Source organism: Cucurbita pepo, chromosome 5 (genome assembly GCF_057944985.1).
Source record: "Cucurbita pepo subsp. pepo isolate OVF chromosome 5, ASM5794498v1, whole genome shotgun sequence".
Lineage (NCBI taxonomy): Eukaryota > Viridiplantae > Streptophyta > Magnoliopsida > Cucurbitales > Cucurbitaceae > Cucurbita > Cucurbita pepo.
Window position 1 is genome coordinate 15,370,638 of NC_141802.1, and position 71,128 is coordinate 15,441,765.

General features: G+C 36.0%; 4 protein-coding genes and 1 non-coding gene across 7 annotated transcripts; 2 read left to right on the forward strand and 3 right to left on the reverse strand.

The window, feature by feature from the left end:
• Positions 1–1,749: 1,749 nt before the first annotated feature.
• On the forward strand, positions 1,750–7,217 carry LOC111795471 (26S proteasome non-ATPase regulatory subunit 12 homolog A). The gene is made up of 12 exons (XM_023677919.2): positions 1,750–1,942; positions 2,061–2,255; positions 2,562–2,669; positions 2,772–2,876; positions 2,961–3,017; positions 3,143–3,339; positions 5,209–5,308; positions 5,375–5,487; positions 5,648–5,801; positions 5,891–5,968; positions 6,071–6,318; positions 6,846–7,217. Exons 1-11 carry the CDS (start codon positions 1,940–1,942, stop codon positions 6,287–6,289), a joined length of 1,329 nt encoding a protein of 442 aa, XP_023533687.2. The 5' UTR covers positions 1,750–1,939; the 3' UTR covers positions 6,290–6,318; positions 6,846–7,217.
• Positions 7,218–10,723: 3,506 nt separating this feature from the next.
• On the forward strand, positions 10,724–11,027 carry LOC147792699 (signal recognition particle RNA). The gene has a single exon (XR_015421274.1).
• A 1,160-nt stretch (positions 11,028–12,187) lies between these two features.
• On the reverse strand, positions 12,188–22,992 carry LOC111795375 (golgin candidate 5). Of its 3 annotated transcripts, none has more exons than XM_023677757.2 (20): positions 22,623–22,991; positions 22,071–22,290; positions 20,427–21,535; positions 20,060–20,131; positions 19,097–19,171; positions 17,808–17,922; positions 17,467–17,528; positions 17,331–17,378; positions 16,803–17,087; positions 16,645–16,704; positions 16,421–16,504; positions 16,255–16,320; positions 16,073–16,171; positions 15,781–15,999; positions 15,119–15,233; positions 14,848–15,056; positions 13,951–14,010; positions 13,739–13,852; positions 12,739–12,813; positions 12,188–12,667 (listed from the first exon to the last, which is right to left on the reverse strand). In XM_023677757.2, exons 2-20 carry the CDS (start codon positions 22,222–22,224, stop codon positions 12,632–12,634), a joined length of 3,057 nt encoding a protein of 1,018 aa, XP_023533525.2. In that variant the 5' UTR covers positions 22,225–22,290; positions 22,623–22,991; the 3' UTR covers positions 12,188–12,631. The 3 variants fall into 3 exon arrangements, with proteins under 3 accessions (XP_023533525.2, XP_023533524.2, XP_086980285.1); XM_023677756.2 differs by having other exon boundaries at positions 20,370–21,535; positions 22,623–22,987; XM_087124159.1 differs by lacking the exons at positions 12,188–12,667; positions 12,739–12,813; positions 13,739–13,852; positions 13,951–14,010; positions 14,848–15,056 and having other exon boundaries at positions 15,738–15,999; positions 20,370–21,535; positions 22,623–22,992.
• A 3,958-nt stretch (positions 22,993–26,950) lies between these two features.
• On the reverse strand, positions 26,951–29,233 carry LOC111794555 (putative mannitol dehydrogenase). Its single transcript, XM_023676589.2, has 4 exons — positions 29,079–29,233; positions 28,648–28,761; positions 28,055–28,568; positions 26,951–27,409 (listed from the first exon to the last, which is right to left on the reverse strand). Exons 1-4 carry the CDS (start codon positions 29,174–29,176, stop codon positions 27,059–27,061), a joined length of 1,077 nt encoding a protein of 358 aa, XP_023532357.2. The 5' UTR covers positions 29,177–29,233; the 3' UTR covers positions 26,951–27,058.
• A 551-nt stretch (positions 29,234–29,784) lies between these two features.
• On the reverse strand, positions 29,785–34,366 carry LOC111796232 (uncharacterized). The gene is made up of 3 exons (XM_023678992.2): positions 33,836–34,366; positions 31,514–33,053; positions 29,785–31,264 (listed from the first exon to the last, which is right to left on the reverse strand). Exons 1-3 carry the CDS (start codon positions 34,215–34,217, stop codon positions 30,100–30,102), a joined length of 3,087 nt encoding a protein of 1,028 aa, XP_023534760.2. The 5' UTR covers positions 34,218–34,366; the 3' UTR covers positions 29,785–30,099.
• Positions 34,367–71,128: the final 36,762 nt, after the last annotated feature.

Here is a 71,128-nt window from a genome sequence, read left to right on the forward strand (position 1 = left end):
ACATTAGGTAAGTAGATGAGTAATTCCTTTAAATGTTATTTTCTTCGTCTAGCTACAATTATGAACGGTGAATGATTGACTTGATTTCTAATCATAACAAATTGTTCATAAGAGAATCATTGATACTTAAGGTGAAAGATGTTATCAAAAGTAAAACGGACGTTTGACTCAACTGTAATTATGAATAACTCATGAAGGATGGACTTGCTTGTAATGATTATATCAATTAATATAACTTGTCCTAAAGTACATAAGAGTGCACCTCTAAGTTTAAAGTGGGGTGACCTATAGTTTAAGAATGAAAATTAATCCGTTAAAAATTTAATTAATTAACATTGTATCATTGAAGCTTATAATCCGTTAGTTTACAAGTAATCTTGGTAATTAAAGACAATTTTTAAATTAATATTTAACATATTTATTAAAAAAAATATATCTATATTTAGCATAAATAGAAAAAAAAAATAATAATTCGAACCGTTGGAATTAAAATTTAATATTTAATTAGTATATATTAGATCAAAATATATATGAGATTATCTTTATCACATTTAAATTTAAATATGATTTAAATAAGGTGTTATATTTTAATATATTATATATTGGACAAAAATTAAAGTCTTCTTAAATAAGACATGAAATCACACTTCCTTTATAGAACTCGAACCGTTGGAACACATTTACGACGCTTGCAACCAACAATTTCCACAAAGGTAGAGTTTTTATTCTTATATTAATTACTTTATTTTAATTCTTAATAAATTAAATCGGTTTCCAATACTCCCATTACGAGATGAAAAGTCTATGCCCTTTCATTTCGAATTTTTATGTCTAGAGTTTGGTCAAAATTTGGCATCTACGCTCAATTATTTTGACTCAAACTCATTCCCGTGCGTCTACCTAAGAAAAATTCCAACAAGTTTCATGAAGAACTCAAGGGCTGAAGCATTCCCCCGATAGCCACATTCCCCTAATTCCTTTGCTTTTAAAATCAAAAAAATTTATCGTATTTTTTTACCTCGTTGAGCCAATCCACGTTGCAATCCATACTTTGAGCATATTGAAATTCGGATCGTGACAAATATTGTAGGTAAAATTGGATCAAGATAAGTTTAGGAGTACTAAGTGCACCTAAAAACTATAAGTGGACTCATGGTTGGAATGTCTACGGAGCTAGTTAGATGAAATTGTATGTTCCACGAATAACACGTAATTTATGGTTGTTTACTATATATTATTATATTGATATGACAGGTATGTTTTATTTGATATATCGTGCTTTCACACATGTAATTCTCGTGATCATAATGATATGACCACGTGTATGATTCTCAAGGTTCTAGGAATTAAAATGTGTTATGCCTCAGATAATGTATGTCATGATATTATAGAAGTATTGTATGCATCATCCTATTTTGAACCATTATTTTTATGCGAGACTTCATGCATGTTGTGTGTACATCGAGCATGACTTACTTCTCCTCATATGTTTGCATACCTATAAGAATGATTCGTTTGGGTCTTATTTCTCCCGTGGTTCGGTTGTGCGCGAAATTTTTATTTAAAATTTTAAAATAATTTTGAAAGTTTAGAAGACGTTTTTCATTCAAAGTTTAATAATAAAAGTAATTTTGAAATATTTTAAAAGAGATCATAATTTTTTTTTAAAAAAAATTTAGTATTATTGAAACATGATCATTTTAGGGGTATAATGGTAATTTGAGGACATAAAAAAGGTGCAGTTGCAAGACCCTCGAGGAATTCTTGATGGGCAAGTTTTGTTGGGGAACGAAAGACATCCGAATCTGTCATTCTTCACTTAGGGTTTAACTTTGGAGTTCGAGGGCTTGCTCTGTGATTCGCAGTTCTCTCTAATCTATTTCTTGTAGGGTTTAAATCTCAAAATCAATTGGGTTCATCTCCAAATCCAGTTGAAGAAATGGTACTCTTTCGTAGTTGCAGATTTAAATTCATTTTCAGATCTGAGTCTTTGATTCTTCTGTTGTGTCATCACTTCCGATTATGATACGCATTCGATGCTGGATCTTGTGGAATTTCAGGAAGGTGAACGTAACTTAGAGGCCTCCATCGAGCAGCTGCTCAATGTCGAGAAGCAGATGCGCCTTGCCGGAGATGTGGCCGGCACCAAGAAGGCCGCCACTGACATATTACAGCTCTGCTTTGAAGCAAAAGCATGGAGGACTCTTAATGACCAGATTGTTCTCTTATCCAAACGCCGTGGACAACTCAAACAGGTTTGCAGATAAGAATTGGTGTTTCTTTGCTTTCCACTTTCAACCATTTCGCATCAGAGCAGCTATGTTTCCTTTTTACTCTTTGCGTCTCAGCTTCAATCGTCTTGAGCTTACTTTCCTATATGAACTATTCTGCATTTCATGTTGTTTGTTCACGGTACATTTAACTTGATTATTTTCATCCAAGCATCGTTCTAAGGAATTAGTTAAGTAGTGTATTGAAATTCACATCAAAGGGGCCTCTCAGTCAGATACTATTGTTTCTTTAAATTTGAACTTCCTACACTGTGTTTAATTTTCGTTTAGGCTGTGACTGCAATGGTGCAACAAGCAATGCAGTACATTGATGAAACACCAGATATCGAGACCAAAATAGAGCTTATCAAGACGCTTAACAATGTTTCTGCAGGAAAGGTAAATTTTGTCTTACCTTAAATTTTTTCTTGATGAGGAAAATATTTTTCATTCAACCATATCGAGCTTAGTATTTTTATATTTCAACCTATTGGTTTGCAGATATATGTGGAAATCGAGAGAGCTCGGTTAATAAAAAAATTAGCAAAAATTAAAGAGGAGCAGGGGCTTATTGCTGAAGCTGCAGATTTGATGCAAGAAATTGCTGTATGTGTTATATACTTTGGCGACAATCAGAATGTTTACGTTTCAATCTTCCCATTTACATGTTTCTGATAATTAAGATCACAGGTGGAGACTTTTGGTGCCATGGCTAAAACTGAGAAAATTGCATTCATTCTCGAACAAGTATGGTCCTTTTTAACTGGTTATAGGTTATTCTTGCACTCTTCTGTTTCTAGAAATCTTTTTGTTGAGTGTTGATTCAAATTTTTGTGACAAAACAAGATCGTATTTTTGAATCTTAATTGCAGGTTCGTCTGTGTTTAGACCGTCAGGATTATGTTCGTGCTCAGATCCTATCAAGGAAAATCAGTCCAAGAGTCTTTGATGCCGATCCTACAAAAGAGAAGAAGAAACCTAAAGAAGGTGATAATATTATTGAGGAGGCTCCAGCTGATATTCCATCGTTAATGGAGTTGAAGCGTATTTACTATGAATTGATGATCAGGTAAATGGTAGCTTCTTCTAAAATTTTGTTATAGCTCTTATAAACTTGTCGTGGATCTCAGGAGAGTTGATGCTATGAGAGTATTCCTTCTTTGAATTTGCTTTTTGTTTGTGCATGTAATATTTGCAATGTCCTGTCCCTAATTGCGACCCTTCAACTTCAAGCAACTATGTGATATTTTGTTTATAAATTTTGAAGATAACCTCAGAACTCATGAGCAAACCTTAATATTGGGCAACCTTAGAACACTGTTGTATTGAGGTGTAGCTTGGGGAGGGTGGTAGGAGGATGTACAGAGTCACGAAGAAATGGTGAAAAGCAGCGGAAAAATCTCCTTCAAAGGAGAGCCACAAGCCCAATTATCATTCCAGAATTATATTCAATTTCCCATTCCCAATTTGAATGTAACCAAAGAGCCTGCTAGCTGCCAAATATTCATGATTTTTATCCAGGGACTTCTAGGACTCATATCGTGCTTGCCAGCTGTGTGCCAATCAAAAGAGGAACAACCATGAATGCTCACAACCACCCTCCAAAAATCATGGGGTTCCATCATAAATCTCCACTCCCATTTTGCTAAAAGCTTCATTTCTATTCATCACAACCCCAAGGTCAAGTCCCCCATCCAATTGGGATCTAGAGACTTAGTTCCGCTGAGCCTTATGAGTGGATTTACCACATTCTCTCAAAAATCAAGCTTACTTGAGATGGAATTAGGAACAAAGAATAATAATATAGAGAATACTAGGAAGCACCAAATTTCAACGAGTAAGCCTTCCACCTCGAGAAAGATTGAAATGTTTCCAACAATCTAATTTCCTTAAAGTTCTATCCACCCTTGGTTGAAAAAAGCTGAACCCTTGGAATAACCACTAAGAGGAAGTCTGAGATAGTTAAAAGGTAGATGATCCAGCTTACACCTCAGACAAACTGATTGATTTCTTCCCAAGGAAAAAGGGTGAAAACTTAAATCTCTTTGATCTGAGAATAAGTTGATGAGCCTTCAAATCAAAGTTTATATTCATGAGAATGATTAAGATGATGATTATTTGTTAGGGACCATAAGCAATCAATTACTAATAAAATTCATATTTTTCTTATATTTGTCTGAAGGCTTGTAGCTTTAGAGTAAGATATTTAGAGAGGTTGAAAAGTCTAGAGAAGATGTTGTTTTCTTGCCAGGCTTGATACACTTTTTGGGTGTGATTCTCTAAGGATTTTTGTAATTAGGTCTTATTCTTCTAGATTGAAGCTTGGTTTTGTATAGTTAGTTCAAATTATTGTTTGGCTCCTTTTTTGGTTATCTTTATGCATACCCATCTGTATTCTTTCAAAATTTCTCAGTGAAACTCAAATTTCCATAAAAATAAATGAATAAAGAAAACTTGATAGTTATCTTAAATTTTCACTTGTTTGAAATCTTGTGCAAAACAATGGCGTTTGTTCTTGGCTGCCTAGAACCAGGAAGAGATGATAGTTTCGTACTAGATGAAATGAGAAGCATTTTCTGCTTGATGTATAAGCATTCATTTTCTTCCATTGTCTTTGGTAAGAAATTGAGCTTTCATCGAAAAAAATTAAAGAATGTACAAGGCATACAAAAAACAAGCCCACATAAGGAGTTCAAGACTAGTATGCATGAATATTTTTGAATCTTCAATAAGAAACTGCGCTTTCATGGAGAAAAATTAAAGAATGTACAAGGGCATACAAACAACAAGCCCACATAAGGAGTTGAAAGACTAGTATGCATGATTTTTTTTTTTGAGAACGAGTATGAGCAACAGACATTACATTTATGACGAAGGCTTTGCATATTTTTTCTTTTGCAATGAAATATTTTACAGGTCTGTTCATCATCCTCTGTAGGTATTATTCGCATCACCAGGATTACCTAGAAATTTGTCGCTGCTACAAATCAATATATGATATTCCATCTGTTAAGGAAAACTCAGCTCAGTGGATACCAGTAAAGCTCTTTCCCCCTTCATGTTGTCCCAGTTTATGTTGCGCTTGTCTAATTGTATCACTGTAGGTCCTGAGGAAAATCTGTTGGTACCTAGTTCTATCACCACATGAGCCTATGCAGTCGAGCCTTCTTAATTCCATCTTGGAAGACAAGAATCTTTCAGAGATCCCAAATTTCAGGTATGCCGTTCACTTTTTAGAGCATTTTCTCATTTACAAGGATGTATGAACATTGAACTATTTGAGTTCATTGTTCAAATTTCATGTCTAGTGAATTGAAATTTCAGATGAATACTATTTAGCATCGGTTAGTTATTTCGTATTCTTGTTGTACTGCTAGATTGTTGTTGAAACAGCTAGTTACTATGGAGGTCATCCAATGGACAGCTCTATGGAATGATTACAAGGATGAGTTCGATAATGAAAAGAACTTGTTAGGAGGCTCTTTGGTTGAGAAAGCTGCAGAAGATCTTAAACAAAGGATAATCGAGCATGTATGTTCCCTTTGTTGTATCTCTTTACTTTGTTTAGCCGTGTACTGAACATTTGGTCATTGTAACTGAACATATTTTTTTCTTTTTAGAATATTCTTGTTGTGTCGAAGTATTACTCAAGGATTACATTGAAGAGACTTGCTGAGCTGCTGTGCCTCAACCTCAAGGTTTGTAGATATGTTACAAACGTGCTAAATTTTCCTTTCTTCTAGGTCTCTCTCTCTCTCTCTCGATCTGTTTTATTAATACCGTGTCTTTTCTTAATCCAGGAAGCAGAGAAGCATCTTTCTGAAATGGTTGTGTCCAAGGCTTTAGTGGCGAAGATCGACAGGCCAATGGGCATTGTCAGCTTCCAGACATCGAAGGACAGCAATGACATTCTAAATTCATGGGCAACAAACTTGGAGAAGCTGCTTGATCTTGTTGAAAAGAGTTGTCACCAAATACACAAGGAGACCATGGTTCACAAAGCTGCTTTAAAAGTTTGAGAAGAATGATTATGAGCCATGTGCCATTGGTATACCGCTCACTCTTCTCATATTTAAACTTCACATAAAAAAGAAGAATAATTTAGGTTAAAAGAATACGTTTGATCCTGTACTTTCATTGGAGAAACAATATAGTCCTGAGTAAGTATATAACAAGGTCATGTGGTTTCAACGTTGTTATGTCTAATCTTAATCCATTACAGTATAACATGGATTTGACATGGCTGCAACCTAATCTCACTTGCATATCTTTTTTTTTTTCCCTCTTGTGTGCAAACATGGCCTTTATTGTGTGGGATTTCAAGGGTTGTCAAGGTAGCACCTATTACATTCTAACTAGATCTTTCACAGTGGGGACTAAATCAATTTAATAATCCCATACTAAAGTTGGGATTAAAATGATACAAATTTGAAACTAAAGTGGACTAAATTGTAAAACATTGAAGTTGTTTAAGTGTTAAATTCTTGAATAGAAGTGTAAGGACCAAATTCGCTTTTTACCCAATTAAATGAGGCATTTTTTTTGGATGTTTATCTTCATGAATGCTTGGTGCAGGTCACCCAGAAAGCGGCATGATTGGCTGTTGTGCCTAACCAGATTGATCAAGAATTTATCCCGGTTGTCTGATGTCAGATTGTGTTGACGGTAAGGAACAGAACTTGATGCGTTTCTTATTAGAATTGGAAGTAAAGATTGTTGTATAATACCGATAAGAAATTCGAACCAACCTTAATGCCCTTTTCTTAAGTAGCTTTGGCATTCAATTGCCTGGAGTAGTTTAAATTCTTAGGCTATGTTTGCTACATTCAGCTACCATTTTTATCCAGTTTAGGCGTTTGCCTCTTACATTTCAACAATCTTTGTGTGAAAGTGATTGTTCCGGTTGTGTTCTGGATTATTGTTTTGCTGGATGCTTACATTTTTCAATTGTCTGGAACTCTGCTCTGTTATATTGCCTTTAAGTTTTGATTTCTCTTTGTCCTCAATAATAACTGCTACAATTTGTTGAACAGTTTGGATTATATAATATTTGGTTTAAATATGATCTGTTGAGCTTTGAACTGCCACATTTAATCTTGGGAAAAACACTCTTTTAGTGTCTAAATCATTATCTTTCTTGTTAGTTAATTTAATAGAATTATGATGTGGTATACTAATTACTAATGAAATATTGATACATTATACAACTTTCGCTTGTACACACGAGTAATCAGAAGTGGACAGTAGAGAAAGGTAATTAAGGTAGATTAAATACATCAATTGATTGCAAGTGTTATAGGTGTTCTATCTTTCTTAAAGTTATCATATTTATCAATTTAACTATTAAGCAAGCATTTGGGGGGTGCATAGTTGTTTAGTCTTAATAGTTATTTAACACGGAATTGTTTAGATGGAAGCTTTGAAGTATGTTTGAATTGTAGCGTTTTTTTAATTTGAAATTCTTATTGTTAGGATATTGTTGTGATAACTCAAATTGTAAACCTACTATTTAAAAGAATTTTTGTGTATTTCTTAAAATTTTAATGCTTGTAATAGATTGATTTGTTGGATGTGACCCAACGATTGGAAAATGTCAGAACAAACAACTTGAACTTGAAGATCTTTTAAATAAAAGAACGATTAAGTCTTTTTAATTATTTTTACTGTAATGAGAAGTCCAATGTATTTATATCGGAGAAAACATGGATCAGTTTCTAAACTTTTTCCTCAAGTTAAAACCCATTGACCATCTTCCAAATTAAAGCACTAAACTTGGTCCACCATATTACCAAGTCTAAGTCTTCCCTAAACTTAATTTTGTTTGAGATTCTTCACTCTCAACAACTCCTGCATCTCAAACTTAGTCCTTGCTAGGGTCTTAGTTAGAATATATGCAAGTTGCTAGCTAGTGCATATGCACTCCACAATGATTTGTCTCTTCTCGACACCGAATGAAGTGGAAGTGAGTGTCAATGTGTTTGTTGCGTCTGTGAAATACCGGATTCTTCATCAGTGCAATTGCATATTTGCTATCAACATAGAGAGTTACCGACTTTAGTTCACTTCTAATCCTTTCGCTCAACAAAATTTTCAGTCACAATGCTTGGCACAATGCCACAGTTGCTGCCATGAACTCAACCTCAGTGTCACACATTTGAATAGAAGAACCTTAAGAACTTATACTTTTCAGTTTTCTTTGTTCCGAAAAGAGCATCCATCTGATGAGTATTTATAGGAAAGCACTAACTAGTTTCTTAAACTTTCTTCTCAGTTCAAAACCACTAACAATCTTCCTAATTAAAGCACTAAACTTGGTCCATAATTTGACAACTACTAACAATTTTTCTAAAGTTGCTCCATATGTTAGTACACTTATTCTACTGAGTTTGAAGTTGATTGACTCATATCATCTAGGATCCAATTACTCCCATGGATGCGAACTAACCCTGTTGTCTACGTCAGTAACTTGAAACATTACTATTCCAACCAAGAAGACACCAAACCCAAGGAGGTGGTACGACATCACTCAAAGAGGAAGAATTTTCCAACGAAGAAAGTAGGAGAGACTCCGTTAGAGAAAATGTGAAGAGTCACTGAATCGAAAAATGGTTTTTAACAGTTCTTTGCAGATTGGAAGAGACCTCCCAATGCTGAGATCACCTGGATGTCCAAGGGCAAGCAATTTATCGATTCCAAGTAGGGAGTTGGGTTGTTGTTCTTGGGCGAAGGCCCAAGGGCAGCTGATAAGATAAGGAATCAATACAAGGGGAATAAGATTCGGATTACCTTGTTGATCGAATATCTCAAGGCAAGAACACTTGATTGAGATTCGAATCACTCCACATGCAAGATCGATCATGTCTAGCTTGAATGACTCTTGTTTATCAAATATCTCAAACACTTGTTTGAGATTCGAATCACTCTACAAGCAAGATTGATCATGTCGAGCTTGAATGATTCTACATGCAATCTAAACTACATAGAATTGCAAAGAAACTTAGCCATTGGCTAAAGAAAAGCACAAATGCTTCTTTTAATATATTTTCCAAGTCTTCTTACAAATACAACATACATGGCTTTATATAGCCTCAAAATGAAACTACTAAAGGCATTCCAAGAGTTGTAACATTCATACTTAATGGCCATAATGAGCCATTATGTAAATGTAACCTAAAAAATCTTAAAATACAATAACTCTAAATTACTCTAAATTGTAACCCACCCAAAACTTCATTCTTCTTCAACGTAGCATGAGTTGAAACATCTTTTGATAATTTTGACAACCTTTTCTTCACATCTTCATTGAAGTATATTGTATGATTGATGGCTCTTGGTTCATATCAGCAGCTGTTCTTTGAGACGGAGGAAATTGCATGAGGCTAACTTCCCAGAACAACGTAACCTTCCTCTCCTGTCGGTGGAAGGATAGCGGGCCGGTTCTCCATGCCCCAATAATACTTGGTGGGTAGTTCTCCGTCTCACATCCACTTTTTTTCTACAATTTCTTAATTTCATTTTATTTCTCATTTAACTTTTAAAATCAGTATAAATCACTCGAACCGTTTAATATAAAATTTAAACAATTATTTATTTATTTTTAATTTGGGTTAGAACTCAAAAACAATTATCAAACATATAATATATGTACATCCAAATTTATTTGAATTATATTTGACATCCAAATTAATGACGTAATTCAACTATTCATCACATGATTGAAAAGCCTTTCCTCATCTTTCTCCTCATGATTATACAAGAGTTCGCTAACATCTCTCAATTTTGTTGATTTTCTCTCTTACTGAGTTTACGATTCTTCTTCGTTCACCTTAATACCTTATCCTTTGGATATCGTCGTCTCAAAGCCACCGATTTCATCGTGTGCTCAATCATCCATGAAGGGGTAGTAAGTTCTTGGTTTTGTTCTTAGATTGTTCTCAAATTTAGATTTTTGGTTTGTTTTTCTCTTATTTTTTCTAAGCCTCAACTGCAGAGTCATTCAATTGAAAGTTTATTGTGCTCGCTCCCATGTCTCAATTGTTGCCACTATAACTCTACTATCATTTTACCTTCGCTGCAGGTTTTCTTAATTTATTATAGACCTAGTTTGTTAACCACATTTCTTTTGCATTTATTTAGAAATCATTTTAATTTTTATACAAATTAAAAATTAAAAAAAAAAATGTTTTTAATTGGTTTTAAAAAAATATTTATTAAGCAGATAAAAAACAAGAATACTCATAGGGCGATGTATTTATAACTTTATTGTTAAAAAACTAAAATAATAAAATCTAATCGTTATTTGAAACTCATATACACAAACCTCTAATCACTGTTTAAATTCAAAAAAATACTTAATAAAATAATAAAATAATAAAATCTGTCAGCTGGATCCCACATTGCTAGATTTAAAATCAGATGTAGTGCTTATAAGGTGACTTGAGCCACTAGTGACCGCCGAGCTTGGTAATGCGGGCTTGTAACTCAAATGAGGGCATTAAAGTGGCTGGAGGTTGGCCCAGCCCATCTGGTAGGGCCCATGGGGTAATTAATCTGGTCCGTCCATTCCAAGTAGGGAGTTGGGCTGTTGTTCTTGGGCGAAGGCCCAGGGGCAGCTGCCCTTGAAGATGGAGGAAACCGCGTGAGGCTGGCTTCACAGAGCAGCGTCACCTCTCTCTCCCGTCGGTGGAAGGATAGCGGGCCGGGTCTCCATGGCCCGTTGATACTTGGTGGGTAGTTCTCACCCTGACAACCACTTTTTCATTAATTTTTAAAATCCGTGCAATTCAAACCGTTTGTTTTGGTGACATTATTTTGAGGAAAAAAAAAAAGGAAAAAGGGAAAATAAGCCAAATAAATACCATTAATTCGTCATAGTTTTATATTTGTGTTATATATTTTACTTACAAAATTTGATTTTATTTTATTTAAAAAAAATATATGGAACATATTTTTAAATAATATATATATATATATATATATATTATTATTCGGATGGTATTTGGTATTTAAATAAACTAACGACGTGTACGCCTTATCTAGTACAAGGAGCACTGTTGTACGGCCTGCTTGTCCCCATGCCATGTCGATTCACAATGCACATGAAAAAAGATAACAATAAAAACAATTCAAAGTAGTAGTCACCGTTTAATTCATTAATTGTACACCATGGTGTGAACCTACAAGTTATCGCTAAGGTGGCAGATAAGTCATCTTCACGTCTAGTAAGATAAAATTATAAATAACTAATAAACAATTTATAAATTAAGAATGGATGGAAAAATGTTAGATCCGGGTCTTATCTACATTTTATTCTATAAGATATTCTAAATCGATTTTTTTTTATAGTAAACTGATTGGATTTTGAAATTTTGTAACAAATAAAAAAATGATGGTTGATGTTAAATGTCTTTTTTTTCTTGTTGTTATGTGCAACTCTCACAAGTGACTAAGTTGCTAATGGTAAATTAAACGCCCTTATCCATTATTTGGCCAAAAGTTATATTTATTCATCTTATTTCTTTAATTCGTTTTCTTGTTATTCAGATTACTCCTTTAATATTCTTGTTTGTGTGTTCGAGTGTGCTATCTAATCCCTTACCTTACCTCACTTACCTCACATACCAATTTCACATACCAATTTATTTTTGAGTGTGATTTATATATGTCCAATTGTGAGGGTTGTGACTACACTAATGTGAGGAGGCGGCGCTTGTGAGGTCCAACTTTCTTTGGTAGCATAACACAAGAAAATCTTACATAATATAATGTGTATTTAAGATATTCAATCCATGTACATTATATGCATAAAACAATGAAGAAATCTACAAATAGGAAAGAAATTGATAAACTAGTGCTGATATGGTGTGTGATGAAAAAAAAAAAATAAAAACAAAAAAAACAAAATGAACATAAAGAAGTGGGTTATGAATATTTTGAATTTCGTTTGCCTTGATTGTCTACAGCCTCAAAGATCAAATACATTGTTCTTCATTTCCATCAAAAGCAACAGTGGGATACCAAGTTCTTACAAATCTCTACTCTGATCAAAGATTTAAACCTATACACAGCTGGATATTGATGTAGCAACTTTTGGTAAGGGCAAAATGGAATCTTATTAACGTCTTGAAACTATCACTCGATTCTCTAATGTACACTAAAAATGAAGGTATACTGTCAAATACAACGCGATTGGAACTTGTGTGTAACACTTTCAAAAATGTAGTTTCCGTTCAAGTATATTCAGTACATGCACAAAAATCTCAATACCAACCATCTTAATCTCAATGCCGCCCATCTCAATCTTAATGGCCGAGTTTTAACCACTCGCTTAGCTTTGTTGGGCGCTATATGAGGTCCACTTATCAGGCTGTACCCATTGATGAACTCATTACCTGAATCTGCAAGAGAGTGGAGAATGATTAGGAACAATAAAGCCTTTTGTATTGCAAAATTGTGCTGAACTAATTACCTTGTTCACAAGCAAGTTTACTTGCTCTCTGTACATCTCCTTCAAGTCAACAATATCTGCACGAAGTTCCTCCAGCTGCAACCAAATCAATTTCAGTTATTGGAGGATATTAAATAAAAGTCAGTTACCATTGTATAAAATGGCCATGAGGTGCTCAACATACATTCTGAAGAATCTTTTTTCAGGTTCTAAACAGAGGTAAAGGGTGTAAAGACTGAGCGCTCAACTAGTCAAGACAAACATTTGAGACTTAAGAGATCAAAGATTTGTATCTCATCCACCACACGTGTTATTGAACTCAAAATAGATGCAAGAGGGCAGTTTCCTTATAAATATATTTATGGAAAAGGGAAGACAAGTGGAAAGTGTTATAACCTATTGGCGTTTAGCATTCTTTCAACCAAAGGATTTTAAATTGGATCCTATTCTAATTATGTTTATCTAGGTATTCTATCATGTTAGTATACCTCAGGTTATGTAAATCAAATTGATAGGATAGTGTGATGTAAAATTGGAGGAATAATTGTACGTAACCAATTACAATGTGAATGTCCTTGTGCGGAAAACTCGTCACTAATGATGGATATTCAGTTCATCATGAAAAGATGTCCACCTCCAAATGAAAGCTTAAACTACTGATATGGTATTGATTCTCTAGACAACTAACAAAACAAAAGCTTAACGAATAAAACTCTGGTCCTCAAAGTCATAGAGATTGAACTAGACATTGCCCTTCATTGTTCAATTCCCAAGTGCATATCTTGCACCGGAGTTTTGCCAACCATCTCACCGTGGCAAACATAGCACATTATAAGTGGGATCATGACAAAATCCAGTAACTTTTTTTTTTTTTAAATAACAATAATAAAATCAATCCAACAAAATCACTATCAACCTCAGTACATAAAACTAATATAAATAGAGGGAGGAGCAAGCATTGTGCTTTCCTGCCACACGTCAATCTATTTAGATTTCCACACAGTAAGAAATTTGTCATTACCTCCTCATCACGTTCTCCCATGAGCTCTAACGCAGCAGAGTGCCTTCTCCTCAGTGCTTCAAGTTCTGCTCGTATGCCTGGTAACATACCGGCCTCTGCCCTTAACTTCTCACTCTGTGCATCAATAGACAATCAAATCATATTTGAAGTCAGCGCAAGTGTCCCCAAGCTCAATGGTATAAGAGAATAACATGTGACAAGTCAATACCAACCTGAGAGGTCAGTTTCACTAGCTCCTCAGCAAGAGAGTCACGGATCATTTCAATTGATTTCTGGTCAAATATAAATGAAAATAAAGCTAAGAGTTTGAACTTGGTGGTGGGATGGTGGGTGGGAGTTTGGGGCATTTAATGCATTAAACTTTAACCATAACAACTACAACTTTTCCTATATTAAACACTTGTGATCTGCTCACTGTTGTTGTTGTTGAAGAAGAAATTATTTTTCTTATTACACAAGGAACCCAATAATGATTAAATAGTTGTCAGCCATGTCGTTCAACATAATATCCTGACGAACAAGATAACCAATAGAAAAGGTGGCAGTGTGTTTCTTCATGGTGAGAGAGGTAGTAGACTAATTATTGAGATTAAGTGAGCCACGAATGACCGGTGTAAGGGTCCACACAGAGAACAAAACTTCTACTCTTGCAATTTGTTAACTTGACCAAATGTACGTAACAAAGGTGTGTTGATCTAGTTTGATGAAGATAGACCCACGAGTAGTGCTTGGAGGCCTATGACGATAACAGAGATTGAAGAAGAGTCACAATGGTTATTGTACCCATGGCAGTTTTTGGAGACCCATGAACTTCTGTGGTTGAGACCCACTAAAGTTAAAGTTAGATGGTGACTGAGACCCACTGAGGTTAAAGATAGATGGTTACTAAAACCCTAAAACCCATGGTTGTTTTTTCTGGAAGGTCACTACAGCACAAGAACGAACTTCTGTTTATGGCTACTAGGATTGTGTTTATTATGTAATGACAATCATTGTTACTTCAATGAGACCAAAAATCTTTTTTAACCTAGATTATAACGTAATGGAGAGCAGACTATGAGGTAAGGTGATCTGTATGAACTGAAGAGTTCCAAGGTAAAAGAACAAACCATTCGAGAGACATAAGATGTAAGTTCCCCTTCCTTCTGACGAAGGGCAGCCTCAAAAGAACTAGGATTCATGCTCTTCATATAGTATGGACCCATGGGTATGTCCCCAGTGATTTTTCTATCAGACGAGCCTAAAGATGCTTGAAGAAAATAGCTTTCCTCCATGTTTCCGAGGCTACTGGAACTTGAGAGCTTCCGAGCCAAGTCACCTGCACAACAGTGTAAGACAATGCAACCTAACAAATAATGTCATCAAGCTAAAGATCCATACCATTCTCAAACATCGAATTATGCCTTTTTATGGAACTATTATAAGACGCAGCAGTAGAATGGAGATGAGCTTTCCTCTCCAAATCCATTCTGGCAGTTTTCTCCTTTTCAATCTCCTGTTAAAGAGTAATAAAAGTCCAAGCCTTGAATAAATGATTTATACGACACAATTTATATAGAAACTGAACGACAAATTGAACTCCCACAACAGCTGCCCCCCCAACATTGGCAAAGACATGGAACATACACAAAAAAATAAAAAACATCAACTAAAATATAATTTTGGGAAAAATTGTCACGTAAGCACACATTTCAACAATTAACGAATGTGAAAGAAGTAAAAAGATGCAACTGAAATATCATGCCAGATATTTTAAACTAGTGAAAGTTTGTTGTTTTGGTTTGGGGGCCTATGTCAAATAAACAGATTATTTCCAAGGATTATCCAAGAAGTTTCCAAGAGGGTCAAGTTATTTTGTTGAGTCCACAGATGTGGTGTGACATACAAGTCAGGTAAATCTATGTTCAACTGTGTTGCATGTTGGATTTATGTCCAAGGTGTGTTCATATCCCAGATGTGCACCCAAAATGGAAACTTTCACTTATAGATAAGTCCATACTTCCTAGGTTAAAGCGGTTATGAGCTCATATAAGAACCAAGACCTGCTGCAGCAGTTTCTTATGCCTCAGATACTCTTGCAACTCTTCCTTGTGTTTCCTTCTAAGATCCCGGATTTCTTCTTCAAGTTGAATGGCACGACCCTCTTGAGTGTCAGCTTCCTCTTTTGCTGCAAGATACTCCTGTCTGATTTCAGCTGCTCGCTGTCTCTCCTTTTCGAGTGTTTTGCTTAACTGGGTCTGTTCTGCTCTAAGACATGAAACCTGCAATACAGTTCTGATGTAAGGTAATATTCAAAAGGCAAGGTGGAAAAGGAAAATTATTAGCAATAAGAACCTGCGCCTCAAGAACATTAATTCTAGATAAGGTTTGGGACAGGCGTTCATTTATAGATTGCTCTCTTCCTTCGGCAGCAGCAGATTTGGCTTCTGCTTCCTGTGCATTCATTAAAAATTCAGTAAAGACATGTCTATATACTGTGCAAATGGTATATAGCCCAGAATAAACTCCAAAGCAACCTGAAGTCTGGAGTTAAGAGATCTTTCAACAGAAGCCCACGCTTCTGCCCTTCTAGCAGTTGTTTCCTGTTATCATGACGAGGGGTTCAGACATAAGTCCAATAGACTGAATTTGATGTATAAAGATCATCATAAGATCTCCAAATTCTTCGTAACATGTACTGACCTGTATTGCTTCAATCTGCCTTAGAAGAGGCCTTGTAGACTCTGGGACTTGAGTGATCAACTCCTCACAACGTCGCTCACTTGCCTGTAAAACAATGACCACCAAGATATAAATATAGGAAGCTCACAAGATAATTTCTAGAGTTCTATTTTATCTTTTGCGGCTGCCAGGTCAGGGGATTCAGAAGAACTAAACGATGCACTGAAATAAGAAGTGCCACATACTTGGTAACGCTTTTGAAGGTCCTCAATGTCCCCGCGAAGCATATCTTCTCTAAAGACAGCCTGCAAAGCAAAATCAATAACATAGTCCTCTGACTCCTCAAAGCAGCAAAGTGAGCTTAATTAAGACAGTGCAAACTTTTAGAGGAACAAAAAAATACCTGCTGTTCCTTTCTACTTAAAGTTTGTCTTAATTCTTCAAGTGTCTGAACTAGCATTGTTTCACGATCCTCAGCCTCCCTAAGTCGACTTTCGAGCTCAGATCTGGCTTCACTGTTTGCACGTGCCTCTGCTAAATTTTCAGCCTCCTTGGCAGCAGTTAAGGCAGATGTATAGTACTCTTTCTGGGCTGCTAGTTCTGTTTGGTGCTTTTCTATTGTTTCTTGCAGCAACATCTCGGTTGCAGTTTTGTCCCTCTTGATGCTATCTACTTTATTTTCTTCCACCTAGAATTGAGGAGAAAATGCATCAAAATGACCGCTCCTTACAAATAATAGTTGCAACAGACCATAAATTCTGCAAACATAAAATTCTAAATGGAACCTTTTTTGTCTCCACCATAACACAACGAAAATATCCTAAAAACATACTACAGAAATCTGATAATACAGGTCCAAAGACATTTGTAACATAATTAGTCATCCAAGGAAATCTAGTCCAAAGTCTATCATACATTTCAATTCAGTTACCTGAAGTTTGGTCATTAGTCCCTTCTTCTCTTCTTCAAGCTCTCTGGTCTAGCTCAAGAAACCAATTAAATTATTATTCATCTCAGTAATATAAATTGATTCTAAAAAATCATAGTGAAAGTGAACCTGAGCACACCTGGGCCCTTAATTTCCTAATCTGAGATTCTTGAGCAGCCTGCTTCTTTGAGAGCTCCTCACCTGGTTGGTAGACATATCTTTTATGTCAGATAGGAAGACGAACTTTCTAATAAGACACTTTCACATGCAGTATCCTATTAGGCGCAAATATTTTAAACCAAAAGGACTGTGACCGAGAGAATACAAGATTCAGACAGCAAACATTTTATCCCCCCCCCCCCCCCCCCCCCCCCCCAATACCATCCAACAAAAAGCAACTATACAGATCTCATTTCAGCAGACATTAGAATAATAAAATGCCATTAGATACACATAAAACAAGGCTAAGAAGCTCCTCACCTTCTGCCATAACTTGATTAATTATTTCATCTTTTTCCTTCAAAAGAGAAGCCGCATCACTTTTTTTATTTTGCTCCCTCCTAAGTGTGTCCCTCTCCTTGGTAAGAGCATAAACCTGTAATGTTATGATCCAAAAGCATCTAGAAATCACTGAGGTGATAAATAAAATTTGACCAATTGACCAACCAACAAAACTACTTGTTACAAATAAAATCTTGTTGTTGCATCGGAACATAGAAATGTTGACTAATCTAACTAACATTGAACTTGGTAAAATGAAATGGTTGAATAATTGAAAAATGAGATTATTCAGGAATACACATTGAATGCTAATATTACGCATTGAGTTTATGGTAGTAGATCTATAATAAAAAAATGTGTTTGGGATTGTTGCAGAAGAAATGAAGCAAAAGATACGGTAGAGCTAGGACATAAAATGAATTTGTAGTTGATGATTATACAATTAGAACAATATTGAATTCGCCTCAAATTTAAGTCTAAAATAAGTAAATCCAATTACTAAGGTTCTTTTTTATCTAAAGATATGAGGCTTCTTTTCTTTTGTTTGTTTGGTCACTACCTACAAATTCAAACTATTGATTCATGAGAACTGCAATTTTGCAATTCTTCCGGTTGCTTTTACAGAATTTCCCTCATATATCAGCAAACCATCCTCCATTAATACAACACCAACATTGTTTGATTCTATATTTAAAGCTATGTTTATAGTACCCTCTTCAAGTTCTACTAACTCATCTGTCATTGCTTCATCAAGACCATAAATACAAGCAAGGTTGACGTCTACTTGAAGTACAGTAACGGTATTTATAATTTTTACTTCTCTATTATATTTCTCAATACGTTCACGGATAATATTACTAATTTCATTTGCTTGAATGGTTTTCTGAATATTTCGTAATTCTTATTTTCTTAAAAAAAAAAAAAAAATAATCCCTCCTGTAGAAGGACTAATCAGTTAGTTATTCGCTTCATCATAAAAAATTAATTCACCCATTCCCTTCATTTTCTGAAACAGTTGGAAACTATCCATTAGAAAGCAATTTCAGTAGAACATGTAACATCTACCAAAACTCCATTGATGCTTGGTAGAACTCTAAACTTATGGAGTTGAAACTTCATAAATCAGACCCATTGGACTTGTGTATGGATAACACAAACAAAAGGTCATTACATTGTCAACCTGATTTAACTACTTTGGGAAAAATGAAGAGTAAACTTCTGAAAGATGTAGGAAGTTGGAAAAACAATATAAAAAAGAAATGACAAACCTTCCTTTCAAGAGTTGAGACTCTCTGATGGTATTCCTCTCGCAATGACTCAATTTCCGCATCACTGGACTTTTTCTGTTCCATTAACGACGAACGTGAGTAATTAAACAGATATTTCATCTTCTCTCTACAGCAGGGGTGGGGGGAGGGAAGACTAGTTTTCATTGTGTAAAACACGTGTAACTTTTGTACAGTATACAGTTGCTAGTTAAATGATGAGATGCCAACAAATTAACAAAAAGAATATTCTCAAATGAGGACAAAAATGTCAGAAAAATAAGCACAACCATCGTTTTATAATGGAATTCAAATGACTTTGTTTAAGTGTGCAACTTGAAATGGTAGACCCAACATAATTAGATAATCAAAAACACACAAAAAAAAAAAAAAAAAAAAAAAAAAAAAAGGAAAAGAAGATGAAGAAGAAAACAGAAAAAGGGAAAAGATCTGTAATAAGCCTCCAGAATAATAGACATTAAGTTCAATTGTTGAGATAGTTTTTCCATCCTCGCTTACAAAAGGGTAAAAATGTCAATAACCTGATGTGGAAATACTTACAGAAATAGTTGCAGTTTATAGTTAAACTGGCTGTTGGCTAGTTTGTTAGGAAACGACTAATTAGTTTGTTAGCTGGTTAGTTTACTTGATAATTAGTTATGAGTCGCTGACTTGTGTATAGTATAAATACTAGTGGCCCCCGGTGTAAAAAGGAAAATTTTCCAATTAATAATGAACATTAATTTGATTGGTCAAAGTGATGGCATGAAGGAAAATGCAGAAAATAATTGGAATAAGATCGTGTTAAGTACAAAGTTATATGGGTCAAATGTTAACTTCATTCATTCGTTGATTTGCTAAGAGAGTCCCTAAAGTAAATGGGCTTCCTATCAACCACCACACCTAACTACTCAAAAAGGATAACAACTTAAGATCTTAACTGATTGACATGAAAATATAAAATACCTTTAATTTCTCGATCACAATATTCAAATGCTCATTTTCATTCATCAATTTCTCTATCTCATCAGCCTTTCCCTGCAAGAAATCAGATTTGTTACTTGAGAAGAGAAAGACGCATACAAAGAAAGGAACATTTCCAAAGACCCCGTCTCAGCTAAGGTGCCCTAGACAATCTGATCTTAATTATCTACTGGTCATTCAAATCTAGTCATTTTTCCAATGGCAAGACTAACCATGTAAAAGGCTTTAGGCTCAAAATCTATCTTTTTTGAGAGCCCAACAACATATAGGGTGGGGGATTTGAATCTCTGACCTGGTCAAGAGTATCTTTACCAACAAGGTTCCAGGTAAGGTTTGCCACATTAAGTACCTGAGCTTGTCTTACTGCACCCTGCAATGCTGTTTCCTTTTTTTTCATTTCAGCCTTCACCTTCTCTAGTTCATGCATAGAATCTAAATGAGTAGGTGTATTTTCCTCTGAGCTGAAATCTCGCTCTTTAGCTTCTTTCTCACTACCTTGGGGTTGCTGATTCGTTTCGGTTGCTTTAATTGCTAGATCACTTTCATGAGAATCTGAATTAGAAGTGCGCAGAAAAGCCTCATCAAAAAGAGGTGCATTGGACAATTCACTTGCAGAAACTTCACGAGGACCTTCTTTTACCTCAGTGCTACCAGAATGTATGCTAGAAGTTTCACTACCACCTTCACCCTGATTATCATCAGATGACTCGGATACAGTATGAGGAATCGTTTTTAAGACCTCCTTTTCTTCTGTTTTCAATTTATCAGTAGTCTCAACCTCAATCATTGGTTCATTTATCCTATCTGCTAGCAATATCTGTTCATTACTTCTGTTATGCTCATCAAAAGAACTCAAAGATTGAACCAACAGCTCATTACTTCCTTCATCTTGATATATATCAGTTGCTTCTGACTTGGTATCTAACTCTGGAAATTTGGAAGTTTCCATTTCTGAAAACTCTTTCTGCTGTAAGTTGTGAGTGGAGTCTGAAATTTCTGCAGTGGGTTCAGGACTTTCGACAGACATTCTTGGTGAATCATGATCGGCTTTATCAAGGGATTCTGACATGACATTATTCTGGACAGAAGACCCAAGAACTTCAATAGGAGGGACTGATGATTCAGACTCTGCTTCTCCTTGGCTTTCCTTTTGTACGTCGTCTGGTCTGTCATCATCCTGTTCTGTGGGCACTTCAACTTCTTGAGCACTTGGTTCCCTTAAAGACGAAGGAACTGGCTGCTCAGTTTCAATGCCTTCCTTTTTATTCAAATCATATTGAAGCTGTGAAGAGTCCTGTTTCTCTGATGATTCCCCAACTTCTGTGGGAATTAGTAAAGATTGTGATTCACTTGATGACTCGTCTACTAAACTTTCATCAGTTTTATTCTGCCCAATTAATACCCTGACTGGATCAAAGAGTGTTTTCCCTTCCGTAGCTGATTGCCAGAATCCAGGAGCTACAGGGATATAAAGAGGCATGAAAAGAAATTGGCATTAAACTGGCATTTTACATTTGTAAAGGCATTGACCAACTCCTGAATCTCAAGAATCATGGATTAACACTATGACAGTGCAAGAACAACCAGGAAAACATACCCACAGAATAATATTAAATTTTCTTTGTGGCAATTATATTTGAGAACCAACGTTTCTAATTTTTCCGTTTTGTGCTTGATTCCAAGAAAAATTGTGGCCCCAATTGCACTAGCAGAACAATCGGAAATTGCAAACTGCAGACACTTCCAAATGAAAAACAATATGGAAGGAAAGCATCAATGATTTTATCCAACACTAAGTTCGATAGACAAGGACTCCAGTGTATCGTAATTAAGAAATTTTAATCACATTAACCATTTCATAATCATTTGTCTAAGCAGAAAAATGCCTTTTTCTGCATCCTTCGAGCTTTCCTAGAGATTAAGTATCATAGAAAAAATGTTGGTTCAAATACCAAATAATAATTGGCAACATAATATAAGAGTGTATACTTACCATCGCTGCTGGGCTCCGACTCCGGCTCCTCTTCAAGCCCTAGAGCAGAGTCAAAATTCTTTTCAATATTCTTCACGCTCTCTTGGAGCTTATTTACCGCGCCAGCAAGATCCGGAAAGTTACCCAAAGAAACCTTCCCACTAAACCAAGCCATTTAAGAACAAACGATAGATCTCCAATTCAATCAACTAATGCTAGCGCATAGAGTCCCCAGCTAATGCTGAAAAAAGAACAAACGAGATAGAATTCAATTAACTGAGAAAGCTTGTTGACAAATGTAATAGTAACTACCAAATCAACCAAAATTAGCGGGTAACACTTATTGAAAATTAGAAATATGATACGGTGGGCGGGGGCTTTCGCCAGTGAGCTTCATTTCCATCGAAGACATTAATCAACATTTTCTTCATTGATGACATAATGCAAGAAACGAAAAATTAATACAAGTAGAGGTGTAAGATCCACGCAGAAATGGATCGGAATAGGCAGTGGGAAATTAGAGGAGGAATGGAAATAATTAAATTATGATCCTAATGCAAAACTTATGAGAACCTCGTCATCCACACCGGAAGAGAATCCAATTGGGTATTGATAGGAGCAGTGAATGCCATAACCACATCATGGATTTTCTCTATTGAGCTGCGGACAATGTTGTAGACAATTGTCTTTCAATTCGAAATTTAGAATAGAGAAAGATCGAGACGGTGCGCAGATGAAACGGGGAGTTCAGCGTTGGTTCCGTCGCAGTGAGTAGGTTTTTCACACCGTGGGTTTCGTCATATACACAGATCTCGTTCAGTGCCACCGCCGTCGCACGTTTCTTGCCGGAGAAGAGGCCGTCGCCGTCGCCGCCGCGTGGTGGTTTACCGGGATTAACGAGAGGGCCGGAAGAGGAAAAAAACGGTGAGAGAGGTGAAAGAGAAATAAATAAGGGAAGAAAAGAGAAAAAGGAAGAGAAAAATTATTAATATATTTGAATTTTTAAAAAATTAAAAAAGTACTATTTCACTTTAAAATTTTAAAAAATACTTGTATATGAAAATTTTTATTATTATCTGGACAACATTTTAAAACTATTAAGGTAATCTTGAACTGTATATAGTTGTCAAATAAGAAAATCATGTTCGAGTTATAAGTTAAATGGTCTAGTACATGAATAAGGTTTGATGTCTTATACTAGTAATATTAGTGATACCGTTCACTTTGTAATTGTTATATATGAAGACATGTGTGAGTAGGGATATCCTATGCAATGAATTTGTATAAAACTGAACCACGAAATATTTAATCTCTCCTCATAAATCCATTAATTGAGAACATTAATATTACCTAAGATGACCATATGTGATTTGATTTTAATCTTAAATGAGTGTTCATAAGCATTGTGCTAATTCCTCTAGAGCTGATGAGTGCGGACGCGCATCGTATGATAATGAGTACGAATGCACACAGATGAGGGTGTTCACAGGGATATTAAATTCATTAGCTGCGAGTTGCTTTCAAGTGCGGGAAAGTTATGGGAACATTCATTCGACTGTAAACAAAGACGAAAGAGAAGATCGGCATAGGCTTTCGGAAGACCATGAGGGTGTTCATGAAGCGCATGACACTACAGGGTTCCACTAACCTCCAGACGTCGTTACAGATTAGCTTGACCAGAGGGTTCAGGGGGCGTGCGAGCGCCCTGGGGATTCACACTCGCACATGTGAGTCGTGTGTAGGGAAGCACTACGCATCCAGTTTGTCCGAGAGTGGAGGCCACTCTTATGATGTTTAGAGAGCGTGTGAGCGCCCTAGGGATTCACACTCGCACGTGTGAGTCGTGTGTAGGGAAGTACTACAGATCCAGTTTCTATAGATAAGGCGAAGCGTCCTTGGCTCTTCAATCGCTGCTCATGGAATTCATACATATTGATATTCATTTTCTTGCTTGCACCTACCAGAAGGAGGAGAGTTCCAACTAGCCTACTTAGTATATATCACAGTTGACATGACTCCGTACCGACGCCTTTGCCAGGATATAGATTTTCTATTTCGAATTTTTATGGTACGGAAACTAAAAGACTGTGTCGGAGAGTGGAGGTCACCCTTATGATGTTTAGAGATAGGTCCCTAAATCATAGATGAGCCTGAGACGTTAGTGGTGACTCTGGATATGATGTTTAGAGATAGATCCCTAAATCATAGATGAGCATGAGATGTTAGTGGTGACTCTGGATATGTGAAAATTTAGGGTACGTGTTACGGTCCAGGCCCATCGCGCAGATATTGTCCTATTTGGACTTTCCCTCAAGGCTTTAAAACGCGTCTGCTAGGAAGAGGTTTCCACACCCTTATAAAGGCTTAGGCCCACCGCAGATATTGTCCTCTTTTGTCCTATTTGAACTTTCCCTCAAAGCTTTAAAACACGTCTACTAAAAGGAGGTTTCCACACCCTTATGAAGGCTCAGGCCCACCGCAGATATTGTCTTCTTTGGACTTTCCCTCAAGGCTTTAAAACGCGTCTACTAGGAAGAGGTTTCCATACCCTTATAAAGGCCCAGGCCCACCGCGGACTTTCCCTCAAGGCTTTAAAATGCATCTACTAGTAAGAGGTTTTCACACCCTTATAAAGGCCTAGGCCCACCACGGACTTTCCCTCAAGGCTTTAAAACGCGTCCTCTTTGGACTTTCCCTCAAGGCTTTTCCCTAAAACGCGTCCTCTTTGGACTTTCCCTCAAGGCTTTTCCCTAAAACGCATCTACTAGAAAGAGGTTTCCACACCCTTATAAAGGGTGTTTCAACCAACGTGAGACATCACAATCCACCTCCCTTTAGGGACCGCACAGATATTGTCCTCTTAGGGCTTCCCCTCAAGGCTTTAAAACGCGTCTACTAAGGAGAGGTTTCCACACCCTTATAAAGGGGTGTTTCGTTCTCCTCCCCAACCAATGTGGGACATCACAATCCACCCCCCTTTGGGCCCAATGTCCTTACCGGCGCACCGTGGGAGAGGTTTCCACACCCTTATAAAGGGTGTTTCGTTCTCCTCTCCAACCAATGTGGGACATCACACATTTAATACAACTCCGCTTGCGTCTTCCTTCATATCATATCATTTATCTTATCTTGCATGTATATGTCGGGATTGTAGTTCATGCTAGTTCATCGTTTTGCATTCATTCATGTCACACATATATCATATCATAACATTTCCATGATTTCAGATATAAAAATCACCCTATGCACATATCATAACTTTTTCATATTTCCAACATAACAATTCTGATTGTGTACATGTCATACCGTATCCTATATCACAATAGTTATATAATATAACCTGTGTATGCCTTCCACATATCACACCATAGCATATCGTATCACAATATATCATAACAATTTATCACATATATCGTACCATAACATATATCATATCATTCTCATATCATATTACAACATATATATATATATATATCCGTCGTTCACTTGTCATATCATAATCATATCATTTCGTAAACACTTCATAGTGATATCATTTCCTAAACTTGTCATAGTCTCATCGTCCTTATACACCTCATAGTCGTATCATTTCATGAACATACCTTAGTCATATCTTTTCCTAAACGTATCATAACCATTTCGTTTTATCCATATATCATACTCATATCGTTTTCTATACATAGCCTAACCATATCGTTTTGTCAATCTATTATATCCATATCATTTTCCATACATAACCTAACCAAATCGATTCATGAACATATCTTAGTCATATCATTACATTACGTTTATCGCATACTTCTCGTATCCTATTTCAAACATATCATTGAACACATCATATGTAAGAGTTATCATACCATTCACATATTACATATACATATCATATCATATCATAGTTATATCGATTCATAAACAATTCACACATCAAATAAATAATATGCAAAACTACGGGGCGTTCCAACACACAACATCACATATAACCATGCTGATATGGTCATCTACTTGAGCTTAGGCTGGTGTCACCAATTTATTCGTAATGAAAGTTTGGTTTTGTCCTTTGTATCCAAGTCAACCTATATGAATCTATGACATCAATTTCACGTTCAATTTTCTAAATTACAATGGTCCATGTGTTAAACTTCATGTGAGCATTAAAGAATTTGTATGAGTAGAGTCTTGAAACGTTATAAGATCTATATACAATTATATTTTTATTAAGATCTCATTTTCTAATATTATTGTTATAGGGAAGATATCATTTTTGTTATATGAAAGATTTTGATGGAAATTTTGATGCACGTTACAACAAACAAAGCGGCATCGATCTGGCCTTGTGAGGGTCAAAACAGATGAGTGTCATAATGCGATTGAGGAGGACGATGCATCAACCAACACTCCCTATTATGTGTACGTTGAAGAGAGGCGAGACATATGAAAGATAGGGAGACCGAGTAGACACCAGTGTTAGAGATGGCTTGTTGAAGGGTTAGGTAGGGTCCATGTCATAACCTCAAAATTCGAGGTTCCAGAGAAAATTTGGGCATGCAGTTCTGAGTCAAGTCCGTCCATTTGAAAAATGAAAGCTCGCAAAATATGGTGTCAATTGGACACCGGACGACGCTCCGCGACAACATATGACCATTTGTCAAAATGACGTCTACCTAAGAAAGACAAAAAAACGACTCAAAATGTACTATAAAAGCCATGGTATTAGCTCTCCACCACCCCTACGCCCTATAGGCTAAAAACCATGTCAAGATCACGATGTCGCATGTTTGAAAATATACTACCGTGACACCCCACCTCACCATGTAGAGTTTAGTTTATTAACCATATTAAACCTCCCATGCCACAAATACTATTAGGAGGTTCAAGAAAATTGTTCCACCAACAACAAAAGATGAACGACATAATATTACGAGCATAATCATAAAGTTTCCGAGTTCAACATGATAGAGCAAAACATTATAAACGTGAGAGTAAAGGCAAATTCACCAAAGTTTTAGCATCTATTTGAAGGAGTTTCCAATGTCAATCACGAACCGATATCGAACATCGGCTTTCTCAAGGCGTTCGATGGCGGTGTTAATATCGTCCATACGAATCAGCTCAATCTCTGCTGTGATGTTATGTTTACCACAGAAATCCAACATCTCTTGTGTCTCTTTCAGCCCCCCAAAGTTGCTTCCACCAACCATCTTCCTACCGAGCACTATAGCAGCAACTGGCAGTTCTAGTGGCTTGTTAGGTAACCCCACAGTCACCAACTTTCCATTCAGCTTTAGCAGACCAAGCAATGGAGCAAGAGCATGGATAGCTGATACCGTGTCAATAATGTAGTCCATCGTCCCCATCGCAGCCTGCACACAATCAACAAGCATTACACAAGATTTGGGAGCAACTTGAGTGGGGATATTATCCGTTTAAGCCCACCGCTAACAGATATTGTCCTCTTTGGACTTGCTTTTCGTTTCGAGCTAAACCTCAAAGTTTTTAAAACGCGTCTACTAAGGAGGGCTTTCCACACCCTTATGAAGTGTGTTTCGTTCTCCTCTCCAATCGATGTGGGATCTCACAATCCACCCCCTTTAGGATCCAGCATTCTCCTTGCTGGCACTCGTTCCTTTCTTCAATCGATGCGGGACCCCACCAAATCCACCTCCCTTCGTGACCCAACGTCCTTACTGGCACACTGCCTCGTGCTTACCCCTTTCGGGGAACAATGCTCGTATCTACCTCCCATTTGGGGAACAACGCTCGTGTCTACCCCCTTCAGGGAACATCGCCCACTGCTACCAGATATTGTTCTCTTTGGGCTTTTCCTTTCATGCTTATCCTCAAAGTTTTTAAAACTCATTTGTTTGTTAGGGAGAGGTTTCCACACCCTTTTAAAAGTGTTTCGTTCTCCTCCCCACCTAATGTGGGATCTCACATTAAGACTTAGTTAAGACCTCAACCAAACCCTATGCCCTAAACTCTAAACTCTTAGACTTGAAACAACGAACCTTCAATTGTGCAGGATCACTCGAAACAACGAAAGCATCGGCACCGAGCCTGTCGATAGCTTCCTCCTTCTTTCTCGGAGACGTACTAATGACAGTAACTTTCAACCCAAATGCCTTACCAAACTTAACAGCAACATGACCAAGCCCACCAAGTCCAACCACACCCAAATGCTTACCAGATTCAGTCATTCCATAGTATTTCATAGGGCTATAGATAGTGATTCCAGCGCACAGAAGTGGAGCTCCGGCATCAAGGGGTAAGTTGTCGGGAAATCGGAGCACGAAATGCTGATCGACGACGATGCTATCCGAATAACCACCATAAGTCTTTGCTCCATCATATGAATGTCCATTGTAAGTATATATCAACTTGGGGCAGTAATTCTCTAAGTTTTGTTCACAGTTTTGGCAACTTTTGCAAGATCCAACTATGACACCTACCCCTACTTGATCACCCACTTTGAATTTGTTCACATTGTTCCCAACAGAAGTCACAACACCAACAATCTCATGCCTGAAAAACATCAAATCCCATATTTCATATCAAATTTTGCCAACACACCATATGTTTTTATTGCTTTTTTGTAACGTACCCTGGGACTATTGGATAATCTGTGACACCCCAATCGTTCTTCAGCAGATGCAGATCTGAATGGCAAACCCCACAGTAGAGGACTTTGATACTCACATCATCGCCACCATTTTCTCTGCCAAAACAAAAATAATATTCATAGCTTAGTGGTGACAAAAATAATATTCGTGGTGAGCTTGGACTGTTACAAATGGTATCTGAACCCGATACCAAGTAATGTGCCGGAGGAGGCTAAGCTCTAAAGGGGTGGACACAAGACGGTGTATCAGCAAGGACACTGGGTCTCGAAGGTGGGTAGATTGGGTGTTCCACATCGATTAGAGAAAGAAACGAGTGCCAAAAAAGACATTGGGTGGATTGCAAGATCCCACCTCGATTAGAAAGAGAAATAAAACATTGGAGGTTAAAACAGGAGTGGTAAAAGAAATTTACCTTCGAGAGAAATGAAAGGGGGAGAGTAAGCCAGAAGAATCCCGAGCAGCCCATCCGAAAGCCTTGTTTGGATGTTCATCTTGGGGTGATTTGGCCATTTGAGAGTGGTGGGTTGAGTGTAAAGTGGCATTGAGAGCTAAATAGGCAATATTATGTATGTGGTTGGTTGGGAAGTGGATGGATTTCATCTAACACCCTTCAATGCCAACAAGTTGTTGGTGAGAGATATTAATTCCATTCAATTTCCTTTCTCAAACCTTATCTCACTGCTACCCATTTCAGATCTATTATCTCCTCGACAATAAACATTTTGATTATTGTGATTAATTGTGTGAATGTACCTCTCTGAACTACTTAAATCTTTATATCTATTTGTTTTAATTTTTGTATCTATTTGTTTTAATTTTTGTTCGTGGATGTGTGAGTGTGATCGATCTAGTTTCCACTTTTATTTTTGTTTTAATTTTTGTATCTATTTGTTTTAATTTTTGTTCGTGGATATGTGAGTGTGATCGATCTAGTTTCCACTTTTATTACAACAATTAGTATCAAAATATTTTGGTTGTGACATTTGGGGTACTGTGAAAGACTTGAGATACGTGTTCACACTGAACACTCACCATCAGTTGTCGAAATTGACATCCCATCCATTAATTCCATAACAATTTGAAAGTGGAATTATATTAATGAAAAATACGTTATTAACTAATTCAACAAAATTTCCAATCCATTAACATACATCCGCAAAATGGAGAATGAATTTCAGTCCCTACCACAAATAAAAACTAATTTAAGAAAGCTTCAAATCTAAGCCTTCTAAACTAAGCTTACACACACTAAAATTACTTGTGAATTTGGAAACTTATGCTCTATACCATTTCTCAAATACCCAAAACTGTTTCCCTTTGAAAAAAATTTGATGCACACATATATATATATATATATATATATATATATATATATATAATGTAGGAAGCTCAACATATCTCTTATCTCCTTCATGCTCGAGGTCGGAACCAAATCAGTCATGTACCCGCGACTCGCTCGATTTCTTCAAGGTACCCAAAATCCCATCAATCAGCTTTTCCTTGTCATTTTCATCCGTGTCTAAAACAAAAGAATAGCTCTTTTGATGTCTAAGCTTACGAGCAAAGCTTCCTGTATTTGCTTCATTTTTGGCTGTTAAACTAGAGACCTTCAAACTATTTTCAAAACAATCGTTCATCTCGTCGCTGTTTTCTGAATTGTTTTTCCTACTATTGTGTTCTTTGTTGGCATACCATGAATCAAGGATCTGTAGTAATGGGCTTTCTTCCTTATTTGTTTGTGGCTTTGCTTGCTCTTCTGATCTCTGTGTAGTAGGACAAGACTCTCCATCAGACTCTGTTGACGATTCATCCTCTAAAACCACAGGTTCATAACAAACTTTTGGTCGTTTTTCTGTTGCTTCTGCTGTTTCGCTACTCAATGTCGATTCATCCTCGTTTCTGCTCCTGCAGTCTGTGAATGCTGGACCTAATTCTTCCCATGTTGACTCAAAATCATCATCCTTTTGAGGCAGGTCAGATGATTCGTTATCAGAGTTCGAGTTCGCTACGACATGGGAAACCTTTGGGACCTTATCGGTAGGAACTATAAAAGTGGACTCTATTGTCACTCCAGGCATTATCTGTAGCAGGGATGCCAACTTTGGGTAACCAAGCTTCTGCAAGTCAAGATGATATCCGTACTTCTCAAGAAACAGTTTTCTGAAAGCCCCCATATTATATCCTTCTGGGTGTTCTCTCAAGATTTCGTCCACAAGATTTTGACAGTCGCATAATATTTCGCTTCTTGTCCGCTCTGGAAACTTGCTTTTAGTCATAGTGGTAGAAATTCCAGCTTGAGGAACATTTTCATTTTTCTTATCTGAATCTGAATCATGTTCTGAAGATCCCTGTAAACTGGGCTGTGATACTCTGTTCATAAAGATTGATGTCAACCCATTTGCACGATGCAGGGGTTTCGTGCAAGAGCTTTTCTCAGCAGTAGAGAGAGTGACCTTAAAAGGATTTGTTTCAGAGGGGCATTCCACGAGCCATTTCTTATCTGATATTAACGATTCTATAAAGTCGAAGAGCTCGCTAGTGCTTAAGGATTTAAGAACCAAAGGTCCTTCCTCTAGCAGTTTCTGAGCCATCTCTGACCTGAAGCAAGTCAGCAGAAAACAAAATTACAAGTTGTAAATCCTATAATATCATACATACAAAGGTTTAAAACAATTTAATTATATAATGTAGAGCTGCAAGTAAATTATAGCTAGATCAATTGTTTCAAAAGCTTGATCTATATTGGGGGAAAAGTCGACACAAGCCATATAATGGGCAGAAATCCAACAGTTTCAATTACTGAGAGTGCAAAAAATATGTGAAAACATAAAAAGAAATATATCAAACCTGGTTTTTGACTGCAAAATGAGCTCCACTCCTTTAGGTGTTTCAATAAAGGATTGCATGTCCTGCCAAAAAGAATTGCTGGAAAAAAGTTGATGTTTCCCACTTTCATTTTTTAACTGATTCTGTTCGCAACACTGCTCGCTTTCTTTACCAGTCTCAGTATCATTTTCCCAAATCTTGAACCAATTTCTAATGCTACTAAGTAATCCTGGCCTAGATCTTGATTTATCATCATATGCACTAGCAACAACAGCTGTTTTTTGAAGCTTAGCAGGCTCACGATCAGGTAAATTTGAAACTGGACGCACTGAATTAGCATCTTGACTCATTGGCTTTACAGTTTTTCCTTCACTTTCTGCTTCTCCAAGGTTCTGATTAGAATAATTCGTCACATGACCACAACTTTTCTGCTTAGAAGCATCATCTGATGTGGAACATTTTTCAGAAATGTGATGACTTCCATTTTCAGAATTATGGTCTTTGCTACCTACAACAAACCTTCTCCATATTCTTCTAAAAAACCCCGTCTTGGCCTCAGAATGCTGTCCAATTGAAGGAATCATATTATTGTCAGCTTCAAATTTACTATTCTGCTTTGAATCTTCCATAACATGTGGCTCAGAGACCGGCCATGTTGATGGTTCCCCTCCCATAGCCTCACCAGTAGACTTAAGTAATTCATAAGATGGTTGCACCTTCTCTGGCCTGTCTTGAGCATTTAGTTCACTAGATCGAACGAGTGGTACACTCGTCGATTCTGGTGAGGAACCGACACTCGTCGATTCTGGTGAGGAACCGACACTCGTCGATTCTGGTGAGGAACCGTTATTGTTTAACTTTGCAATCAGATTACGATCCTGCTCTTCAGTGCCATTATCAGATGTACCTCTACTGGACTCGAATGGCTCTATGGTCCTTGGAGTGACAATTCGGACGATCAATTGGCCATCACCATTTGTTTGAAGCTTTAAAGTATGTGGCATTGACAATAGAAAGCGTGAAAACTTTTTGTAACCATAATAGTCCCTATCTATAGATATTTTACTCTTTCCCAACTCTGATCGGAGATCTGTAATGGAGATTCCTTTTGGATATAATTTCAAAATGTAACGTATTTCCCTAATGACTGCCCTTGGAATGGGAAGAGGCTTAGGATCTGAACTGATCTCAGAAACCTCCTCGGATCTAATAGAAGATGCTTGCTCATTAACTGGAAATGGGTCTTCAAGAGGAACTTTATAATGGCCATACCAAGAACCATACGGTCCATCAGGTGGTTGATTAAAATGCCTTCCGACTAGATTTTCCCCTTTAACCAAAGCATTCCAATGCCACATGATGCTTGCAGCACTGCATAAAACACCAGGAGCACTTTCAGGGCTTGCTAGCAACACATTGTAGTTATTCATTCTTAAGCGGTGCAAAATGCTGGCGAAGTCCCTGTCACCAGAAATTAGAAAAAGATGTGCTGGTGGAGGATTTTGTGAAACCCAACACATGAGATCTAGAAGAAGAGACCTATCAGCACTGTTTTTACCACCTACATTGGAAAAATATTACAAGGTGAAGTTCTTCGATAAGTTTTACTAAGACAAACAAATTACAAATTCTTATGCAAATTGCTTTACATTAATCACTGATTCTAGAAAACTTTTCCATAGCCACTAAATCTGGATTGATTGATTTATGATTCTCTGAAGATTCCACAACACATAACTTGAATATTTACAGCAATCCATGCAACCATAATACGAAGCACTCAAGTGTAAGGTGATAACTACCTCAAGAACATGATCATTGATGGGTACAAGTATTCATATTATCCTTTGGCAAGGGAACAAGTTTTCTGTAAATTCCCCAGCTTATGTTGGATCATTACAAGCCTAAAGGGGAAATGTATGATTATATATGCTTAGGCAACGTACTTAACTTTATACAGACTTCTAATCAATTCGCTCATTCAGCATCCTAACACAGCTTTCCACCACAAAATTGAGACACATAAATCAAGTATTAAATAGTATTTTTAACTACCTAAGCTACTAAGGGTAAATTAGGTTACTGCATTTAAATCATACTAGAGAATATGAGAAGATAAGGAAACCTCTCACACGCTCAAGCAAAATACAAAACTCCCAATGTCATACGACTAATATAGATTATTTTTCTAGTTCAAACAATAAATTTGGAGGAAAAATGGCGAAGTCTATGCAGTCCCAAAGAATCCTCAAATGAAATCTTTCTTCACAATGGAAATCGATTCTAATAATATATGAATATACATAAAAAGAACAAATGTGTTGCAAAAAAAAAAAAAATAACCTTGAGGAATGTGGGTAAGGCTAATTCCAGTAGACGAGAGAGCCTCCTGGTTGGTCCTTGAGAGCTGCAAAATGTCACCGAAAGCAGTAATTTGAACCGGACCTTTGATACCATTGGCCCTGACAGCGGCAGTGATCAAATGGGCGACCTTAAACACGTTAACACCTGCAGGAATGTTGCAATTCTCGAAGTCCCACCAAACGGAAACCCTGACATATCGAGACTCTTCGTCGTGGCGCCTAGAAGAAGATGAGGAAGGGAAAGAGTAATTACTGGAAGAAAAAGAAGCTGAAAATTGAGAAAAGTGAAGCAAGAGGGCGCGCGGCGGAGAAGAAGAACAGAGAGAAGAAAGCGAGAAAGTTGAGGAGGAGAAGAGCCTCATCCTAAGGTAATTGAGAATAACAACACAATGGTGGATTCAGGAATTAGGGTTTGAAAGAGAGAAGAAGCCATTCCATTGTCACTGTTGCAATTGGTACAGAGAGGGTTTAGACGGAGGCGAGGAAGAAGACGATCTTAAACCCTACTGCACATGCCGGACACGTGAGAACGACCTTTGAACAAGCCAAAATTTATAGGAATTTTTTTAAAAAAAAATAAGAAACCCAAAAATGTAATGTAATTTTCAAATTATTAAAAATAAAATATTAGAATAATAATATAAAAAATATTTTACGGTTCAAGACATGGACGTGAAAATATATGTCCAAGCCTTTACGTGTTCTAAAGGACACAGTCCCAACGCTTCAGTCTAGTCTGAAACCTGCATTTAAGGCATCATACGTTCCAGGGCATAGTCTAAATTCCTATGCTCAATGTCTCATACGTTTCAAGCAGCGTGGTTTGAAACTTGCATGCAAGACTTCTTACGTCCCAAGTGATGCAATTTGTAAACCTATATCCAAGGTTTCTTATGTTTTAAATGATGCAGTCTAAGTCATGAACATGTTGTCCCGTGAGGGTGTAAGAGTTTCTTGGATGTCTGAGTCTTAGGATCTTGATCCTTTATTCTAAATGGCACCTAGCATTTTTTTTTTTTTGTCCGAGTGGAATCAATTTAACTTTTTAGGCCATTTGGAGGTCATTTGGACCTTCAAATATACTAAAAAGAACCTTAGGAGCATTTTGTTCATTTACCACCTAAAACTTGATTCAACCTTCCAACACGATCCCATGGTTCTAAAACTTTATACAATCCTTAAACATCATAAAATAAGGTCTCTTATAAAGTTTCACAACATTTGGAGGTCAATTGGGTCATGAACCAAAGGTCTAACCATTGGGGCATTACGGTCATTTTGCATCGTTACTTGGTACCACTACTTATCCTTATCCAATGGCCACTAAATTTTCATATATACCTTAATATGTCATATTATTCCCGGCATTTTAATTTTATGGGCAACGGAGTTCATTTAGTGAGTTAGGTACCACTACTTATCCTTATCTAATGACCACTAAATTTTCGTACCACTACTTATCCTTATCCAATGACCACTAAATTCTCATATATACCTTTTATTCTTAGTTCCGTCCTTTTAAACAAAAGACTAAATCTAGCGCCTTAGATCATTTGGCCAAATTGACTTGTTATTAACTACATTACTTCTGTCCTTCCATGTTCTAGACATCTAATTCAAGCATATACTAGCAATGTCTAACTAAAACATCATCATATAACTCAGGCATATGATTCCTTAAGCAAAATCAATTTCATGACTTAAATTTCTTTAATGGACAACGGTGGGATTTGAAACCCACGCCCTTTCAAACAATCTGGCGTCTTAGACCACTCGGCCAAATTGTCTTGCTATTATGTTTTTTTTCCTCTACGGGTCTTTCGACATTCTAGACCAAATTAGATCGATGACTCGACCAAATTGCCTTTACTTTCGGGCCAAGGTTTGTTGCTACCATTTTCCTTGCTCCTCCTCTTGAAATTTGCCACTGTGTTCCTCCTACACTGACAGTCTCCAAGGTTGCTTTGGGTTGCACATATGAAGAATACTACCATTTCATTGAATGTGGCATGAAAAGAGGGTTGTAGTTGGAACTATTGGTTAATGGTCTTAGGGCTCCAATCAACTTTTTGTCCTCTAACTATTATATTGACTCTTTTCCTTGGTCTACATGCTCATAAAACTCTTTCACCATGGGAACTATAACTTGTTCTCTATTGTGGTAGAATTTCTTCCAACTCGGGTGGGTGATGACATTTAGTAGTTATTCTGAAAATGTGAGATATATCCTTGGGAACCTCCTCTCTACTAGTACCACCCTTGGAATGAGGTGTAACGATCCTAAATTTTCACTTATCTAGAGTTGCTACCATCTTCATCATCTATACTCATCATATGCAGAATTAAACATTTAAAATATCATTATAAAACATAAATTTCATCTTAAAACAATGTCATGGACTTATGTGTTCGAAAACATCTTTAAAACAATATAACGAAATACTAAATTAAATAAATAAGCGTAAAAATTAAAAACACCCTTTCTAACCTAAGTCTAGGAAAGTAAGTACATTTATCCTATGCTTGTGTCATGGTCTCAAATTGCAATATTGTCGTTAGTCGTACACGATGTCTTGCTTTTACCTGAAATAGAAGTAACACATGACTTCAGTATTTTAAATAAATACTCATAAGTGACCCTACTTTTGAGGTCAAGGAATGCAAACACATGCAACTTATGATCTAGGGACCTATCATTAAAAACAATCATAGGGTTGGCCTCCAGTCCGGACAAAATTAGATGTGTAGTACTCCCCTACACACGACTCACATGTGCAAGTGTGGGTCCCCAGGTGGTTTACACCCCCCTAGATCCATCATAATTGAGCTAGTTGTCCGTAGCGACGTCCGGAGGTCAATAGACCCTTGAGTGTCATGCGAGGCATGACCACCATTATCATCAGTGTACGCGTCCATACTCATCATCATAAACGGAAAAATATCTCAATGTATATGAACACATAAAATGCATGAGGTTCCTATAATTTTCATCTTTAAATCATTTTTATGAAACAATCTTATATACCGTCCACACATTACTCTAAGTAACATGCATGCATTGACTTTCATACAATCATCATTATCATTAACATTAACTGGGTTGAGTCTTTGGAAACTTGCCATCATAATGCACCGTGGCATTTAATACATGCACATCATCTTAATGTGGAACATCATCATATTAAGTCATTTCATCATCATACGTCTCACATCATCTTATTATTATACATCATCATTATCATGTAAACATCATGTACGTCATCAAATCATTACCTAACGTTATCAAGTCAACATATCACATCATCAGATCATCATATAACATTATCACATCATCATATAACGTCATCATATCATCATACAACCTTATCAAATCATCATATAACATCATGACATCATCATACAACGTCATGACATCATCATATAACGTCATGACATCATCATATAACGTCATGACATCATCATATAACGTCATGACATCATCATATAACTGACATGCAAGGGCCACAGGACACGTGTCGTCATACATAAGCAAGTCTTTGGACCGAGTCGATAGTAAAGTCACTTACCTGGTTGGCTTAGGCCAAAGCTATTATGATTCCTTGATGCTAACTTAATGTTGCTATCTGAAATTTGATTCTGCTATAGAGTCCAACAATCATAAATTAGAATTCTACTATGGAAATTGGCTCACCTAGTTTTGCATAAAATCATTTAAATTACTCATAATAATTTAAACTAGTTAAGTTTAATTTTGACTCCAAAAATTTAGACTAACTAAAAGGTAGTTATACTAACCTTAAACGCTTCGATAAAATTGAAACTAAGAGGAAAGGGTTTAAGCGTATCAGGCCCAAGCTGGATCAGCCAAAATGCTAGTCTTGAGCCGTCAGAAAATGTACTCTCCGACGAGCTCGAACAGTTCAATTGTGATGATAAAATGAAGTGAGGGGCCTCCCTTTTATAGTGGAGGCCAACCCACCCACTTCTTAGCTTTAGGAACGTGGGACAAATGTTTTTTTGTTTTTTTTTTATTACATCGTGCACATCTAAAATGAACTTTCTTCTTCGAAAGTGTCTTAATCTTAGAATTACTCGGGGTATTTCTCCCTCATATCTTCCCTCTATTTTCACATAGTTTCTTCTACTTATTGTTTTTTAAAGACCATTTTTCGAATATAAAAGACTTCCACTTTCTAGGCTAAAATTCTTATTGGTCTCTTCTCGTATCTTAGGTCATCGTCTGCCTTTAAGGACTCATAATCTACGAAAGTTAGGTCATTCAAGTTATGGACGAGGCCAACAATCTCATGTTTCTATCGTAATTATGAGGTAGGATGCTTACTTTTTGAGTGGCCTTAGTGTTCTAATTAGTTATCTCTTCGTAACATCATTAAGCTTTACTAACCATCACATATCATCCAAGACTCATACATCGAGAGCTTTGTGTAAGGCTCACTATATAGAAAATTAAGTTCGTTTAAGGGTTTATCCTGGTGCTCTCTTTAAACTTTGTTTGGACTATTTCAAACTAGTTTAAGAACCTTCTCGAAGATCTAGTTCATTGAAATTATACAAGTTGTGGGCATTAGTGAGTCAAAAGACCTGACAGCCACTCATAACTACTACATTGAAACTTCACGAGGAAATCTTGAAACATTGTCTTTCTTATCTCCTACCGTTGAGATAATTTTTGTTTCTTAAAGTGCACCTCTTGTTCATTGCTACCTTGATCAATTCCTTGTATTCAATAAATAGCTGCATGTTCGCATCATATCCTCTTATCAAAACTAATTCTCTTAATAAAAAATGCTAAGGTGTCAATATTAATGTTAGAAAGCGTTGAATACTTGAATTCCCAACTTTTCCAATTCCCTGAAACTGACTTGTTTTCTTCTTTTAACACAATTTTTTTTAAGGTTAACCCCTTTTGGTACTTAGTTTTGTACTGTGGACCTTGGTTCAGAGTTTTAAGCTCTTATCCCTTAGAAACCCCTAAGAGACCTGTGGGGTCCAATGCTCAGTGAACAACTCAATCCTGATCTATTCTCGAGGCTTCATGCATACAATGCGATGTAATTTGTGTCATAGGACCGTGTTGCACTACTCATCGGAAAGTCTTTAGAGGATATCTCAGATTGTCATTCTAAGAATTCTTTGTTAAGTCTTGAAGTACAATTAAGGAAAAATTCTTAACAAGTATGCTCTAATCTATATGAATCGTAAACATTTCTTTACATGTATAAATCTTGCATAAACATATTGTCATTTGTGTCTTGAGGGGTAGTTACGTACTTTTCTTCTTGGTTAATATCTCAAAGTTGTCATAATCTCCTTAGTATATATTATACTCACTCTTAATATCATATATGAATCTCATATAAATTTTCATAGTATTTTGAGCCTTTTAAGGTCTTAAAACATCTTAGAATTCTCATAGGGGTATTTTAGTCATTTACCACCTTATCCTATATTCAAATGACCTTGTAACGGTGTATAATCCATTTAAACCATGACATAAGGCTCCTCATCAAATTTCATATCATTTAGAGGTCACTTTGGTCATAAGCCTGTATATAATTATAAGGGCATTTTAGTCATTTTACACATACCCTTAGTTTAGCCTCTTATCATAATACAATGGTCACCAAATTTCATAAGTTTTCTCTTGAAATTAAGGTTTGTTGCTCAGACGCTTCATTGAAGTTAATATTCATGTGGACACTAAGGTTTGAAAACCTTCGATACTTAACCTTAATTTCAACTTTCTCACTTTCTTCAAGATGACCTGCTTCCTTCTTTTAATAGGGGTCATCCCCTTCCACATCATCCTCTTTCGTGTCCTCGAGACGACATGTTTCTAAAATCAACACATAGTTTTCTTTAAGTCTACTACTCTCTATCGTAATTCACATCATATTACATATCATCATAAACATACAGTCTGACCACTACAATATTTTCACAAACATATAAATAGGTCAAACATCATAATTCGATAATAATAAAATCAAAGCTATCAAATTCAATCCTAAGCTACATTTAACAATGGTAAGTAATCACATCACACTATACCCAATTAAATACAAAAGTACACCTTATTCAAATATAAAAGTAGACTACCTTTCCTTAGGGCAGGCGAGTCGTTCAAGGAGAAGAGTACTACTTTTTAAGCTCTAGCCCCCCTTTCCTCGTATTTTTTTTCCCTCAATATTTTAAGCTCTGAGAGGCAATGCCCTTTTTACGTCTCCACCTAAGTACTACTCGAGTTTTTATCCGTTCACTTTAAAGGGTATCCTTTCATCTCTCTCTCTCTCTCTCTTTTTTTTAATGAAAGATTACAATAATATATACAAAATCACTTTAAATCTAATATGGTCATATTAAAATTATTATGGTAGGGTTTGGTAATTTACTAAAATGACCCTTTAAATATTTATAGCATGTGAAATTCTGCATGGGCTTGGGCTATTGTGGGTCTTTATTTGTCTTTTTCTTCTTCTTAATTTAGGTCTATGGGCCCAAATTTGTTTTCCATGGCCCATTAACGCTTATATCTATATTCAATATGCTTCAAATTTTAATGGATAATGATGTAGATGGCCCCACCAATTTCCATTCCAAAAATATTTATGAAGAAAATATTAATCCATATAAAAATTAATATTTTGGATAAGAACCGCTTCTAAAAAAATAGTTATATTACTAGCGAAGTCTAATATGTTTAATTTACTATTCGTTACTAATATTCAAGTCAATAAACCTATTAAAAAAATCGAGTCAAAAGATTATTCTTAGTCAGTCAATTTAATTGAAAGATTATAAACGCCGAAAGAAGTAAGAATATATAAAAGATAAAATTAAATTTGAGTAGACACACGTTGATGTCGTTAGTTTGTAGGCGTAAAGCAAATGGTTTGAACACGAAAAGAAAAAAGTATAAAGGAAAAGTAGAATAGTAATAAAGGTCATATAACTATCGACCATTAAAGTTCATTATTCTTTTAGTATCTATAAACATTTCGGGTAGGTTTGGCTTACTTTTTGAAACCCTAAAGTAATTAACGAGGCTAAGTTATCATGTTAGATCACCTATATTTTAGTTATTAATTTTAAATTAGTAGATTTTTTATTTACCCTAGACTGGGTCGACCATATTTTGATAACGAGTCACAGGCAGAGAATGAACGATTCATTCTCATAGTAGAAGAATTGAAAATCGGTTTAATTTTATTGAGAATTTGTTGAGATTTGTACTATAAAACTTGAATATTTTCTAATTTATAAATAAAATAATTATTTAATTTTATATTGGGTATTATATTATCTAATTTCGTGTAAAATTCAAAGTTATTACGGTAAACTTGAACAGTATATAGTTGACATACTAGAAGATCATGTTCAAGTAATAACCCGAAATGTTTAAATATATGGATAAGGTAGGGTGCCTTCTTTTGAAAATACTATTGATTCAATCCACTTTGTAATTTTTACAAATGATTTAATTCAAATCGTTGACGAGGAGATATGTGAATAGGGGTATTCTATACAATGAATTTGTATAAGATTGGATCACGAAATACTTAATCTCTCCTTATAAATTTGTTATTGGAGAAGATTAATACTTTATAGAATGAACATATTTAACTTGATCTTAATTTTGAGTGAGTTGTAAACTTCTGTATATGAGTGCTTGTCCTATGATATGTACGGTGAGAATGACTTTGATAGCTGATTCAATATGAATATCATTTTGGAGGACTTGTCCAAATAAGGATTGATAAACATAATCTTGCTCTATGGAATTCACAGAAAAGTATATGAATAGTTGAAGTGAACATTGTGGTCTCATACAACATCTGTGTTGAAATTCTCTTATTCTTCCAAAAGGATTACACAAGCCAATTTGCAAATGTTAGAGGGATGACAAGATAGATTTTGGAAAGAACTTGTACATCGTTGAAATATACTAAAGAAGATTGGAACTTTCGATCTTGTCAGACCTTGAATCTTGAACCATAGTGAAAAAGACGGGACAAAAAGAAAAATAAAAGTAAAGTAAAATATAATAAAATTTCGCTCAATTTAAAATCAAACGTATTATTATTTGTTAAACCATTGAAAAAAAAAAGTTTAGAATAGTCATAAAGTTCATGTAACTATCAACCATAAAAGTAAAGGACGGTGGTAAAGTAGTAAAGTATTGGCTACAAAAGCACTCCCATCTGCACCATGTTTTCTTCATCACGTCTTTGTTTCTCAATTAAGAGTTTCTTTGGCATTACTTTTTAAGGTATTTAGATTGCTAAACACATTTCGTTTTGTATTCGTTCGTTGCTTAAAATCGAATCCAAATAGAGTCAATCTTTACTAGCCGAGCTGACTCGATTAGGGTTGATAACATCTTTATTCAATGTATATTAGCTGAATCTCATCTAGGGAGATTCTAAGAAAGAAGGTCGGTGTTTGTCTAAATTGGAACAACACAATGGGGAAAAAGAAAGTTGGGAAAGTATGTTATAAAGCATTACTGTACTTTAGAGGGCTTTATTGTGGCGCCGTGATCCGTACATGGGTGCCTTATCCTTACTTGAAATGTAAAAGTACCACATGGAGTATTTTAAGAAATAATCAAAAGTAACTACTGGGTCAGAAAATGCAAACACATGTGATATATAGCATGACTGTAGGTAGTTTTCTAGTTTGAGTAATGTTGAATGTGTAGTACTTCTCTACACATGGTCCACGAGTAAGAGCATGGACCTACCAGGCAGGCTCGCACACTCTTAAGCTTGGCTGGTCGGGCTAACACTCGCTAACGCGCTCTCGTTGAACACCACAGATGGAAAAGACCTACATAACATCATGGTGAACATAAATGTCGAAAATCATAAGTCGTAACGTATGTGTTTATATTCATCATACTCGAGAATGTCCTGATACACATGACACACAAATATGCATAAGGTATCCATACCTTATAATCATGACATAATGTATGGTGCAAGAAAAACCTCCAATTATGTATAACATGTACATTTTGTAATGCATGACAAAGCTTTCATGGCGTGCTCTACGGAGGTGTATGTATTGTAGTTTATTGATTTCATAACAACTTTATATAACATGACATGATCACAAAATAACATAGTTTTATTACATGGCATAACTTATCATAGCATAACATGACATAACATAGTATAACATCACAAAACATAGCATAACATCACATTCATAGCATAACATCAAACAACACAACATATTTTATCATATCATGCATACATATGACATGTGCATGAGTGACGGGGCATGCGTCATCATACATAATACAATTCATCCAACGAATCCGATAGTAGAGCCACTTACTTGGTTGGTATAAGCCGAAGTTACTAAATATTCCTTTGAGCTAACTCGATTCTGTTCCTCAAAATTCATTTCAACCTAGGTAGACTCACGATATCGTATTAAGATATATGAACGAACTTAACTTACCTAAATGATCAAATAGTTCCAATCTAACTCAAAAATAATTTAAATTGAATAATTAAGGTCAAACTAAACTTAAATTCCGAATGGAAGTATTATTATTTTTTTTTTTTTTATGGTATGAGAATGCAAATAAAAAGCAATCTCGAAAGCAGAGGGGTCAGAGGTACGCTAGAGAGATTTGGGGTAGTATTTCTCATTTTTGGTCTCTCCATCCTATAAATTAATTCGATTCATTTCAGGTTCTTGTAGCTAAACATGTTTCGGGACATCGACCTTATGAGTCGTTTGACGACCTGACTTTTTCGAAGAGTCGGCAGGATATGGGAGCCTCAGCTCATGCATCGATTTACCGAAAGAATCAATACTAATATTTCACTCTCCTTTCATATCCTAAATCTTGCTAAACTTTCTAATTAGACCTCTTTGTCTATACAACTTCAAATTTTCATTAAGATATTTTTCTATAATCAAAGTGAGTGAATAATCATCTCGAGTAGGAAGTTAGTTCCTCCAATTTTCTTTGTACACTAGGGAGGGAAACACAAAACTCCTTGAAAAATGGTAATTGGCCCTGCATATGGGAGCCACGAACTACTTGAAAAGTCAATTTCAAGTAATAACATGAAATCTTAACTAAGGCACCATCCTTAGAACATTATGATATAGCCAACAAATTCATCACTAACTTATTCGAGGTCAGCTATACTGACATAGAGTAGCCTCGATATGCACTAGCTAAGCCAACTTTAAGTCCATGTCGTGTCAAAAATAAACCCAAGTTGGCCAGGCATTCTTTAGCCAACTTCTTCCATTTAGATTTCCCATATGTGATGTCCCATTGGTTTATAAGAGCTACAATGCACTCACCTTAGGCTTTCTAGTACACTTTCCTTCTAGCAAATTCACCAACAAATATGAATAAATTCTTTCAAATATGCTAATATTTTATCTTTAGCAAGTTTATCTTTCGCATTTGGACTTTATTATTTTTTTCAGCAATCCGGTCTCAAAATTGTGAAACTAACCTCAAATTTAAGAGGAAGATTCGTGAAGCTACTGTACAAATTAGAGCCGATGCCTTTTGAGCTATTAAAGAAGTTTATAATTCACTCATGATTAAGATCGAGTCACATATGATTATCGTGTGAAATATTGATCTTTTTAAATAATGGATTTATAAAAAGAGATAAAATATTTCATGATCCACTCTTATACAAACTCACACATGTCTTCACATAAACGATTTTGATTAAATCATTTGTAACAATTACAAAATGGGTTATATCAATAATGTTACTAAGATAAGATACTCAACCTTATCCATATACTCTACACCCTTTAAATGGGTTATGAAATCATGTATGTCAATCATAACCTTTAGATTACGTTAATAACCTTGTATTTTTCATACAATGAATAATATTAAATTGTTAATAAATTAATAAATATTATTTATAAAAAATAAATAATTAATTAAGAGGTTTTAAGGAATAAATCCTAACACCTAAAAGACCTTTACGACATCATGGAGTGGCTGAAGTAGGTCATCAAGCCTAGCAGCAATGTGATGGTTCACTAGAGTCTCTCCCTCTTATCTTCTTCAGTATGCGTTTAGTTCTAGCAGTGCCCTACCAAGCGGTAATAGTATAGGTATTGTCGAGCTAGGCCTAGGTTGAATAATCTAGCATGTCGAGGTAACTAGCTGCCACTATCGTGCGTAGAAACAATTAGGGGTCCCTTGAATAGGCTTGTTGTCTAGCAAAACAATCAGGGGTCCCTTGAATAGGCACGTTGTGAAATTGATAATAGTTCGTTCTCTAAAAATTGTAGCCTCATATCGTTCTTCTTTGAGAACAACATCACGAACGTGACTCATGCTTCTTTCGGTGTCTTATCCTCTCAAATATGCTCTAACATCTCTTCTTCGATTGTGCTCTTCAAGAGAAATATTGCTTTGTCTGCTTTGATTTTCCATTTGCAAGGCACCGTTAGAATCCTCCTCTAGCGACGTAGTTTCATTCTCGTCAGCGATCTCCCAAAGGTCATGTCCTTGTAAGCAGAATATCATCCATGTTACCCACGTGTTGTAGTTGTTGTTGAGTTTCTTGATTCCTCTAACGATTTGGAAATCACCCATTATGTTGGCAATACCTCAGTAATACCAAACAAGTATTTTTAACACAAAACTTGTACAGTCAAACTATTCATGATACAAAGAAACTCACTCACTGATAATCTCAAGAATCGTTTCTGATGTGAAAAATTAGTCAGCGCTGCAACCACAAAACATACTAAGAATTCCAAAAGATTACAACCTACACCAACCTTGCTCTGATACCAGAATGTTGAACACAACTCTCTATGGGAAACACTCGCACTCTTTATTAACACAAATCGAGAAGAGATTACAAGACACTCTAGAATACTACTGCTTTGTATTTCTTGCCATAAAAACCGAGGTAGGGTGGATGGGTATAGATGACAGAGAATCTATTCCTAAAATTTCTAACATTTTTGCTAAAATATCTCCATCTTTTTTCCTAAAATATTTAGATATTTTTACTTGTAAAATACATAAATCATTTTCCTAAATATACGGGTACCTTTATTCCTAAAATACCTGAATCATTTTCTTAAACTAAATATAAATAGGCTCATACAATTATTGGGTTTAACTTTAGCAGCGAGTGATCATATTTTAACAAAAAAATTCTTTCTAAAATCTAAACTCCCATGAAACTCATGTTTGAATGAATAAATCCCAACTAGAATCTTGAAATCCTTTTCGGTAAGATCTCATTCATTTCTTGACAGTTTTGAACGATCTAAGATTCTAGACGAGTCTCCTAAAGTTTTAAAAGAAAAAAAAAACAAGAAATTAATTCTGGTGTACTGAGTATTACTTACCAAATTTTAGAAATAAGAATCCAGGCATTTCATTATTTATGAAGGAAAATTTTCACAAAAGAAAAGCTTGATTCTTAAGAATCTCACATTCAGTCTTCCACTTCAAAGAATTATTGCCAAAACCATGTTGAACAAAATCCTTAAAAAAAGCTAACTCAAAATGTCCTTTGGATACTCGCAAATCTCAACTTGAATTCCTGTCAGTGAGGATGGGCCTAGCTGCGTTTTTCCTATTGCAAAATACTTCAAGATCCTTGCCTTTTCAGCCATCCATCAATGCCATTCAATCACATCAATTCACACCTAAACTTTGTGACTACAAAATAATAAATGGATGTGGCTTCTTTTCCTTATCCTAAACCAAGAATTCAAATTTCTAACACCAAGAATAAATTAATTTCACCATCCTAACACAATTCAAATCCTTTGTTAGGTTATACCCTAAACTCTAAACCCTAGATGATGATTATATCTAGTAAAACTATATAATATATAGTAAACCGAACGAATCAGTGGTTTGAAAATGTATTTTCTGTATTCTATTTTATTATACATACTTGAAATAATCGATACAAAACCTTTTCGAATGTGTGTGTTGTGATGCGATCCAAACACCTTTTTTGTTTTTTTTTTAAAGTAAGATTCGTGGGTTATCATGGGTTAGAACCTACTACTCATGTTTTGTTTGTGTTGGGTTTAGAAGGTGAATAGGTAATAATGGCAAAGAAGAAGTGAAAAAAGGTGTTTAAAGTAAGTGGTCCTTTTGGTTTGGATATCCAATGCATGCATTTGCATCTTTTATGTTTTGGTCTAAAATGGAGAGAGGATGATAATAGAGGATAGTCTGTCAATCATTCACTCACTAAATTATACACGTTTTGATTTAATTCAAAAACTTGTCTTCTTTTCATTATTTCCTGGAAACAACAAAAGAAAATCAAGTTCTTTTGTTGCTTTATCTTAAAACTTGAGTATACAATATATAATATTGTATGGATTACAACTAGGATGGTGGTGACTCATCGATTCATGTCCTTGTCTTTCAAATCCATTTGTTTCGCTTTGGCTTTACATCAACTTCCTTCTTCTTCCCTCTATTCAATCAAAAGGACCAGAGGGTTTATTGCATTATTGAAGCAAACCAATCAATTCTCAATTATTTGGCTTTGATGCTTAGGCACTTTTTTTTTTTTAGTTTCTTCAAACTTTCCATTATTATTTTATTTTTTATTTTGGATTTGAGACTTCCCATGTTTTTTTTAGTTCAACAATTGTTGAGGAAGGTGAACCATTCGATTGTTAAAATTGTATTAGATATTTTATTTTTTGAACAGACATACTGTTATATTTTCTAACTCTTTCCTATTTAATCTTGAAATTGTTATTGTGATTTAGTGCAAGTTTTTCATACAGCGTTATTGTTAGTTTTTGAACTATTTTATTTATTAATTATCATCTTCGGCTTATTTTTAAAAAATTTCCTAATTTAAAAAATTAATCACGCTTAAATACTTTTATTGTTAATACCCTATTCATTCTTCTACTGTTGTCATTGGGATTCAGTTTTATTTTTTTATTTTATTTTCACAAAACATTAAATAGTTTAAATACTTTTCTTGTTAAAACCCTATTCATTTTTCTACTGTTGTCATTGGGATCTAGTTTTATTTTTTTATTTTATTTTCATAAAACATTAAATAGTTATTTCAAATAATGATGTGGTGACTAAATTAATGCATTTCGATAATGATTTATCTATCTCCAAATGACTCAATGTTATATAGAGTATAACCGTCTATATCAAAGATTTTAAACAAACTTATGAATTTGAAATTTGAAATTTAAGGCCTGATATTCTTCTACGTCTCTTATTGCTTGATCATGCTGACTTAAAAGAAATTAGAATTCTTACTACAAGTTCTTAGCTAAGTAATAACTATTTATTTTTTTCGGAGATTTTTCAAACTATATTTAAGTTTATTTATGATTTTTTTTGTCCTTTTATGTTCACTCTCGTTATAGAGATATTTCAATCCATTCACGTATCTATCTTCTACTTCAACGTCTCATTGACCCAATAAAAATATCATTTTTGTAACCATTCATAACCCCATGCAAGATTATGCTTTTGAAATGGCAGAGAAAAACGTGAGAAATGTTAGAAGAGCTATGAGGCAAAAATTTAATAGGGTGGGCAATGTTGAAGGGCTAGTGAGAGGTCAACATGATTAGAGAGAGAAAACGAGTTTCTTTCTAATAAAGGGAGAGAAATAGGCAAAGAGATATTTTATCAAAACTCGTGGAATACTTTCTAATCATTTCAAGCTTATCTAAATTTTAATATTTAATGTAATATAAAAAATATATGTTTTTTTTTTTTTTTTTTTTTAATTTGAGAATCTCAAATTAAACAACTCTTTAATTATTCCGTTTGTATTACATATTATTGGTCACTCCATTACAGATTAAAAGTTGAGCTTATGAGGTTTTATGCACAGTAGAACAAGATGTATCAATGAATACAATCATTACAAGACACTGTAACCCCTATCTCGATAGGTAGGAGTTTTCATATTTCAATCATTACAAGACACTGTAACCCCTATCTCGATAGGTAGGAGTTTTCATATTTTTTTCTTGAATTTTAAAATTGAATGATTTTATTAAGGGTAGTAGGGATGGATTTAAGGATGTGAAAGAAAAAAAAAATGCTTCATATATACCTAGGACCCATGAAATATATAAAATAAAATAGTGAAAAAATAAAAATCAACCTCGAGAGACATTTTAGTCATTTCAACGCTTCTTCTCAATTAGGAATCTACAAAGTTACTATTTGGAAGAAATATAAAGAAAGAAAAAAAAAAAAAAAAAACCAAAGAAAAGGAAATAAAAGAGGGGAAGAGAGGTTGGAAGAAATAATTGTTGGGGTTAGGTTATCAAATCATTTCACCATGAACTTAGAAGAGTACAAGCACTTTTGTACCGTTAGAAAAGTTGTGTCCATTGATATAATCAATATAATCAAGTCGATTATTCACAAGTTATTCGTTTGATCAAAAACCTATTGTACCTTTATACTTAATCTTACACATTTAGTACGGTTTACTCTCTAATGAAAAGTTTATTTATGATCTAACCATAAATCAAGTTCTTACTTGCCATTGTTGAAGCCTCGAAATCAGTACTTAAGGAAACTACTTAGGGAACTACTTATCTACTTACTCTATTTGCGAAGGAGTGGATTCTATCTCGTAAAATTATGTTTCCAACTCCTATTTGGATAATCTCCAAAATGGTTGGTATATTGAATTAACTACAAAAATCATTTTCATTCATCCAAATCAAAGGACAAGCTCTTACAGACATGAGTTTATAACTTACCCATGATTAAAATCGAGTTGCATATGATCATCGTGTTAAATATTAATCTTCTCAGTTAATAGATTGATAAAAAGATATTAAATATCTTGTGGTCTAGTCTTATATAAACTCATTGTACATGATACCCTACTTGCATTTTTCACATGAATCAGTTGGATCAAATTATTTGTAACAATTAGAAAGTGAGTTATATCAACAGATTACCGAGATAAGGAATCCAACCTTCCTCATATGTTATAAATCATTTAGGTTATTATTTGAACATGATCTTTTTGTATGTCAATCACATATTGTTCGAGATAGCACTAGTAACCTTGGATTTTTTTTATACAACTGAAAATAAAACAATAAAATTATTATTTAAAATGAAATAATTAATTACGAGGATTTAAGGTATAAATCCCAACATATGCAACTGCGAACAAGCACAAGCAAAGTGTAGAGTAACATATCTAAAGTGCAGTCTCAAGCACGAGGGTGAGGAAGAACTAGGATGCTAACGCTAGTAGGGCAAAACTAGAAAGATTGCGAAACTATGCGATAAGAGTGTGTTGTAGCCCATACAACCATAGTTAGGAAGGCCAATAAGCTCGACCTAGAGGTGAAAGGTAACCTACTTATCTTTGGCCATTTAGCATTTCTGAACCTACTGATTGTAAGCTCTAATGACATAAACTCAACTAACTAAACTCGTTCATTAATTCATTAACTATAAGTCACTCCAATATAGACCTATAGCTGAACTATTATGCACTATAGGTCAAGTGGTGTCCATAGATGTAATCATTGCACGCAATTCGATCTTTCATGAGTGGTTCATAATTATAGCTAGATCAAAAGTCCATTTCATCCCATAATTATATTTTTCACCTCAAGTACCACTAATTCTTGAATTAACAATTTATATATGATCCAATAATAAATTAAGTTCCTTTCAAGCTAATAAGAGGGTGGGGCTGCATTGTTCAAGTGATAAATGATATGATAAACAATATGAGAAGTGATATGACATGAAGAAAGACCCTAGCGTGGTTGTATTAAATGATAATGAAAATGAAAAAAATGTTGGGACCTCATGCATTATTCTGTGCTCATGCATCGAGGGATACCCCTTTATCCTTCACAATAGTAAAAATGCGTACGCTACGAGGCGGGGGAACGATCATTATGTTTATCATAATCTTGTCGTGACGGTCGCTATTCCTAACGGGTGCCCGGCATTAACAGCTAACAAAAATACTCGCACGTGTGGACCGTGTGTGGAAATTAAGTACACATCCAATTTATCCGTTAGGATAGTCGCCGTAAGAATATAGATTGTTGTGATAAGTCTCATTCATGAAATTGTATGTGTTTTATTTAACCCCGATAGAGGGGTCGCTTGCTAAGTATTTATTAAAATACTCAAGCCATGTGCTATTTCAATTTCAGGTAAAGGCAAGGTGTCCCTATACGGTTGACAACGACATCGCAACTCGAGACTATGACACTACATAGGGTGGTTGTATTTATTTTCTTAGACTTAGAATAACGTGTTTACTTTATTTTATTTATTTCATTTGGTATTTCGTTGTGTCGTTTTAAAAATGTTTCTAAACACGCAAGTCTTTGACAGTATTTTAAGATAATTTATGTTTTATGATAAATTTTAAACACTTATTTTCGAACAAAATGATTATGTTATAACGATGGTAACGACTCTAAATAAGTAAAAATCTAGAATCGTTAAAAAAATTATTATAAAATAGAGTTCACAGCTTTGGTTTAAAAAAATGTATAATTTTGAGAACAGGTTTTAAAAAGGAAAAACAAGAATATAAATCTAAATATCTCTATTTCTTCTCTTGAAAAATAAAGATTCATCTTTGACTAGATAGGAATCCATTCCCTACCTATAAAGCTATAAAGTCTATATCTATATATAGAAGCTAAGTTAAATTGTATTTTTAATTTACTTTTAGCAAATCTAGTTTGTTTATGTTTAGAATTATTTAAGCTTACGTGATAAAATTTATTGTGGAATAATTAGAATCTTTAAAATGTTTTATTATCTTTTCAACCATTTAGTTCAGATTTTATGTTTTCCTAAAATAATTCATTGTGGTTTTGAGGTTCTTAAGTACTTTGTGAGATTCCACATCGGTTGGAGGGGAGAATGAAACAACTTTTATAAGGGTGTGAAAACCTCTTCGTGACAGATGCATTTTAAAAGCCTTAAAGGAAAGGCTGAAAGGGAAAATTCAAAAACGACAATATCTGCTAGCGGTGGGTCTGGGCTGTTACAAATGATATCAAAGCCAGACATTGGACGATGTGCCAGCGAGGAGACTGTTCTCCGAAGGGGGTAAGACACGAGGTGGTGTGCTAGTAAGGACGCTGGGCCCCGAAAATGAGTGAATTTGGTGAGAGTCCCACATCGATTGGAGAAGGACGCTGAGCCCCAAAAGCGTCCCTAAAGGTTAGTGGATTATGAGGTCCTACACCGGTTTGGGTGGAGAATAAAATAACTATTTATAAAGGTCCGGAGCCATGAGCGAAAGCGGGAAAGAGTGGATTTGACATGTGGCTTTAGGAAAGCAATTGGAACCCACATGTGAAGAGAGATAGGAGCAATGGTTCTATAACCCTCCAAATAAGAAATATAAGACTGTAGGTTGATAGTTGTTGTCTCACCAAGTGGTATTCTATGCTCCTTTCCCTTTCTACGTCAAATCAAGATGGTGAGCTTTAAACGTGAATTTATAATACTTTATAAAATATTTTGAAAATAGTAGTACTTCATTTCAAAACTTTTTTAATTTTTTTTTTTTTTTAAATTGTCATTTCCCACCAGGATTAAAATTATAATTGTTTTAAAGAATTTTTTTTTAAAAAAATGTTAGACGTAGAGATTTTTAAAAGGAATTGAAATACAAAATAGAAACTAAACCTTCCAAATTTATTGAGAAAGAACTAAGGTAAAAATTTTAAGATTGTGTCTTGTTTTTTCCCAATTTGAGAAATTTTAGATAGTTAAATATGGACATTTTAATATTTTATCAAGGAGGATTTTACATAAATTTCACGAAGGAAGCCAAAGTTGAAAGAATTGAAATTTAGAGTTTCAGCAATTGTCAAGAACGGTATATTTATGTATTTATGACCGATTGTGCAGACATTTATTTCTCTTCCCAAAAGAATGAAATAGAATGAAAATAATTTTGATGGAAAGTTGAATTAAGACCCTTTAATTTGAAGTCCCGGGCATGTAAAACAAACTAGTTAAAAAAGACACGCATCATCCATGTAATTTCCCATTTAAACTTTTTTCGAGTAATACTGGTAGAAATTGTTAGGACATTCTAGTATGCGAACATATCTTACTTTACGTGATTAGAATATGCATGTTTAGAACACTAGAAGGGTAATTTGGATGAGAATGCTATGTATTTTAAAGAAAATTACTGAAATTTCCTAGGATGTCGAATTTATGGTGTGTCCTGATTTTAATACTTTTCGTTGTGCTAGAAGGAGAATGAGATATTGTGGTTTGTGCTCTGCACGATTGATGGATGTCATCTCTGCATTGAGTTTGTATAAATGCATGATATAGTATGTTTATGGGTCGGGTTGTCGGACACGTGTTGCAAGCGAACAAGTTTAGGTCGTCGAGAGTGGGTGCAACTCATGGGTCGGTTGGGTGACTCGATACGCGGTGCAGGTTGGACCGCTACGCGTCACCCCTGTGTCCAGCAACATTGCGCCACCCACTATGCACCACGTGTTAATCTTTCCACTCTTTCCGCGACACATGTCCTCCCCGGTTTCGCCTACGCAATTACCATTTTCAGATTCCGATGAGTTTTTCGACCTCTTTTCATTTTATATCTTTTTATACATAATCCATCGCTATTGGGATCCTTCATGAAAGTTGTAGAGTTATATTATATCTAGGGGAACGTATTTTTTTGAATTTTTTTAATCAAATATAGGAAAATTATTTTGGGCCAAAGTTGGTAAAAACCAATTTTCTTACTGTTCTCGGAGGCTTTAGAACTTCTACTTTTGAGGTGATTCAACTTTGGGTTCTTGTAGTTAGGTGTAAGAAACTTTGGACGACAAAATTTTTCTTTTTAAGAAGGGGTGAATTTGTAACGCTCGAAATTCAAATGAGAATTAATTTTCTCGAGATGATCAAACTCCCAATTTTTTTTTTTGGAAAGCCCTTAGAGGTTTTATTTAGGAATACCGTAGAAGAGAGAAATACTCAAAACATCCTTAAGAACCTCCGAAAAAATAAAATAAAATAAAATTGCAAAAAAGAAAAAAAGTGATCAAAGTGAATGGTTGGGGAAAATGATCCTTTTCCCTCATACTATTAAGGAGACCACTAGCCCTTCCTCAGTATTGAACGTCTTCTAGGTGACCTCCTACCAAAGGTGTGTCACGTTTCTCTACGTGTACGTGGCATAGTATACTTGATACTCTTTAGGGAAATTCAAATAGTATAATAGTGTTCCGATTGAAGGACATAATGGTAATCTCTTAATACTCATAATGACTTCTGAAAGTAGTATTTAATATTTGGTTATCTCTAATTCTCGTATGAGGTAACCTAACCTTGTCATGGCTCTTATGGTCCTTATTGTCCCACCAAAGAGTCTTTTGAATATTTCCTTCCACCAAAGATTCTTTTGAATATTTTCTCTTACAATCCTTGTGCGTAAACATCACCAATAGGAGAGTTATTTCCTCAAATTTCTTTGTAACGTCAAGGAGTAACTTAACAAAACTCTCCTCTAAAACTTATATTGTATAAGTATAATAGATATTCTTGTATACAGTGAAACGCAAGATAACTCTCCTCTAAAACTTATATTGCATAAGTATAATAGATATTCTTGTATACAGTAAAATGCAAGATACTGACAAATAAGTTTTCTGTATACATCTTGTCACTTAGTATTGAAAATAAATCTTGATTTCTTACAAAGGGTATTTAGGGGTAGTTTCGTCCTTTTCCTTAGATTTCATACCTCAAACATGTTCTAATCCCCTCGTGAAATCTCGCATACTTACCCTTAAGGTCATACATGAGTCCTATAAAAAGTTTCTTAACATTTGGTGTCCTTTATAATCTTGAAAACATTTTAGAATTCTTACAAGGGTATGTTGGTCATTTACTACCCCAATTCTCGGTTTAAATCCTCAACATATTCCAATAACGTTGCAACTTTGTATAATCCCTTTGAACCATGACATAAGACTCCTCAACAAATTTCATGTCATTTAGAAGTCACCTTGGTCATAAGTCAGTGATACATAATTATAAGGGCATCTGGGTCATTTTAGACCTACCCTTGGTTTAGCCCCTCTATCATCATCTAATGGTCGCCAAATTTCATACATAACCTTATCATGTCATATTGAACTTTCTTCTAAAATTTCACGAACAAAGGAATTCATTTAGTAGGTTTGTGGCTTAGACATTTCATTGAAATCAACATTCATGTGTACACTAATATTAGAAAACCTTAAATAATTAACTCAACCTTAATTTTAAGTTTCTCATCAGATAACTTGCTTAGTTGAGAACTAGATCAATAGTTTAATCAATTTCTTGCATTACCTTGTCTTCTTAGTAATTTGGTATTTTTTTTTTCCTACCAATACTTTAATTTCATATTAACATACTTCATAGTGACAAAATTTTCTTTCTACCACTTTTAATATCTATAGCAGACTAAAGAGAAAATCCACGATCCAGGGTTAAGGCACTGAGTGATGTGTCAATGAGGAGGTTGAGCCTCGAAGGAGGGTGTACACGAGGCGATGTGCTAGCAAGGACGCTGGGCCTCGAAGGGGGTGGACTGGGGGGTCCCAAATCGATTGGAGAAGGGAACGAGTGCCAGTAAGGACGCTAGACCCTGAAGGAGGGGGGGGGGGGGGTGGATTGTGAGGTTCCACATCGGTTGGGGAGAAGAATGAAGTATTCTTTATAAGGGTGTGAAAATTTCTCCATAGCATACGCATTTAAAAAATCTTGAGAAAACCTAAAAGTGAAAGCCCAAAAAAAACCTAAAACCTAAAAGTGAAAGCCCAAAAAAACCAATATTTACTAGGGGTGGGCTTCGATCATTAGACTAAGTATTTTATACTCATCCTAATTCTTTATTATTTTTAAATAATGACTAGATGTTTGTTGAGACACGAGCGATCAAGAGCAGTATAGTGTATATGTATGATACATACAGTATGTATGAAAGTTGTACTTTGTGAATGTTATACGATTTCAAATTTCCATAGTTATCTTGTTTCTAAAATGGAAAATTATCACCATATTTTCATAACTCTTTTGCACCAGAAAACGTTGTGATTTGTGCTTTGATTGAACAACTCGAAAATTAGGTTGAGAAAGATGATATACCTCAAACTATACTATAGGGAAATACGACTAGTTATCAAATCATCATATCAAAGTTATTGTGTTATTCATGTAGTTTTCCTTAGTTCTTGTTAGCTTATGACATTGCTTTTCCAAATCGTTTTTCAAATGTTCTCTAATAAATTTTATGATCTCATTTGTGAAATTCGTTTAACAAGAATGAAGTCGAAGAGATACATCATTTGCACCAACAACAATTCAAATTTTAGTTTGTTGACTTACTCAAGAACATCTATGAGTGCTACATAATCCCATTGTGAATCTTAAAAAAGTGCAATTGTGACACTTTAGACAACATCTCTTCCTCACGGTGAGGTTGAATTTCTTTTTTTGCTTAACCTTGAGGAGATTTGAATGAGAGAGGGCGTTAGGGAGGATTTTGTGAGGGAAGATAGTATGGTTGAAGGATTTCCGACCATGACAACATAGATTTTGTAGACTAGCATGCATCTATAACCGAGCTATGAATATTTTTTTATTCTAAATTTTAATAGGCTATGCTTTCTATTCGAAATCCATTATAGCTCAAGCAATATTGGACAAAATGATTACACAAAAAAGAGTTTTAAAGTGATTAATAAAAAAACGTTTAATATGTTGTAATCATAAAATTATACTCGTACCCAATAAATTCAACAAAATAATTATTTAAAGCACTTCTATAAAAAGTAGTGCATAGAAAAACGTTATTAGAACATGTTTTAAGAAATTATTTAAACAAACTCATAATTATTATAATAATATAGAAGGCAAGAAGAATGAATTAAGAATTATTCATATTTATTATTCCGTAATACCAATGGAATTTATTTGTGCATAGTCAAAAAGAGATTCAGGTAATACACCATCCATTAAAATAATAATCCAAAAATGAATTACATGGAACCAAATCATATCCACCAAATGAAATGCAGAATATAATTTATAGAAGATAATTACAAGTGATTCTATGCTATTTCTTAACCCACTACTACCCCACCATCTGTATTTCCACAAAACACACTCAACTTCACCACGTGTTCTTTATTTATTTTGCTATGAACTTCTATCTTCCATTTCTTGCACAATTATATGGTATCAGAGTCAGACAGGGTGATGTGCCAGCGAGGAGGTTGAGATTTGAAGGGAGTGGACACCAGGTGGTATGCCAGCGAGAAGGCTGAGTGCCGAAGGGAAGTGGACACGAACGGTGTGCCAGCAAGGACACTGAGCCCTAAAGTGGGGTGGAACAAGTGCCAACGAGGATGCTGTGCCACGAAGGAGGGAGGGAGGAGAACGAAACATTTTTTAGAGGGTATAGAAACCTCTCCTAACATAAGCCTTTTAAAAACCTTCAAAGAGAAAATAAGGAGAGATAAATTATATTTTAATTTTTTTATTCCCAAAAACTTGTTAGTTTTGTTTAGAGAGATTTTCTTAGATTCTTTTGGTGTCTCTTAAAAAAATAAGATCACTTAAAATTCCCATGTAATAAAATAAAAAATGATACGAGTTATTCGTCTTTTAAATTAAGTTGAAGAATTTATTAATCAAAATAACTCGAAAAGACACTTTCTATATATTCTTTGATAATCAAATCCAAGATTGCTATCTTATAAAAAAGTGTAATGAGCATATTAAAAATGAATGCCAAGTTTTTTTTTTTTTTTTTTTTTTTTTTTTAATCTACAAAGCATATTTATTTACTTTTTATAGATTAAATGATGTCAATCCCAGCTATGAGATTAATAAAATTTAATTGGAAAAGATAAATGATTCTTGTATGGATTGAGAAAAAACAATAAAGAGAAGAGGTCTCTAACAATGGTAAAAAGAAACAAAATAAATAAGTTAATTAATTAATTAATTTAAATAAAAAAAACAAAAGAAAAGAAGACCAAAGCTGATTTCCCGAACTTCTTTCCACTGACCTCTCACAACCTCTTCCCGAGTCTCTTTGGTCACTCTTTCAACGCTAAAAAAACCCAATCAATATTTGGATTATATGATTATAATCGATATTTTACCTATTTTTTAAATTTAAGTTTTAGTACTGAACAAAATTAAGAAACAATGAAAACATAAAATACAACTTAACTTGAAGGAACAAGAATTACATAGGTTGATTTAATGATTATTTCTTAAAATACTCAAGTCACGTGCTATCTTTATTTTTTAGGTAAATGTAAAGCGCCTTTAGACAGATGATGGAGAATGCTAAAATGGTTATGAAAGTCAAAATATGCCTGTAGTATGCATTGATTTGGTAGTTTTTTTTTTCATGTTACGGTTATTTTTGTCTTCTTGTTTTAAATTAAATGTGCGAAGTGCATGGGATCATTCAAAAATATTTTTTTTAGATCTCCACCTATATTATTTAAGGCATGCTTGTGGTGATGCCTCTAATATAGTCAAGAAAATTAGGGGCATTACAAGTTGTGAGAAGACAGAGGGATCACATGCATTTCGTCGACAACCGAATGTCACAGTCGTACTTTTTTAACCATTCGGCATTGTGATCTTAACACGCACACGACAAGGCTTAAGAAGAACTAAGCCCCATATTTATTTTCCATTGACTTTGTGGCTTCATTGAACTTAGAGAGGTTTGTCTTTGCCAACCAACATCACTTATGCGAAATCCAAGCTTGTTTGGCCACACACGCCACCTGCGCATGCATGTTCAATATTCAGCGTCACAGTCGACTTGCCTCTACTCGGGGCCAAAGTCTCTCAATCAAACATTGCATCTCATTATGTCATCTTGGTTCCCAATTAACATGACCCACATGTCTTGACATCAATCCAAGTCATGGGGTGTCATCGACAATTGCAGCTCACTCAATCATGTCATCGAGAATGAGACCACGTGTTGCTCATAAAATTGGGAAATGTCAAACATCCATCCATCCGAGTTCTATTGAGACATTGACCTTCCCGTGCCCATGACATGTCAATTATAGACTTCGTATCGGATAGCGAGTGCAAAATCCAACCTTAGATACATGGGTTGGGGCACAATACTGACACACATGTGCGACCCGGTATTATCCTTGAAAAACTTATTTCAAAAGAAGTGTTTGAAACTCTCGTCTTGGAACACTCGTCTTCACTGTGACACACACATGTATCACAGGTTAGCTTGCTTGGGTCATAGGACTCAGAGGCGGTGAAGAGCTGACACCATACCTTTCTCTAACGTATATTTTAAGGCATTTCCAAACTGATGGTTGTATACATGATTTTGACGAACAGACTTATAGTGTCATGCATGTAGTGAGAACCTTAATTTACTAAGAATTGTAGAGTTCTTACACCATAAGTGAGCCGTTGATGTAAGCAGAGCACAAAACAGGTGGAAAAGAGGATACATCAACCCTAAAATTTAGGCAATAATGGCTCTATTTAAGGAAAGTTAACATAAGAGGAAAAAGAAGTTTGTGAACAGGAGGCATAGTAGAAACGGAGATCCCAGGGCGATCACAGCCGAAGTTGAGGTGAATAACGCTGAGTGAGAGCAACTTCCATAAGCTTTGGAGGTACATGAAAGGGGACCTCACTGTAGCAAGGGAAGATAATTTTCAACATTCAAACATTTTGTAACTAAACCTAAGGAAGGGGGATGTAATGTTCCACTATTCTCACATGCTTCTCTAAGATATTTGCAACAATAACTCTTATTGACCAAGAAGAGCAAACTGTTTGTTTGGACTCCGACGTGTGAATAGAGTTTTCAGGAATTAGAGCAAAGGTTGGTGACGGTGCTAATTCTCATAGTGCCAGATGGGATAGACAATCACGTCGTATATAGTGATGCCTCAGGAAAGAGACTAGGGTGAGTGTCTATACAAAAAAGAAAAAGTAATTGCCTACACCTCCAAACTACTGAAGAAGTACGAACACAACTATCACACCCACGAGTTAGAGCTTGCGGATGTGGTGTTCGCATTGAAGACATGGTGGCTTTACTATATAGAGAAAAGGAGCAGGTGTACACTAACCATAAAAGCCTAAAGTATCTTAACGGTGAAAGGTTAAGGAGTTGAACATGAGATATAGAAAGTGGTTGGAGCTACTGAATGACTATGACATCGAGATCCTCTACCAACTAGATGAAGCTAACATAGTGGCAGATACTTTGAGTAGAAAAATGACAAATACTTCTGCACTAATCGCCAAGTAAAGAGTATAGGATGAAATTCAACGGAAGTAGGAGGAAGTAAGCATGAATTTTATCTCGGGTTTGCCAAGAAAAAAGCAAGGCTTTAACATCATATGGGTTGTTATGGATAGACTCACAAAAAAAAGTTATCTTTATTCCTCAGAAGGCCATGTACCATATAGATTGGTGGGCTCAGTTATATTGTAGAGAGATAGTTCATTTGCACAAAGTGCCAATTTCGGTCATGTTAGAGCGAGATACCAAGTTCACCTCACATTTTTGGAAGGTTCTGCCGAAAATGTTGAGGTATGCATCTCCGATTTCATACAGATTTTAATGCCCAGACGGATGGACAAATTGCAAGGTTGAATCAGATCCTAAAAGACATGTTGAAGGCTTGTGTAACGGATTTCACAAGTTGCTAGGATGAGAACTTGCCCATTATGGAGTTCACCAACAATAAAAGTTATAGACAACTATCCAAATGGCACTGTTTTAAGGTTCTGTATGGGCGAAGTTGTTAGACACCAATTTTGGGAAGTAGGCATACAATAGCTTATGAAGGTGGAAAAGGCAACAAATACTTACTACACAAAGCCAACAAAAGAGTTACGCAAACTCTCCTAAGAAAGACTTCGAATTGCTATAGGTGATCATATATTTCTAAAGGTGGCACTTATGATAGGAGTGGTAAGATTAAAAAAGAAGTGCAAACTGAGTAGAAGTTTCACAGGGTCCCTTCAAGATCCTTGAGAGGCCAGGGCTTGTACCGCCAGGGCTTGTTGCGTACAGATTACCACCAACTCTTGCCGCTATAAATAATGTGTTTCATGTCTCCATATTGTGGAAGTACCCTTCAAACCCTATATACATCATAGAACATGAGGCATTTCCACTTCGAGAAGACCGATGTAGGTATATCAAAATTATATCTTGAATGTTGTTATGGACTATTTACTACTATTCTATACATAATTATGCTAGAAAGGAGGATGAAAATTTTGTGATATGTGGGTGTTTGATGAATGTTATCGCCCTGTTGAACATGTATACCTGTTTTCATGATTTAATGTACATTAAGTCTTTTTACGATTTAATATATGTTAAGTCAAGGTGGTTGAATACGTGATCTCCCTATAGAGTATAAAAAGTAGTAACATAATAAGACTAGATCGTTAGAGAAAGTTTTACTACACGATGGTGCGCCATTCGCATGTCGACTATTTGGAGTGGGGTAGCTGGGTCCCACTTGTGGACTAGTCTGTGGGCTTGCAGACGTCTCTAGGCTTGGTTCTTGGTGAGCTGGCAATCGTGGGGCTGGTTGCTGAAGCTTTGCGTGGGTTGCTGGGCTTCATTCATATAGACCTGTGTGCCATCTCTTGGCTGCTAGCTCCTGCTAACGGGTTGAGTTTGACTCAACCCAACTCGATGAGCCATGAGTTTGTGAAAATTCTTTGAAGGGAAAGAGGTGATGCATGATTGTTTTCAAGAATGAACACTCTCGATGTGTCACAACCCATTTTACAAGGTTTTGAATCGTTGACCACGATCTTGACTGACATGAATTAACACAATTGAAAAATAAACAACACTGAATTTAAAGGACAAAATCAAAGACATTTACAAACAAATGTGTTGTTCAAAAGTTAAATACAAAATGGAGACCAAAGAATGAGATACACAAATGTACAAACAAAAACCCCTAACACAGGACGAATGTCTCCAAGATGATCTCCTTTGTGAATACACAATTCCCAATCCATCCTCCGAACAATCAATAATCACTAGAAAAAGAAAAGTAGTATGTGGTGAGTATAAACGACTGAGTAAGCAACCTACTTGTAAGTTCTCATCGCATCCTTGACCTAGTAAGTTACCATGGACTTTTCTCTAGCTTTTAGGAACTTCGAGTTAGATTCTATAATTATAACTAGCGACTCTTCGACAGGAACCATAAAGTCAAATTGTTTGGGAGAGCGATCCCATAGACTGGCTAGCTACTAAGCCTACTTGTATGGTCCCTCGTTCTCTTTCAAGATAGATTTATGGAGTTGCAACCCTATTTAGAAGGCCCTTAGCCCGTTTTCACTTATGGTCCCTTTTGTCATGTCAACGTGTTATCCTACCTAATCGTTCTGGGTCAAGCTCGAAGGTACGAGATTGTGAATGCCTACAGCTTGACAGAAGCACTACTAGGTTTGACCTAGGTCACTAAATAGTGCTAATGAGGTATCCAAGGAAATAGGAAGCGAACTAGCTCTAGTTGATATTGTTTATAACTACTATTGCCATGATCAGTTTTCTTAGCCTTTCTTGGTGGTGTTGAGGTTAATTAGGTTCTTAAAGCGTCTAAGTAGTTTAAATCTCGGACTCTCTGGACTACCTCTTGAGGGTAATCTACTTTTGATAGCATTAGGATTCTATTCTCTCATTGTAGCTCACAATCCTAATGTGCTTGGTCTACTGGAATTTTCCTAACCTAGTTGATCATAAAATCATTCAAGCTCTATCACCCTATTCTTATCTTTGTTCATTTATGCATGCTCAAATAAGGAGAGTAAATCAATCAATCATATAAAGTAAAATTCTCATTTTCGATTTAGAGTATCTAGCATAGCAAAATGCATCTCATGTAGCACAGAATTCAGAAATCTCATTCTACGGCTTTCAAACATTCGCAAGCATTATACATAACATGTTTATTATTTCAGCTTAATTCAATGCCCTAAAGATGCATTTTCTAGCTTATATAAGATAATTTATTTTCACATGCTAGCATATCGAGGGATCACTCAAAGGAATCGAAATGACTACTAACATAATCGTGTGTGCCTTAGTCATTTCTGTTCTTGCTCAATCGATGCTCCAAATCTTTTGAAATTTCACTCGTTGGGATACAGGTCATATTAGGTTTAAGATCAAAATCGAATAAGAAATGGTAGACACATGGAAAAAGATTCAATTTTAAATATATTCCATTTGTCGTCCCTCCTATTAAATAAAAAGTTAGTATAAAAAAGCATTTTTTATACACAAGGATCCAAATCAAAGATGATTTCTAATTGGAAGGATTTTGTGTCTTTTTTTTAATAAAAAAAAACAATTTCGATGCTGTTAACGTTACGTCAATTGCATGGATTTCTTTTTCTCTTCACTTTTTCTTTTTGAATAGGTGATTGATGGGTTTTGTTGGGAATATAAATTTATTGACACCAACACAAAGTTAAAGTTGTGAATCACCTTTCTTCCCCTTTTTCCTTCCTCTCCATTCTATTCATGCAATATATCTCTTCCCTTTCTATTTCTTTTCTGGTTTCGAATTCGTATATATACATATTCATCGTTCGTGTGTACAAATCTCGTGCCCTCCCAAACAGCAAAATAAATAATTTTTTTTAGTTCAATAAACACGAAGAACGATCGTTGATTACTTTTTTATTTTTAATTTATAGTGGTGTGAAGAGCAGTGGCCAAATTAGATTTCTCGTCTCATCCACATATTGGTTATGCTTTAAGGATGGCGTCCTTTCCACCCCAAATTTGAAAAATGTTCATCATGATGAGTGGGTGTTTGATGGCCATACTTGGACTTTGAATCAACTCAAAAAGTATGAGGAAAAAAAAAACCACTTGTGGTTGAAGATTATTATTATTATTTGGTTAAATAATAAAAAATATATTCCAACTTTCCCTTTTATTTATTTAATTTTTTTTATTTTAGTAATATTATTCTTCATCAAGTTTTAGTCAAACATCTTAATTACCGTCACGTCATTTCAAGTTATTGTTATAGTCAACGTTATAAAAGATAATAAAAATTTGGTCCGGATGATCGCACAATTTCAATGATTAATTGGACTTCATGGAAGTGCCTAAGCACTACCTCCATTTTAGCCATCTTTTTTCTCCTTTTTTTCGGTTCAATTTCCTCCCATTTTAGGTCAATTAATTCTATGGATTTGGAGCAAGGGAGAAGAAATTGTTTGAGTCGAAAGCGAGGCAGGTCAAATCCGAACTCGAGAGAGTGCACCAACCCCGCCCTATCCAAGCCAACATATGAACAACATAACTACGTAGTGCAACTCAGATGCATGTGTCTCAAACCAACTTCAAACGTCTACAAGGGGCCTACATACGAATGCAACCACGGGCTCAACATCACCTATTTTGTATGCATTTATTTCTTTCCACAAAAAACAAAAGAAAATGAAAAATAGCTTTGTTGGAAAGCTGGATTAAAACTTTAAGGGTTTGGTGAAGGAAGCAAGTTGATTCTATTGGGATTTGTGCCCGGAAGGTCCTAGTTTTTGTAATGGAACATTATCTTATTCATGAATAAAGTAATTTTTCATTTTACATTATGGGTAACATTATCCAATAATTACGTAGGATCCAAGGTTATTATGGTAAACTTGAATTACAGGAAGATCATGTTCAAGTAATAATCTATAACTTATCCTAGTAATACTATTGATATGGTCTACTTTGTAATTGTTACAAATGATTTGATGTAAATCATTTATGTGGAAACATGTGGGTGAAGTTATCCTATATAATGAGTTTGTATAAAACTGGACCACGAAATATTTAATCTCTCTTTATAAATCCATTAATTGAGAAGAATAATATTTCACGGGATGATTATGTGCAATTCGATCTTAATCTTGAGTGAGTTATGAACTCCTGTGTACGAAGATTTGACCTTTAATTTGCATGGGTGAGAATCACTTTTGTATCCGATTCAATATGACTACCATTTTGGAGACTTGACCATATAGGTAGTTGAAAATAGATGAATAATTCACTTCTTCCCGTATAGAGTAAGTAGATGAATAATTCCCTTAAGTGCTTATTTCGGGATTTGAACAATGGACCCCATCCTCTCACTCACCCGAGAGGGACTTAGTTTATGATTGGATCATAAACAAATTATTTATTAGATAACAAGAGGTACTTAAGGTACAATATGTAATAACTCATGAAGGATCGACTTGTCTACGATAATTATATCTATGGATATAACTTATAACTTATCTTACCGCATAAGAGTTCAACTATAGAACTGCATTGGAGTAACCTATAGTTAATTGATGAAAATTAATTAATTAAAGAGTTCAGTTAATTAATTTGATATATTGGAGCTTTTAACCGGTAGGTGCATAGGTCTTTATGCTAGCTCATAATAACACTAAAAAGGTAAATTTAGTTCAAAGAAAAAATTGAAAGGTTAAAATTAATATTTAATATATTAAACCGAAAAGGGATATATATATATATATATATATATATTTGTTTGTATTTGACACCTTACCTATTAATGCATACCTTAAATAAAAATTATATTGGAAGATAAAATGAGATTCAAATTTATTAAATATATATTAAGATATGTGGTGATATTTAAATATAATTTAAATAAAACTGGGTAAGACATTTAAATATATTATTTGACAAAGATTCCTACTATGTCCTCGTAAAATTTATATATCTATCCTATGCATCATCCTATGGTAGCATGATTTTTATATGTACAGACTTATATATTGTGTGTACATTCATCATGAATTACTTTTCTAAACACGGTTGTACAGGCATACTTATAACAATTTGGAGTTCTATTTCTTTATGTGCTTTTATTGTGCAAGAGTGTGCAAGCCGTGGCTTAGGGTTTACGAAAAAAGGGGTATTCATTTAGTGGATTTAGTGGGTTTACATGCATGTGCGTAGGTCATATGTAGATAAGTACAATGCATCCAATTTGTAACACTCCTAATTTTCCTTACCTAGATTATAGACGTCACTACATGCATGTCTTTATGGACATATGCAAAAAATTAGATAAAACCATTCAAACGAAGCAATGTTCTTATACGTTTAATTCAAAAATAAGAAACAAAAGGAACATTGACGTCAAAATAAAAAAATATAAACATAATTTTCAATACGAAAATGAAAACCACCAATGAAACTACTAAATTTAAACAATGCATACTACTATCCTATCTTAGCTTTCATAGTCATTCCAACAATCATCGTCATCCATGCAAGGACAGTTTACTTTAACCTGAAATATAAGGGTAGAACGTAGATTGAGTATTTTAAGAAATATTGAGTAAGTAACCCCACTTGGGGTCAGATAATGCAAACACACGCAAACATGATGCGACCTATCCTTTTAAAACAACATAGCATGTCCTTGAGCTCTCTTCTAGTCTGAGCAAGGTTGGATGTTTGGTATTTTCCCACATACGACCACGTATGCACACATGGACCCACTAGGAAGGCTTTTTTATGTACCCCTAAGCTTGGCTCGTCGAACTAAATGCGTTAACTCATCGCCGGACACCACGGAGGGAAAGACCCACTAATATCATGGTGAACATAGATATCAAAGGTACGAGTTCGTACAACATAATATAACAGAGAAGTATCCTGATGCACATGACATACATTAATGCCACGGTCATCATGGTTTGAAATCATAGAATAAAATAAGATTCATTGAAACGAGAATGACCAGGTAGGTTTGGAAGACAGTAAGATCCTATAGGTTACTATAGGTTACATCACTACGAGATATGTAAACATAAAATTAAGATTGAGTTAAGTGTTCATAGGTTACATCACCACGAGGTATGCAGTGACGTCGTATCTCATACTATAGGTTAAATCACTACGAGATATGTAAACATAAAATTAAGGTTGAGTTAAGTGTTTATAGGTTACATCACCACGAGGTATGCAGTGACGTCGTATCTCATCCTATAGGTTACTATAGGTTACATCACTAGAAGGCGGTGTGCCAGTAAGGACGCTGGGCCCCGAAGGGGGTGGATTTGGTGGGGGTCCCATATCGATTAGAGAAAGGAATGAGTGCCAGCGAGAATGCTAGGTCTCGAAGGGGGGTGGATTGTGAGAATCTCACATTGGTTGGGGACACAATCCCACATTAGTTGGGGAGGAGAACGAAACACCCTTTATAAGGGTTTGGAAATCTTTCCCTAGCAGACGCGTTTTAAAGCCTTGAGAGGAAGCCCGAAAGGGAAAGCGCAATGAGAAAAATATCTGCTAATCATGGACCTGGGCCGTTACATCAATCGTCTACGACACAATCGACTTGCCTCTACATTTGGCCAAGTCATTCGACTCGACCTTGTCTTTACTCGGGCACAAGGTCTCTCAATGCAACGTCGTATCTCATCTTGTCATCTTGATTTCCAATTAACATGGCCCTAATGTCTTGATTCCATATCAAGTTGTGGAGTGTCATCGCTCATCATAGCTTACTCAGTCATGCCATCGAGAAAGGGCCCGTGTGTCATTCATAATCATTGGAACATCCCAAACATCTATCCACATAGATTTTATCGAGGCATTGGCCCTCCTGTGCACATGACCATGTCATTTACAGATAACATACCGGATAGCAAGTATATATTTCAACCTCCGACATTCGAGCTAGGGAGCAATACTGGCACACCTGTGCTGCTCGGTACTATCCTTGAAAAATTCATTTGAAAGAAAATCGTTTGAGACACTCATCTCGAAATGCTCGCCCTCACTGTGACACACGCATGTGCCACAGGAAAGCTTGCTTAGGCCACATGGGCCAAGGGCGGTGGGGAGCTGACACCGTGCCTTTCCCTCTAGTAAATTTTGAGCCATTTTCAATAATCCACGTGTAGACATCATTTTTGCAAACAGCCATATGATGTCGTGGAGCATCCGTTCGGTGTCTAATTGATACCAAAGTTGGTGAGTATTCATATTTCATACGAATGGACTTAACTCCAAAACCGCATGTCCAAATTCATTCCAAGACCTTGACTTTCGAGGTTAAGGCCCGAGGTCCTACCCAGTCCTTCAACTAGCTTATCTTTGGCACACTTGTCTAATTTTTGCCCTAATCTTGCTTATGCCTCGACTTCTATTCAATCTCTATGTGGTGTTTTAGATGCTGCACTATCCTTCTCAATCACATCATGACACTTATCCTTGCCCTCGTGTGGTCGGATGGGCACTGCTTGAGGGTCGTCGCTTCTCTCTTCATAGTTAAGTTGTAACATTCTGCCCCACTTGAACTAGTCATTGTCCTCGATGAATTACTTGGGGCCACAACCACTCTTTGGATTGTGACACTCCCCCCACTTATTCTTGGCATCGTCCAAAATGGCAATTCAACTTTGGACTGGCTGCTGAAGAACCTGCTAGAAATATGTGCTTCAAAATAAATATAGAAACTGTGCTACTTATGAGTTATCCCATTGAAGGAACGTCCCTCAATCTCCGAGACTCACAGCATAAGCATGCCAAAACAACTGCACTATAGTTGTGGGCTATCCCCTTTGGGCCTCCCTCGCCCTTCTGTGGACTCGATCTAGGACTCAACAAACAACCAACGAAAAACTAACGTGCTTCGACATATCCTAAACTTTGGCCACTTTGGCCACACTTGTTGTATGCTCTGAGTCACACACAATGCTGCACCTATCGAGATGAAGGTCGCAAACCAATCACGGCATTTACTCATCGTAGCACCAACCCTTACAGTAGTGATGTCTGAAAGCTTGTAACACAACCCCATGTTGGAGCTACACTTCAGCTAACTCTTCACTAGCCATCTTCATGTGGCAACACTACCTTGACATTTTTATGGTCTTCCTACAACTTTACTTCCTATGTTCACGTTTGGTTGCTGGTCATGATCCTCTTGTGGAACAACTCACCTTAGGCATGAAGTAGTGCCTTTAGGAATACACGTGTACTCGCACCTTATAGCACATTCATGGGGTGAACAATCCATTCACTCATGGTCTCCCCACTCAAACTCGACTGTCTCTTTGCAGCAAGGTCGTCCCCCCAAAAGAAATTGTGTTGTGCTCAATTTGGCACTTAGTCGATGTTGTCTTTGACTGAGCGTGAGGAAATCGTTGACGGAGGAAAAAGCCGAAAAATTGTTGGGAGAAGAAAATAACGGAAAAACAAGAGAGAGACAATATTTGCGCTGAAGACCCAATGATCTTATTTCTCATTCAGTTGAGATATTTAAATAATAAATTACATCCTAAAAATGGAAAGAAGTGGGCAACTTAATTAAAGTGCTTCCACTCGACGTGACTTCCCATTCACTTTAATTGTGTCGGTTTAACACAAAAATAGTTACCTAACAAATAGTAACTAAAAACTAAATGATTTTCAACCTAGGGATTTATCTAACAATCTCCTCTTAAAGCCCTATGGTATATCTACCTTATTGTTTGAACTCCGATTTGAGTCCTATGGCTCAGTGTCCCAACGGCATGTCCTTCAGACTACACGTCTTGTTCAGCCAGCTCTTCTTCAAGCTCGCGCGCCGCCAGTCCAGGTGGATCACCTCCTCCCAGTAGGTCTTCCATCCTCGGGTACCTGGCCACCAGATCATCATCGTGATCAGCATCTAGCATCGAATTCACAGTACGTGGTGTTGCAAACTCCACTAGTTCAGGGGGTGCAACTGGAGTTGTCATTGGGTTCACGTAAGCGTGCCCAGTGCAGCTATTGGTGGCAATGACGGTTCCTGATGCTGCGCTCCTCCTTCTCTCGACTCGGTGATGAGGTACTCCACCGTGAATTGATTTGGGTTTCGGTCTACCTTGGTCACGTCGTTCTACTGCCAAAAGGTGCTCTCGTCGAAGACAACGTCGCGCGATACGTGAGCTCACCTCCCCACAGGATCATAGAGTCTGTACACCTTGCTCCTGGGTTCGTAGGTTACAAAGACGACCTTCAACCCCCTAAAATCGAGCTTGGCAAGGTGGGGACGCGCAACCTTCATGTATGCGATGTAGCTGAACACTCGGAGATGATGTACCGCTGGCTTCTTGTTGTACCTGGCCTCGTGTGGCATCTTCCCATCGAGGCTTTGCATTGGCGACCGATTGAGGAGATAGACATTCGTCATTACCGCCTCTCCTCATAACCTCCCAGGCATCCCGACCATCATCAGCAATGACCTTGCTATCTTGATGATGGTCTGATTTTGGCGTTCCACCATCCCGTTCTGTAGGCGGAGTAGGGCGCCGTTAGTTGCCGCTGCATGCCGAGCTCATCACAGTACTTACTGAAGCTTGCTGAGGTGAATTCTCCCGCATTCTTCTTCCAACATTCTACTTCCGCTCGCGCTTGAATGCGCTTAATTGCCTCTGCCGCCTCACTTTTCACTTGCAGCAGGATCAGCCACATGAAGTGGCTTTTGTCATCAACCAGCAGGAGAAAGAGGGTCATGCCACCTAGGGTCGCCAGCTTGATGGGCCCGCAGATATCGCCGTGCACAAGCTCCAATGGCTCACCGACGCGATAGGATGCCTGAGACAGAAAGGGAGTGCGTCTCTGTTTGCCGATGAGACACCCATCGCACAACTTGTTCACGCCTTCGATTGCCGAAAAACCGTGCATCATCTCCTCCTTGTGTAGTTTTTGTAGAGCAGGAAAGTTTAGGTGCCCATACCTTGCGTTCCACCTCCAAGATACTTCTTCGGTCCTAGCTGAGAGGCTGATCGGTTGCTCTATCTCTAACTCCAGGATGTAAATGCGGTTTACCATACATCGAACTTGCGTGACCAGTCGTCGTCGATCATCGCGGATCTTGAGTAGCCCGCGCTCGATGAAAATGTGGCAGCCGGCCTCATCGAGTTGACCCAGGCTCACAAGGTTAGCCTTGACCCTCGGAATGAAGTACACGCCGGTCAGCTTGTGATGCTCACCTCCCTTGCCAACGAACAGAATGGTGTCGCACTGTTTGATCTCGATGGCAGAGCCGTCGCCGAACTTAACCGTCCCGCGAATCTCCGAATCAAGCTCGAAGAATGCAGACCTGACCCCAATGATCATATTGCTCATTCAGCTAAGATATTTAAATAACAAATTACATCCTAAAAATGGAAAGAAGTGGG

Coding starts and splice junctions, on each gene's coding strand:
- LOC111795375 (XM_023677756.2), bottom strand. CDS start 22,224: ATGGCTTGGTTTAGTGGGAAGGTTTCTTTGGGTAACTTTCCGGATCTT. Junction 16,505..16,644: donor ACCTTCAAAAGCGTTACCAA/GTATGTGGCACT, acceptor ATTGTTTTACAG/GCAAGTGAGCGACGTTGTGA. Junction 14,011..14,847: donor CATCTTATGTCTCTCGAATG/GTTTGTTCTTTT, acceptor ATATTTGACCAG/AAATCAATTGAAATGATCCG.
- LOC111795471 (XM_023677919.2), top strand. Junction 2,670..2,771: donor ACAATGTTTCTGCAGGAAAG/GTAAATTTTGTC, acceptor ATTGGTTTGCAG/ATATATGTGGAAATCGAGAG. Junction 5,969..6,070: donor TGCTGTGCCTCAACCTCAAG/GTTTGTAGATAT, acceptor TTCTTAATCCAG/GAAGCAGAGAAGCATCTTTC.
- LOC111796232 (XM_023678992.2), bottom strand. CDS start 34,217: ATGAGGCTCTTCTCCTCCTCAACTTTCTCGCTTTCTTCTCTCTGTTCT. Junction 33,054..33,835: donor CCTTACCCACATTCCTCAAG/GTTATTTTTTTT, acceptor TTTCCAATGTAG/GTGGTAAAAACAGTGCTGAT. Junction 31,265..31,513: donor ATTTTGCAGTCAAAAACCAG/GTTTGATATATT, acceptor GACTTGCTTCAG/GTCAGAGATGGCTCAGAAAC.
- LOC111794555 (XM_023676589.2), bottom strand. CDS start 29,176: ATGGCCAAATCACCCCAAGATGAACATCCAAACAAGGCTTTCGGATGG. Junction 28,762..29,078: donor CCCTTTCATTTCTCTCGAAG/GTAAATTTCTTT, acceptor TTGTTTTGGCAG/AGAAAATGGTGGCGATGATG. Junction 28,569..28,647: donor GATTATCCAATAGTCCCAGG/GTACGTTACAAA, acceptor GATGTTTTTCAG/GCATGAGATTGTTGGTGTTG.